Raw genomic sequence first — 72,089 nt, 5'->3', positions numbered from 1 at the left:
TTGATGAAATGTTGGAATTTGATTTAAAGAAGAATGATTCGTACACCTAATAAGCTCATTAAACATTGAACATGTATTCAGTAAATCAAAATTTTGACACATGCATGTGGAGCAGGGTCTGCTTACCCTTCCGGAGCACCTGATATATCACCCCCGTTGTTGACGAGGTTCGTGTTGATCGGTCTTTAGTTTTCTATGTTTTGTTTTGTAGACTGTTGTTTGCCTTTTGGTCGTTTTTCGTTTTTTTACATGGCATTGTGAGTTCGTTTCCGAATATTGAGTTTGCATGACTATCCATTTGGTATCTTCCGCCTCTCTTTGACAAAAACAGTAAGATTGATAAAAAGGATGTTTAGATTATAATATATAAGTCATGCATGTATACCAGAGACACATGATACAAATGTCTCTGATGTTACTGATCATTGTAGGCATTGTGGCTCTTAAATTATTGGGTGATACCACAGTATTTTATAACTAATTTTGCGTACAACCGGAATTGTTGTTCATATTGAAAATTTTATGTCACTGATATATATTTTTTTCGGATTATGACGATAACAGTTGTATTCAGTAGGTTTGGAGTGGCAGCCGTAATCTTGGATTTTGGAAAGGAATCATTTATGAAAACCATTTATTTACCAGTTTCTGTGATATAACATGTGTTGTTGTTTTTTCTGGCCGTGACATCGCACTTCAAATAAGTAATGGAAATGGGTATTTCTGTCATATTATGTCAATAAAACGCAGCAAGAGCTTTATTATTCTTAATCGAAAATGCCTAACTATGTCCTAAAAAATGCTGGTCATACAGAATGTGTCAGTTCTATTAGTCTTGCGGACTGAATGCAACCAATCAAATACACTTTGATAACTTAAAAGAAAATCTAAACAATTGTAACGCCTATACTCTGTTGTGTTGAACGTTATTATTTCCTACAAAATGATTCAATATTCCGATATTAATATTAGTTTTGAATTTTCACAATGTTATCAAAGCCCTGATCATACATCGTTTATCGATACATAACTATTTTAATATTTAAGATATGACTACAACAATAGGTGTTTTATGGTTTTTATTTAATATATAATTCCACCAATTATTGTTACTTACTGATGAAGTACATTTATACTGGTAGGCATTAGTAGCACACCGGTTTTCTTTAAATGAGTTACTGAAAAAGCATTGTCCACCGGTGTACAATTTCTTGTTCCTCCATCTCTAAGACAACTATAGTTCACCTTACGCCTATTTTAACCCAACATTTTTATTTCAGTGGGAAAAGCAAATAACGACACATAATTTGAAAAATCAAACCACTTAATTTTTTTTTTAATTTGGGATTGTACAGAAAAAAAAAGACAAAAGAAACTTGCTGTCTATATAATCGACTGATCTAAAAGTTGCTCAAACTTTCGTTAGTTGCGAGATTTCTCTTTAATTTTAACACCACACTGATAACTTTCGGTAAGATATTTTGACTTATTTACCTACACGTAAATAAGGTTTCAACTGTCTCAGGCAAAGTTGACCTTAGACGGATTTGGCTATTATTTTAAGGTCCTGTTTTGTAATATAGCTCTTCAACTTTTTCAGTTCTTATACATCCTTGGCTTTCAAATAGTCGACATTGAGCGTTGAATGCAATTCATAAAGTGTTGTTTTCAGTTCCGCAGCTAGCAGAAGGCATCCACAAAAAGACCGATTAAAAAAAGCGGCCTTGGAGATATTATTGAGATTTTCAAAACTCAAAAGTCAAAGAGAAACTGACAATACTATAAGGATTTACTTGATAATCTTGCTAATAATTCCAAGTGATAAACTTCATGAAATAAAAAAAAAGTTTTTTTTCCCAATCATCCAATTATGCAAGAGAGGCGATGATACCAAAGGGACATGTGCATTCAAACTCATTACTCGAAAATAAACTGATAACGCCATGGATAAAAAAGAAAAAGACAAACAGATGTATAAACAACAGTGCACAAAACACAACATAGAAGACTAAAGACTGAGCAACACGAACCCCACCAAAAACCATGAAATTGTTCTTAAACTGTTCTGTCTATTTAGTGTAGGCCTGTTCGGGTTTTTATGTTACAATGTGTTACTGTAGACCTTCGAAGTTCTTGATATCAAACATGTACGTGATCAAGACTTTTCCAAAAATGTGTGTAGTTATATCTAGTATTGGGTAGAAGGAATTGATAAACTGTGACGAATAAACAAAGGAGAGAGAGAGAGAGAGAGAGAGAGAGTGGAAGACGTAGGGCCTCTTTAAATTCTTGTATTGTCTTGTCTGTTTATCGGTATATGCAGAAAAAGTAGAACGAAAGTTTCTTTGAAGAAGATTCAGTGCCGACGAACGGGTTAAAAACAGAGTTGATATTAAACAAAACTGGAATAAAAAGTAAAATACGGAAAGTCCTTTATCAAATGGCAAAATCAAAAGCTCAAACACATCAAACGAATGTAAAACAACTGTCATATTCCTGACTTGTTACAGGCATTTCCTTATGTAGAAAATGGTGGATTGAGCCTGGTTTTCATTGCTAGCTAAAGCTCTCACTTGTATGACAGTCATATAGAATTCCATTATATTGACAATAATGTGTGAGCAAAACAAACAGGCATAATAGATAAAAATGTAAAAAAAAAATGGGATACAGCAGTCAACATTGTGTTATAATCTTAATCACCATGAAACAAATAACTATTTCAACAAAGAAAAACAAAATGGCATATATATACACATTATAAGAAATTCCCCCACAATAATCTCAAAGACATTGCTGTAGTTGGCAACACATTTTGGATGATCACTATAAGTAAGATATATTGAACACTATATAGCAAGTCTTGCTGAGAGCAACTTAATTACATAGGTATATATACTTAGTGGATACTTCACATCACAATACCGCAGGATAGATTTTAAACATTCCAATTACAGTCTCATTCCGAAGGACTAAGGGTGAAACTATTGACCTAAATATAACTAATTCTTTTTGCCTTTGAGGAAAACTGTGCCAGGGGTAATAATTATTGTTTTATACACAGGCAGATAGATCTAGTTAAGGTATGTCTAACTTTTAAAAAAAATCTTATTTAAGTTAATTAAGAAATACTTAACTTTCAAACTAATTAATTCGACACAACTACTGGACTCTGCTTCAAAGTGTAGTGATAGAAAACTGTCAAATCATATCATACATGTGTGGAGAGTAGAATTTTCTCATGAATTCATCCATTTTGCTTAAAAATGACATGCTATTGCTTTAAATTTCGTACTATTGATATAAAAGAGGTTGGACCAATTTCCCCTAAATTTATTTACAACATTATGACGTAATTCTGAACATGGAACAAAACTTTAAAAGCCCTAAGATGGCTTGATAGGTTTTTATTTCAATGTAAAAATGGAGGAACATTTTAACAAAACCGTAAATTGTAATGCTTTTTCTTTGACTTACAATATTTTTTGTTGTTCAGGGATGTCCTTCATTACAAATTTTACAATGGTAATTATTAAAACTATTTTCAACATCAATGTATCGCGCTGTGTAACATATTTTGATTCTACGGATTTATATATATATATATATGAATGGTAAAATATTAATGTATATTATGTCTAGATTCGTCAAAAGTTTCCAAACTTATGCAGGTTTAACGTCTTACGGGTTATGACCTCACGATTTAAGAGATTCATGAAAATTGTCCCACGTCTTTATATTTGGTCACGGGATTCATTTAAGCTCATCTGACCCTATATATGGCCATATGAGCTATTGCAATCACTTGGCGTCCTTCGTCATCGTCGGTCGTCGTCGTAAATTTAAAAAAAAACATCTTGTCCCCTGAATCTGGCAGACCAATTTCAACCTAACTTTGGCTGAATGATCCTTAGGGTAAATAGTTTTTAAGTTTTGTTTTTATTCCTGTCTATCATCAAAATTGGCTACCATGATTAATATAGAACATAAGGGTAAAATACCGGCATTTATTATCTTACATCTTGAAATTAACAATTTATAGATAAATCAACCTACTTCCTATTTTCACCAAAATAATCAGATGACTGAAATAATCCTCAATAATAGGTCTACCAAACTGCCAAATATTCGAAACCATTGGATGATTCCTTATCTATGAGTTATTGCCCTTAAACGACGATTTTTTTTTTGAAATAATTATCGTGTTTCGCCTATTATCTAGAGGACTATAAAAGATAGATAGAACCTATAGAAAGCAAAAATGATCAACAATACAATATTTACAAAATTTCTAATCTGACCAAAATCATTGGATGACATCTAAGGAGTTATTCGATCCCCTTAATTGCTGATTTTCGACAATTTTTGTGTTTTTGCTGATTATCTCGTAAATTATTAAGAAAAATAGATAGGCAAAACCTGTAAAAAATAACACCAATACAAGATCTACACAAATGTCACTGAATAAGAACTACAAGGCCGTACTTTGACCATAATTGTTTACTTTTTATACATTGTGACTTGAATGGAGAGTTGTCTCATTGGCACTCATACCACATCTTCTTATTTATATATACAAATAAGCAAACATAACTGATTACAACAAAGGTAAAAATAAATATCAAAATGACATATATTTTAACAGCTGAGCACCTTGTTTCGTTAGAAGTCAATAAGCTTCGAATTGCATCTTATAATAGTGAATACACGATACGTCGTGACGAAGAATTAATTGAAGAATTTGTGCTATTAAAACGTCCAGTGGCAAATATTACCTGTACCAGAACATATATTTCTTATTTTGATATGTAAATGTGTTTTGAACATGAACCATGGTTGTATACTAGAACCAATCTGCTTAAAATGCAGATCCTGTGTCCGCCCTACGCATAGACATTTAAGCACTTTGACCTTGCTTTTAGAAACTACGAGCATTCTTAAATATAGTATATTTTTTTATTAGCTTTGTGTTTTTGTCACCTTTTATATCGTTAGTTTAGAGTTAAGTGGTTTCCTTTTTAGACCATCACGCAGTAGGTACCATTGGAAATACATATTGTTTAAGTAATACTAACTAGTTCCGTAAACAACCTTCAAAACTGATACAAATTAAATTTTTCATTGTGTCAACTTAAACATTGTATTTTAATGAATTCTTTAGGTTTATAAGCCTATTTGTTTCCTTCTTTTGCTTGATGAATGTACTTAATAACCATACTATTAAAGCACGATAGTCAGAATATGACACGTCAAATTATTTGAAAAATATCGCAAATATGGTTATGAATAAATTTCTTAAAAATTGTGTTAAGGTTTTTCATATCATCGTATTTCTGGCGTAAATTAGCTTGGTGATCGGAAATTACGACAGAGCGGCAGGAAAATTGTGTTATAAATTGAAGCATAGCAGGTGCTTTTTAATGACTGAATGTGATAAGAATATCAGGAAAATTCTAAAAAATTTCAAGTTTTGTTAATCATGTAAGGCAATTTGATACATGATTCCTTACACAATTATTTGAAGCTCCAAAAGGAAGCGGTCTCTACAAAATGCACAAATTATACAAACAGTTATCATGTAAATTATATTAGAAGTAATTTAGTGATTTTCCATTAAAGTGAGAAAAAAATTTAAAATTGTAATGATACAAATGTATATGTATATACATCTAAATTTAGTTTCAAAATAATTGGATCGTGTGTGGTCTTTTAAATTTTATTTAAAGTCTTCTTGTCTCTTAAACAGATTGTTTATACTGACTAAAATAATGGATGTTAGGTTATTTTGATGAATGGTATATGCGAAGATGATATGGTGGACTGACAAAAGACCCATCATCCAGATCATCGAACATGGATTGAAAGTTCAGTTTCTGTGTTAGTTCGTACATTATAGAATTGAGTTTGATCCTTGGATGCTCTGTGGCATGATGCTTCCCGCATACAAGATGAGAAGGTAATGTTGTGCATGCATTTATTTGTACTTGATTTTGTTGTTGCTTTTACAACATTTGACCAACGAATGCAGAATATCAAGACAGGAATTGGTGGAGGACTTAATTTGTTATCCCAAAATGTCAAATCTGGAATAGGCTTAATTGGTTAAACACTATTTTGGTGAAATCAGCTTTTTTGCCCATTTCATTTCAATTCAATATATTTCATTTATATGTTTATTTGTATGACAGGTTGGTATCGCAAAAATAAAATAAACAACATAAAACTAAAGGTACAGTGAGCAAATATCACTAGATAGGACACCATCGCTCCAACATAAAGGAATAAACCTGTAAAGGTACAGCGAGCAAATATCACTAGATAGGACATCATCGCTCCAACATAAAGGAATAAACCTGTAAAGGTACAGCGAGTAAATATCACTAGATAGGACACCATCGCTCCAACATAAAGGAATAAACCTGTAAAGGTACAGCGAGCAAATATCACTAGATAGGACAGCATCGCTCCAACATAAAGGAATAAACCTGTAAAGGTACAGCGAGTAAATATCACTAGATAGGACACCATCGCTCCAACATAAAGGAATAAACCTGTAAAGGTACAGCGAGCAAATATCACTAGATAGGACATCATCGCTCCAACATAAAGGAATAAACCTGTAAAGGTACAGCGAGCAAATATCACTAGATAGGACATCATCGCTCCAACATAAAGGAATAAACATGTAAAGGTACAGCGAGTAAATATCACTAGATAGGACACCATCGCTCCAACATAAAGGAATAAACCTGTAAAGGTACAGCGAGCAAATATCACTAGATAGGACATCATCGCTCCAACATAAAGGAATTAACCTGTAAAGGTACAGAGAGTAAATATCACTAGATAGGACACCATCGCTCCAACATAAAGGAATAAACCTGTAAAGGTACAGAGAGTAAATATCACTAGATAGTACACTATCGCTCCAACATAAAGGAATACACCTGTAAAGGTACAGCGAGCAAATATCACTAGATAGGACATCATCGCTCCAACATAAAGGAATAAACCTGTAAAGGTACAGCGAGTAAATATCACTAGATAGGACATCATCGCTCCAACATAAAGGAATAAACCTGTAAAGGTACAGCGAGTAAATATCACTAGATAGGACACCATCGCTCCAACATAAAGGAATAAACCTGTAAAGGTACAGCGAGTAAATATCACTAGATAGTACACCATCGCTCCAACATAAAGGAATAAACCTGTAAAGGTACAGCGAGTAAATATCACTAGATAGGACACCATCGCTCCAACATAAAGGAATAAACCTGTAAAGGTACAGCGAGTAAATATCACTAGATAGGACACCATCGCTCCAACATAAAGGAATAAACCTGTAAAGGTACAGCGAGCAAATATCACTAGATAGGACATCATCGCTCCAACATAAAGGAATAAACCTGTAAAGGTACAGCGAGTAAATATCACTAGATAGGACATCATCGCTCCAACATAAAGGAATAAACCTGTAAAGGTACAGCGAGTAAATATCACTAGATAGGACACCATCGCTCCAACATAAAGGAATAAACCTGTAAAGGTACAGCGAGTAAATATCACTAGATAGGACACCATCGCTCCAACATAAAGGAATAAAACAGTCAATGCTTAAGGAAATCATTTTTTAAAAAGTTTCATTAAATTCCGATTTAGGGTTTAAGAGGAGAATGCATGGATTCGGCCATTAAACATTTTTGTACCTCTTGTATTGCTTATTACCTTAAAAAAAAAACTCATACTAAATCAGAAAAGAAATAAAAGGTGCAAAAAGAAATCATGTGAATAAAACTCTGTGAAAGTTTCAGAAAATTATTTCCAGCAGTTTAAAAGCAGAGATTTGTGGAGACAAAAGAGGGACGAAGGACGAACGAGCGAACGGACGGACGGACGAACAAGCGAAAGGACGAAAGGACAGATGGACAGATTCCCCTGTCACTATTTATTCCTCCTTTTCAGAAAGCAGGGTTATAGTAAAATGACAATGAAATAACATGTTGATTTAGTGTTTCATAAGAACTATATTATGTGATTTTAAAAGAGAGAAGCCGATACCAAGTTGAAAGAAACAGCCATAAGTCGAAGGAAAAAACAGACAACACCATAACGCAAAGAAAAAAAGGATGTTTTACACTAAATCCGTAGAATGTATACTGGTTGATATTTGATTCTAGGAAAATATAGTTGATTTATTAGTTGAAATTGGCTTTCAGTAACTGCCAGTACTCTTATATCTGTTCCCTGTGTTGTTGGTCTTTCTGTTAGTTCTTTCGTGTGGTTTGTGCCGATCTGATGTGTCAAGCCCTTTTCAACTGATTTTTATAGTTTCTTCTTATATTGTGTCTTTACACACGTCTTTTACACAGCTGTCCTCTAGGCAAATCGGGGGGGGGGGGGGGGGGGGGGGGGGGGGGTGGGGGGGGGGGTGGGGGGAGGGTTGATAGTTTTAATATCAGTTGGCGTAGACGGATTCGGAAGCTTTTTAACTATAAACGTTTGGTCTAAGACATCTATAGTGGTATGAGGTTTGATATGTTATTGAAATCAGAGACATATATATACATATGTCTCTGTTGAAATTATGCCAGTCTACAGTATTAAAATATTCAAGGGGAAGAGAGAGGGGATATTTGTCCAATGATAATGTTTTGTGGGTATTTTACACCTGTGAGTCAATAGATGAATGTATTAGTCAGTTACACATTACTAGTTTAGTGTTCCACTGGTATAATTAATTAATCACAACCATGGCACCACTTACATTAATTATTGCTTTGTACTGTTTGAAAAAAAGAATGTTACCCGTTGAAATCCCACATATAGGTTGCATTTAAAAACCGATTTGCAACAAAACAATGTAAAAGCCACAAGACAGTCACCAAGTAATACACAGTTTTACCATTGATAAAAGTACGTTTGACCTTAGATTTCCGGGCTTGTAAAACCGACACTGATTTTACAATTATATATTTAGAAGCTCCAACTCTTAAGAAGAAATCCAGTAACACAGGACTTCTAAAATCATGTAACAACTAAATATGTATGAATGATTTCAGCCTAACTGAAATTATGTTTGATAATTTCAATGGACATATCTGACCCTATACCAACTGCAACATCATGATTGCACATGAGGTCACTGTGAGTATGTATCCTTCACCAATGACAATGTTTTGTATAATAATTGTATAAAAATTAAAATAATGAACAAAACACATCCACAAAGAAACAGTCAATGACATAAACAACAGAAACATCTCCCCCCCCCACTCCCCCTAAAAAAAATAAAGAAAATCAAATAAAACAAAAGCACACAATATAGAGGAAGAAAGAGAATAAAGAGTAAAGAGAAACAAAACCCCCTCTCCCAAGGATGTATATAGACATCCTTGCACTTCCATAAAAAAGAAAAATGGGGAGGTGCTGTGGGCGCTTCTTTCAGTTAAATACAGACTTCTCATGGCCAAAAATTAGCGATCTCAAACCAAAACTTTTAACTTTAAGTGGATCATATTCAAGTAGAGTGATAAGTATTTAAAAGTTAGTAAGTTCCAAAGTTAACAAAATGATGTTTATATGATTTTACGAAAAAATCTCTGTGAGAGCTTTACTGGTCGAGATCATTGAGTAGGCCAGTTACCATTAGAAATTTTCAGTTTTTCTCAAATGATTTTTAGCAGGAACACTTTGAGGAAATATTCTATTAACATACAAAGGGTTGGGGCTATTCCATTAAAATGTATGTGGGAGGGTAGGAAGGGACTTTTAAAATATCCCTACAACCAAGAACCATTTTTTAGATAATTTTGCATAATGGTAATAGACACATACTGAAAAAAGACCCATGACCCACATTCAATAATTAAACTTCCCTTCCTACCCTCCCACATACATTTTAATGGAATAGCCCTTACCAAAAGTTAGGTTTAGCACAGTGGCATAGACTCAAACTTAAATTCCTCTTATAACAACAAAAACCAGGTAACTTAAGTATGCCGATTTTTTAGGAAAATTTTACTGGTTAGATGACTTTTGAATCTTGCCATTAAATGATAGAATTTACATTTAATTTGAAAATTTATGTTGTATTTTGCTTTTTGTTTGCAAGATGGAAAATCTTTATAATAAATATTAGAACTGTCTTCACAATTAAATGAAGTCATGCAGGCATCATGTAAATAAAATGTGAAAAGGCTTCCAATGCAAGGTACCAATGTATCATAATAATATGACTAAAAATTCTCTTGTATTGACTGCATTTTAGCATCTTTTATTGATAAAGTTTAAAATAGGGTTGCATTGAGGCATAATTCTTGTATATATTAAAGTCGAGGACCAGTAATGCATGTGTACATGCCAGTGATATTGCAACATAATGACACAAGAAAAAAATAAGATGTCTAGAGGTCAAGGTATGGTTTATAACAATAGATTATTGTCTATACAAGATGTCAAGTGAAAGATATTTCATATCACTGAAAAAAGACTTGATTTTGGCAGATATTTGATAGTTCATAGATTTAGAGCAATTTGAGCATGTACACACGTCTATTAATGAAGATCATGTTCACATTTAGACATCGTTTAAATTTTTATGTAACTTGGTAACTGTCTCATTGGTGTATGCCCCACTTCTTCTTATATTCAACCCCCTCCTGACTGTCAATCTCAATCTGTCTTCATTTAGTTAAAGATAATAGAAGATTATAGAGTATACAAATAATTGAAATTGATCATTTACTTACATGACTTAGCATAGGACTAGTAAACAATACATTTTAGTATAAAACAAAGGAATAATACATAGTCAATTTCTTGGCTGGGTTATGTGTTCTGTTGATATCAATCGTGTCAATCCTTACTTGAACATTAATTTTGTTCTGGTGGGGCCAAAAATAAAATGAGAATTGTCTGATGTTGCCTACCTACCAACCTTAAAAGCAGCCTACCCAACAAATTTATGACACAAATTGTTTTAAATTTTTTTAAAAGTTTTTTTCATGCTCTTTTATCATTTTCTTGTCTAAAACATGTAATATATGTTCATGTCCAAAAGAAAATAAAATCCCAATCTACCAACCCAACCCTACCAAGCATGGGTAGGCAACATCAAACAAAGAATTTGTAAATGGTGGCCTGGCTTAAAACTTGGGTGCATATTACAGACATATTCAGGACCATATTCTGTGTTTCTCACCATGTCAGTTATTAGGCTCCAATGATTTTGATTAAAATACCTTTGAAACTTATTGGTCAGAAGAATATATTTAAATTATGAGTGCATTATTTAGTGAGGTGTTTGCTTGTATTATCTGATGGTCACAATGCTTCACTAACCAGACGTTTATAATACACAAAACTTTAAAGGAAGAATATCTTTTCATATATTCATTAGTATTGTACAAAAACGTATGAACAGTTTACAATGAAGTCTAAAAATTAAAAGTAGAATACTTGTTTTACTCTGGGAAGGTAATAAACTATAACCTTGTGAACAGTTACCTAATGAACTGTTACCTTGTGAACATAAGTATGGTTAAAATCTGACTCATGTATATAGTAAAAGGAAGTGAACAATATATCATGAATGAAATACTTTTTAATTTTGGATTAAAGAAGAGAAGGTTCAAAAGGAAAAAAAATCATTGGTATATAAAGAAAAAACAAAGGGATATTTGAATAGAAAAGGTTGTTTAAATATCTGCTGCTTTAACATATATATCAAATGATGTTTCTGGTTCTGAAGTGTACACCAAAAATGATATGATTGGTTGATAATGTCTTAAGAAATGGATATATGGTTTACTTTTATAAATTGTAACTTGGATGGAGAGTTGTCTCATTGGCATTCGTACCACATCTTCCTATATCTATATATGACAAATGAAATGATGTTATTTCCATTATGGTTTATGAAATTATCCACTCCTTTAGGTTCTGAAACAGAAATGCAATTTAATTGGTTAATAATTGACTGGCTTTTTCTGTAAATATAACAAACATCTGGGTTGTAAAGGGGGGATGTCCATGGATAAACCGAAAATTCATGATTCACGCACATTTCATGATTAAAGAAAATTTTAAAAATTGCTTACACTTTACTTTTTTACCTCTTTGCACTAAACAGGGTGGATAATGAGGATCAAGCTGAAAAACTCGTGAAATGAAAATTGATAACACTTGGCTCAAACTTCTAGGTCATTTGGTCTCTAGAGGAAAGTTGTCTCATTGGCAATCATACCACATCTTCTTATTTTTATAAGGAAATTATAAAGACCAAATCTTATAAAATCTTTAATTCGATACTAAATTTGTTTTTGTTTTGTTGTGATTATGGCATTGTTACATGTTGCCTTGACATGATATATATCCAACATCTTCTTTTATTCATATTGGAAAAAATGAGTTATATTGCTATATAACTTCACGTTTGATTTTTGATAAAGATCTACAGGGAAATTTTTGATTGTAATAGTACTTGTTCAATAGTACTTGTTCAGTAAAGTAATCAGGTCAGTACAAACATTTATTTTTGGGGGTCATTTGTATAGCATACAAACAATCTAAACTATTTTAGATTTAGGCTAACAGTATTAAAACAAAAATGTAGAATTATTTTGTACCTAATAAAACAGATATAGAATTCACCTTTGATTTGGCTGTCAAATGGAGGGTATAGGCAAATAATGACATTTTTTGAAATGAAATTGTAATATCAGAAGCAAAATATGTGCATTAAAAAAACATTAATTATGAAACTTTAAAACTGAATAAAACATCTAGTCTTTAAAAAGTATTTAATTCATAAAGTTTTTAACAGTTTGAAAGATATACATAGAACTCAGTATTGTTCATTGCAAAACAATACGATAAAACTAACTTTATTTTCATTTCAAATGTGTTCTGTCACATACCAAACAACAATAAATTGAATTGTATGACAAAATAATTATCTGTCAATTTTATTTATACCTTTAAGATTGTAAATTTTTCTCCACAACTTTATTGTTGCCAAGATTCTATTAATTTTATCAGGTTTTATAAAAGTTTAATTTAAATGGAATGCTGTGCATTGGTTAAATATAGGAGTTTTAAAATTTAAAAATTTGTGATGTGGTCGGAGAGGTGAAACTGTTATCAGCTCTACATCAGACAAAATAAATAGAATTAAAAATGTGGAAGTGTCCAGGATGTCTGGAGTAACTGGTTTGTTATCTCATATAGGAACATGTTAATGTGTCTCCAGGTACTTTTTAGAGATAATTGTGTAATAATAATGATATGTTCATATAAAGGTCGTCAAACTGAACTTTTCCTTTCTTATGTGAACACTGGATTAAATTGGTGAAAATTACTTTTCAAATTCACAGAAAAAATGATAATTTGATTTTTGTGAATTTTTATGAATACCTGTCGGAAGATGAAATTTACTCTGTGCAACATGTGGATCTAACTATATTGTACTGTATTAAAAAGGGATGGAAAATATAGGATTTAATGAGAAATTTCTACATGTGTGGCAACTTTGAGTCACCTGAAGTGGTTGTAATAACGGAATTATTTATTAGGATTATTAAAAAATTACTCTAAAAAATGATTTGAAAATCTTGAAGATTTAGAAACAATTAAACTTAAGTAAAAAGTGTCAGGTGATAAGCTATGTTTTTTTTTGTATTATCTGTATTTTTTAAGAAAGAAAAAATGTACAGTTTAATCCCCTAAATGGTGGATTAATTTTTGATAACAAAATAAGTGAATTATGACATTAAAAGCTGTAATATTCCCTGAATTAAGTCATTATCTGTGAAAGGACATGGATTTACACCTCAGGGTGCTTGTTGGTCTAAGACTAGTGATTTTGTAAACAATTTGGATATCAGACATATATTTAAAGTAATTTACACTTTAAAATGGATATAATAATGGATTTTCACTAAATTTGACAGCAATGAAGTATCATTAATGGACCTTATTTACAGATCATATTACTATGTATTAGAGTTGAAATAATGTGTTGAAAGTACAGTTCAAATGTGAGGTTATGAATATTTTTTACTGGAGCATAAAGAAGGAACAAGAAATATATTAATTCATGATGCATGCTGTGGACAGACTAGAGAAAAAGTAAGACCCTTCAAACGTAATTGGGTACCTTTGGTCGGTATTCTTTAAGACACTTTACAATAGCATCTATTTATTAGTTTTTAGTAATATAAATACATTTCATACACCTAGCCCTTTAGATATGGAATGCAAAATGCTCCTTTTATTTTACTTATAAAAACTTATAAAAAAAAGACCAAAGAAAGAAATGGTTAATCTGTTAAAGACAAATCAGTAATGTAAAGATTACATGTTTGAGGGAATTTACTCATTGAATTGGGTTCTTATCTTATATTCCTCTTATTAATAATTATTTGTTTTCAATATCCAATGAATACGTTTAGTGCTTGTTCAAAAGTATTAATGATAAAATCTAGGTAAAGACCTTGAGTTGACAACAAATGCTTCAGAATTTTAAGCTTTAGAATTGATTTTTTATATGCAAAGGGATTTTATTGGATACTATAAAGTGTTGAATGAAAAGACTATATTGTGTCTTATTTTTTCCAAATTTGTATACTGCATACTGCAGACCCAAAGTATTTAATTTAGAAACTGACAGTATAATCAAATGCTCCTGTTTGGAATACACCTTTATTTGACATAACTGAAGTATATATTTAACTCTCTCTCGGTGGGGAAGGGTGGGAAACAGGTGTTTTTGTGGGGCAATATGAATCTACATTAGTAGGTGGGGAAGGGTGGGAAACAGGTGTTTTTGTGGGGCAATATGAATCTACATTAGTAGGTGGGGAAGGGTGGGAAACAGGTGTTTTTGTGGGGCAATATGAATCTACATTATTAGGTGGGGAAGGGTGGGAAACAGGTGTTTTTGTGGGGCAATATGAATCTACATTAGTAGGTGGGGAAGGGTAGGAAACAGGTGTTTTTGTGGGGCAATATGAATCTACATTAGTAGGTGGGGAAGGGTAGGAAACAGGTGTTTTTGTGGGGCAATATGAATCTACATAAGTAGGTGGGGGAAGGAAGGGAAACAGGTGTTTTTGTGGGGCAATATGAATCTTCATTAGCAAGTGGGGAAGGGTGGGAAACAGGTGTTTTTGTGGGGCAATGTGAATCTACATTAGTAGGTGGGGAAGGGTGGGAAACGTGTTTTTGTGGGGCAATATGAATCTACATTAGTAGGTGGGGAAGGGTAGGAAACAGGTGTTTTTGTGGGGCAATATGAATCTACATTAGTAGGTGGGGAAGGGTGGGAAACAGGTGTTTTTTGTGGGGCAATATGAATCTACATTAGTAGGTGGGGGAAGGAAGGGAAACAGGTGTTTTTGTGGGGCAATATGAATCTACATTAGCAGGTGGGAAAGGGTGGGAAACAGGTGTTTTTGTGGGGCAATATGAATCTACATTAGTAGGTGGGGAAGGTAGGGAAACAGGTGTTTTTGTGGGGCAATATGAATCTACATTAGTAGGTGGGGAAGGGTGGGAAACAGGTGTTTTTGTGGGGCAATATGAATCTACATTAGTAGGTTGGGAAGGGTGGGAAACAGGTGTTTTTGTGTGGCAATATGAATCTACATTAGTAGGTTTGGAAGGGTGGGAAACAGGTGTTTTTGTGGGGCAATATGAATCTACATTAGTAGGTGGGGAAGGGTGGGAAACAGGTGTTTTTTGTGGGGCAATATGAATCTACATTAGTAGGTGGGGGAAGGAAGGGAAACAGGTGTTTTTGTGGGGCAATATGAATCTACATTAGCAGGTGGGAAAGGGTGGGAAACAGGTGTTTTTGTGGGGCAATATGAATCTACATTAGTAGTTGGGGAAGGTAGGGAAACAGGTGTTTTTGTGGGGCAATATGAATCTACATTAGTAGGTGGGGAAGGGTGGGAAACAGGTGTTTTTTGTGGGGCAATATGAATCTACATTAGTAGGTGGGGGAAGGAAGGGAAACAGGTGTTTTTGTGGGGCAATATGAATCTACATTAGTAGGTTTGGAAGGGTGGGAAACAGGTGTTTTTGTGGGGCAATATGAATATGAATATGAAGACTGCAGTCTGTATCAAGAGGTGTTCCAACAGAAAGTTAGTTTCATTACAAGTTCCATTATTCCAAAACCTTTCTATTCTTTAATGGTAGTCATAGTATTTTAGGTGGTATTCAAAATTAATTTACCTTTTTCTACCTTGCAAAAAAGTGTATAGTGGTCTGGATTAACTTCACTGCAAAAAAGAAAATGTTATAAATGATTGTCAAAGTCTCCAATTATGATGAATATTCAAGAATTTTGACCCATGATGCAATTTCATCAAAAATGTATACATTTATACTGTGTTAATGCTACTAACAACATTTCATGCATGTGATTTGCAAATTAATAACAAAGATTCATGAAACATTTGCTTGAATGTTGTTGTTGATTTAGCCTAATGGCAAAATGAAACTCTGATAATTATTTCTATGTTCATATTTGAATCCTTATAAACAATTAAAGAATTATTTTGCAATTGTTCATGTAAATATACTGTAGTAGTGTATTAGAGTTATCCCCCTTTGATCAATAATGATCATATGACAAATCAAACAATCTTAAACAAACAAAAAGATATGGGTAGATGAGCATGAGACAGCATCCCTAGTCTTCAGGGTCAAGCATGAACGCATATTGTATTTAAGCTGTAGTGAGGTCCCTTGAAGGTAGAGGTCGTTGGACCAAGAAAAATCAGTAAAGGGACAAAAATTTAATGCAACAATGAAATCCTTGAACATCTGATTCCATCTTTGGATAGGATTAATGAAATATAATAGGGTTAACTGCTTTAAAAATGATCAGATATGTTTCAAGTTAAAAAAAGACACATACTAAAGTGAAATGAAACAATTTTGTGATGATTTTTGTTGAGCCTGCGACTTTTGTCGCAGAAAGCTCGGCATAGCGATAGTGACCTGATGGCGGCTATGGCGGCGTTAGCTAAATTCTTAAAAGCTTTGTATTTTAGAAGGTGGAAGACCTGGTTGCTTCATACTTTGTATATATTTGCCTTATGTTACGAAGTTTCTGTCTGTCACATGTCCATTGTCCATGACCTCATTTTCATGGTTCAGTGACTACTTGAAAAAAAAGTTAAGATTTTTTGTAGTGTTAATTTCTCTCTTATAATGAGTAATAGGATAACTATATTTGGTATGTGCGTTCCTTGCAAGGTCCTCATGCCCATCAGACAGTTTTCACTTGACCTCGACCTCATTTCATGGATCAGTGAACAAGGTTAAGTTTTGGTGGTCAAGTCCATATCTCAGATACTAGAAGCAATAGGTCTAGCATATTAGGTGTATGGAAGGACTGTAAGGTGTACATGTCCAACTGGCAGGTGTCATCTGACCTTGGCCTCATTTTCATGCTTCAGTGGTTATAGTTAAGTTTTTGTGTTTTGGTCTGTTTTTCTTAAACTGTATGCAATAGGTCTACTTTATTTGGTGTATGGAATGATTGTAAGGTGTACATGTCTAGCTGGCAGGTGTATTCTGACCTTGACCTCATTTTTATGGTTCAGTGGTCAATGTTAAATTTTTAAGTTTTTTTTTTTTTTCTAATACTATATACAATAGGTCAACTATATTTGGTGTATGGAAATATTTTATGATGTACATGTCAGTCTGGCCGGTTTTATTTGACCTTGACCCCATTTTCACGGTTCATAGCTCAGTGTTAAGTTTTTGTGTTTTGGTCTGTTTTTCTATTACTATAAGCAATGGGTCAACTATATTTGTTGTATGGAAGGATTGCAAGCTGTGCATGTCTGCCTGGCATGGTTCATCTGACCTTGACCTCATTTTCATGGTTCATTAGTCAATGTTTAGTTTTCTTGGTTAAGTCGGTATCTTAGAAACTATAAGCTATAGGTCAACTATATTAAGTGTATTGAATGATTGTAAGGTGTACATGTATTTCAGCATGTGCACTCTTGTCTTATAAAAGCATTAATATTTACTACCCCATTAGGCCAAAAGTAGAGGTTTTGACGAAATTTGTCAAAATGGACTATATTTCTACCAAATGTAGGCCTAGGAAACATAGAGCACAGATGTTGACAATCTAAATATTCAAATCAGATATATGTAAAATGTTATAACAAACATTACCCAGTATGTCAAAAGATCTTTCTTGTTGCACATGCACTCTGTCAACAAAAATCAATTTGACCTGTTTTTTGAATTTTCAAAAATCAAAATGCATTTTATTTGTGACACCATGAAAAGAATGCAAATATGTAAATTTTCAACAAAAATATATATTTCATACCTAGTCAATGTTTTAACTATGATTCATTGTAATATTGGTCAATTAATTCTTATTTGAAATTTTAGCTAGAAATAGGGGTTAATTTAGGAGTTTATTGAACCTACTCCTTTGGAAAATGAGACTTGGGCCTATGGATGCAAAAGTCTACCATGAAGACAGACATGCATTACCTTACACAAAACTCATAAATCTGTGGCCCTCTAATGAAATAGTTGAAAGTTCAAAACAATATCATTAAAAATAAAAAAAATCCAAATAGTTGTGCTATACAGTCTGGTATTACAATTCTCATTATACCAAAGTCAGGGGCAAACAATAAATTAAGAAACTCGACAAATCACAATATATTAGTGACTTATTCTCAAGGGTCATGAGATCATTATATAGATATGGGAAAAGTAAGTAGATCAGTAAAAATTGACAGACAGTTCAAGAACCCTATCTATATGTCAAAGATTATTGCTTTATCAATCACAAATAAAGATTTAATATTTCATTGAACTTGACTTCATCTTTGATATATATTAACTGGGATCTAATTTGAAAAAGGACAGATATGCTTTTTTTATTTTCATTTTTGAACTTCGATTTTAACAATTGCATTGACTGTAGAAATATTGAGTTGGATTATATAATGATGAATGACATCAGAGAACACATTGACAGTCACAGCAGCATTTGATATACATTAGGGCAAACATTTTGATTTCTGGGTGATATCTTTTGTACCATAATGGCATATGTCAAGGTGGGGGGGGGGGGGGGGGGGGGGAATTAGGCGGGGAATTAGGGTTGATTTCTGAATGTCATGAATTAATCTACCTGGTTTATGATGAACTTTTAAGATAATAAGTATTGGTTGAATACAATATTTACCAAATATGTGAATTAATGATGCTAGAGCACTAATTTTGATGGATTTCCTTGGTATTTAAAAGATGAACCATGAATTTAAATGTTAAATGAAATGCCAATTTCCTGTAGGCTTGTATGCAAAATTTGTGAATACTGCAAATTGAAGTATCCAATAAAAAGTTTCATGTTAATAGTATGGACGAAAATCAAGATGATCAGAAATTTGTAGTTTAATATCGCAAATTCATTTTGCTTTGGGCATGTTAGTCATGTATCTTAACATACAATACAGTTATTTAACTTGTAAGTGTCTATTTTAAATTTTCTAACAAGACTTTTAATCTTAAATAGAATGTTTTCTTTCAATATACGTGTTAAATATTTAATGTCCTTACAAGACATGTGCTAGGTAGCCTTGAGGCTGTCTTATTTCATCAAGCCAACATGTTTCTCTGTAGTCTGCCATATGTGTTATGTTTATAACTTCAGTTAAGTCCATATTTAATGATCAGATAAAGGGTTTGACTTTTTATGGTGGTCAGTTTTATGAGGTGTTAAAGGTAATATTGCTTTTTAATTTACTTTTATGTACAGAAATCTTTTTAAATGAATATCTTACAATGAATTATTTCATATCTTGGATGCATTTTTCTTTTTTCAATAATAATAAAAAAAAAATATATTTTATATATAGCTTTCAATATTGATAGCCGATTGTTGTTATGCCTGTTCTAGGTATACATATAGGTTGTTCCATTACGTTGAGTCTGATATGTTATTTCCCCATCTGGGACAGCTTAATTTTAAATTTAAGACATAAGGCATGCAGAGTGTTTTAAATATTTCAAATCTATCTCTAACTAAGGAGAGAAGAAATATCTTATTGCACAACATTCTGTGGTGACGTCTGTTTCTGTTATGATTTTTAGATGATATATGAAGGCAAGCAGCAAACATAATCTTTCTTTTCCAATGATCTGCAAAAAGAAGTGTATTTTATAAGTGATATCATCCGGCATGGTAGCCTTTTTTGTGACTAACAATAGCAAATTAAGAGGAAAGTAAGGAAAATTCGATGCCATACTTAAATTTTTTATCTTATGAAGAATGGAGTTAAAACAAACAACACATTGTTATAAAAAAATAATCAACATGTCGGTCAAGTATAAATATTGAATCTTGCACTGGTTCTCTTTTAGATCAGAAATTGTAGTCTAACTACTTTTTAAAGGTCTAACCAAATATCTGCTACACTTCTATATTATTAAATGAGTAAACATTTTGAGGAGTCTGCTTTTTGCTTTTAAAAGTTTTGAGCATTTTCAACTAAAGGAAATTATGTGATGGTTTAAATATCTGACATGTGTATTATAAAATGGATTCATTCAATTTGTGATTTGAAAGAAACCTCCATAATTAGCTCACTTGACCCAGAAGTTTAATGACCAATTGTCACCACACAGAATTTTTCTTTGTCCATATGAACTTTATAAAACATTCCTTTTCTTAACCATTGGACCAATTCGAAACAATCTTTGCAACATTCACAACCAGTGAACTTTATCTGTTTGTAATTTGGATGTTAATTTGCCAATGGGCTGTTTGAAAGAATGCTGCTCTCTGCATGTTCCAGAACCCTTAATATAATTTTCCGGGAAGGCAAACTTTCTGTCCCTGTGTCCTTGCCTATCTTACCCTCTTTTACCTTTGGACATTATTTTTTGCCCTTCCTTCCAGTTGACCCCTTTTGAAAAACCTACCTATTTGATAAATTTTACCTCCTGATTGAGCATGAAATATTTGCCACTGAATATGAAGTAAACAATCAATTTATTAAATGGACTTTGCACCATAAAGAGTCTATTAGGCTTAGTCATGATTTATGATTATCTTTGTAGGAGGTGCTGATTTCTTATCAGAACTACTGTAAATTCACAAAAATTCTGTACATTTATTATTGATTGATTGTTGAACATTTAATGGACAAAAATGTGAGATTAATTATTGAGATTTGAGGAAATTGTGCATACTGTGTTTACTCTCTTTAAATAAAGAATTTATTGTTATTATAATGCTATCATAATTTGAAATGCCAGTTTTTATTGTCGAGCCTGCGACTTTTGTCGCAGAAAGCTCGACATAGGGATAGCGATCCGGCGGCGGCGGCGGCGGCGGCGTTAGCTCACTTCTTAAAAGCTTTATATTTTAGAAGATGGAAGACCTGGATGCTTCATACTTTGTATATGGATGCCTCATGTTATGAAGTTTCCGTCAGTCACATGTCCAATGTCCTTGACCTCATTTTCATGGTTCAGTGACTACTTGAAAAAAAAGTTCAGATTTTTTGTAATGTTAAATTCTCTCTTATTATAAGTAATAGGATAACTATATTTGGTATGTGCGTACCTTGCAAGGTCCTCATGCCCGTCAGACAGTTTTCACTTGACCTCGACCTCATTTCATGGATCAGTGAACAAGGTTAAGTTTTCGTGGTCAAGTCCATATCTCAGATACTATAAGCGATAGGTCTAGTATATTCGGTGTATGGAAGGACTGTAAGGTGTACATGTCCAACTGGCAGGTGTCATCTGACCTTGACCTCATTTTCATGGTTCAGTGGTTATAGTTAAGTTTTTGTGTTTTGGTCTGTTTTTCTTATACTGTATGCAATAGGTCTACTATATTTGGTGTATGGAATGATTGTAAGGTGTACATGTCTAGCTGGCAGGTGTCATCTGACCTTGACCTCATTTTCATGGTTCAGTGGTCAAAGTTAAGTTTTTGAGTTTTGGTCTTTTTTTCTAATACTGCATGCAATAGGTCAGCTATATTTGGTGTATGGAATGATTGTAAGGTGTACATGTCTAGCTGGCAGGTGTCATCTGACCTTGACCTCATTTTCATGGTTCAGTGGTCAAAGTTAAGTTTTTGAGTTTTGGTCTTTTTTTCTAATACTATATGCAATAGTTCAACTATATTTGGTGTATGGAAATATTTTATGATCTATATGTCAGTCACGCAGGTTTTATTTGACCTTGACCTCATTTTCAAGGTTCATTGCTCAGTGTTAAGTTTTTGTGTTTTCGTCTGTTTTTCTTAAACTATTAGCAATAGGTCAACTATATTTGTTGTATGGAAGAATTGTTAGCTATACATGCCTGCCTAGCATGGTTCATCTGACCTTGACCTCATTTTCATGGTTCATTGGTCAATGTTTAGTTTACTTGGTTAATGTTAAGTTTATGTGACAGTTGTAATAAAGCTTTATATTTAGGACTATCAACATAATATCAATGATTAGTAAAGAAGGCGAGACATTTCAGCGTGTGCACTCTTGTTTTTGCAATATTAAAAACATCCAAAAAATTTCTGAATTAACATTACTTCAGTCTGCACTTGTTCTGTCAACTCAGTGGGTAAAGCTTTTTATGACAGCTTTGTAGGTGTAATATCAATGTTATCAGAATATTTCTATATATTAGATTTGAATATTGACATAGTCTGATAATAGGTTAGAAATTGTGCTATTTAAATGGTCATTAAACCCTATAATACTAACAATTTACACATAAATATGCATATACAGTATGACAATTATTACAATAAGTGAATTATTTATTAATACTAGAATGGATTATAATTGCCTTAATATATAGTCAAATTTTTAAAGTAGTACATAATGTCATTGTTAAGGTATTCTTGTACAATGAACCAGAGACATGTCTCTGAATGAACAAAGGTAAGAATAAATTTAACAGACTGTGGATTCAGTTATTTTTGTGGGTACCATTTTTCGTGGATTGAGGAAAAATTGTATTTTCATTGTTATTTGATTTCATGGTTTGGAAGAGTTAGTATTTAATTCTATTTATAATTTATACTGCATTAAACATTTAATTTTGTGGTTTCCCTGTAACCACGAAATGAACGAAAATTGGTACCCCCATTTATCAATGAATCCACTGTACTGCAGAATCTATCTTGTCGCATCAATAACTGACCTTTCTATTACCAAAGACTCTCAAAACAAATTTATTTAAGCTAGTGACTGTGTCAAGTGGTACTCCAAAGGAGATGGGCTCTAGAAAGAAAGGTCTCTCATATGACAAGTACAATGTATCAGCAGACTAAATTATTGGGACATTGATCCAAATTCTGAGTCATTCATCCAGAACTTCTTAGAGGATGTGCTTTCTAGGGGTTCTATCTGGAAAAGGGGGGGGGGGGGGGTAAATGCCAACCATTTTTTAAAAGAAAAGGAGGTTCAACTCCCTTCTTCATACCCCCAAGCCAAACACATAAACACACATTCTGGATCTGCCAAATGATAAGATAAGAATTTTATTAATCTAATCAAGAACCCATAAAGGGCATCATTTACAACAATATTAAGCACAATATGATTGGAAAAAAGAAAAACTATATCCTAATATAATACTATCATATATTGGACAGGATCAGAGCCTAACACATCATGTGTCTTACATAACATTAACAATAATTGCATAATAATTTTATATATTTTGTATCCACCTGGATCTTATTTCTAAACACTTAATTATATAATTGCCTAGGCACATAAGAGTTGGTAAATGCTCATTTGTGAACAGCCAGAAATATTTTTTATCCTTGGGTAATTCTTTAAAATTATTACAAAAACTGTTTACTTTATCCCATAATAATTTTCTCTGTTCGTTATATAAAGGACAACTTACTGTGAAATGGGTCTCATCTTCAATAGAATTTGATCCATGTGATAGGCAGTGATGACATAGACGCTGACTTCTCTCTATGTATTTTTTACTATACCTATCTTTCTCAATTTTAAGATCATGTGCACTTATTCTCAATTTACATATAGCTCTTCTTATATTAAAATTCTTTAATTGATAAATAAGCCTCCTTTACGAAGTCAGTCTTGAGGTTGAAATAATTTTCTAATTTACTATTACCTTGTGATAAGGTATCAGATCTTTTGACCCCCCAAAATGTTTTAAAACTGTTACAAAGTTTACATTTTACAAATTTAATTAATCTATTGAGCTTTGTATTCAAATTTTGTATATCAAGTGATTGAAGGACATATCTCATAGATGAATACCAACAATTAATGTTTCCTGCATCTAAAATTTTATTACAAACATAAGCATCATAAAGTAACCCATGACTCCATCCTTTGAAAAAGGTCATCAGTTATAGAATTATAAAGTAACCCATGACTCCATCCTTTGAAAAAGGTCATCAGTTATAGAATTAAATCATAGACAATGGACACATGTAGAAATAATAGATTACATTATATAAAACATATAGATCAAGAATTTGGTTCCAATACCAGCAAGCAATCACTTTGTAAACATGATCTAGATCAAGTCTCATAATGGATACTTAACCTTGCAAAATTTATGTTTAATTGCACTTTATAATCCCTAGTATAAGATTAGGTGTAATCTAGGGTCAAGTTGTAATATTAGGTGTCAAATAGGTCAATTTGGATTGTTCACATGCAAGATAACAGCATGGAATTATCAAGGTATGTTGGCAAGCTTTGAATTCTTATGGAAAATTGTCATAGCTTTGAATTCTTATGGAAAAATTATCATCCATGTTATTATTTTGTCATATTTTTCACAAGCAGTAATTTTTATGATTATAACAATAGGTTTATATATTTTAGAGATATAACCTTTGGTTTACTTGGTAAATCTATGCTTGAAGCTTGGTGGAGGAAGCCAGTCTGATTAAAATCTAGATACTGTGTCCACGCTTTGCTTAGTCTTTGTTACAGCAAAGCATGTACACAGTACCTGTATTTTAGTCAGATTGGAAGGAAGCCAGAATAACAGCTGGAGATAATACAGACTTTCCCCAGGTATAACTATACCATTTATCACTTTGTGAGCTAACATGAGAAAAATCTAAGTGATTCAATATATTCATAAAAAGTTAACATGTTATGGTCCTAAATATGCATGTAATATTTGCCACTGGGTATCAAGCAACAATTAACCAATCAATAAATGAATCTTTAAGATAAACTAAGATTTCAATCCTGTAATTTGTTGGCATTGTCCATCGAAAGTCCAGTAGGAATAATGACTACTGTCCATCGAAAGTCCAGTAGGAATAATGATTATTGTCCATCGAAAGTCCAGTAGAAATAATGATTATTGTCCATAACTTGTAGGTTAGTGATTACTAAGTGCACTGTTTTATCATCAGCAGTATGCTAACAGACAGGTGCAAACATGTAATTTTAAGTTAATCATAAGCATGCACTGATTTATAAGTTGTTGATGTTTCTGCAACATACCATAGGTTAGAATTTAATCAGCATAAAACACATCATTTAGTAAATAATTATCCTCTTCGCTTGTGGTAATGTTTTCTTTCAGCAGAGTTTTAATCATTGTGCCGGATATCCTGACATCAATTAGTTCATTTTTCTTAAATGATAATGATCTGTTTGAAGTTACAGCATCTAAATATGTCGATGAGGGGGGTTTTATTGAAAATCAAGGTTATAGAAATTGAAATTTACAGACTATAAGAAAAGAAAACTTCTGTGTACCTCATTCTTATATTACATTACCTATAGTGTTGTAACAGCAATTACATTAATGTTGTTTGTTTTGATGTTGGTAAATCTAAAAATCAAGAAATCAAGAAAGGGATTCAGAAGGGGAAATGAAATTATTTTGAAGAATCAAGATTATGGAAGGGAGGAATTTACTCAATTTTCACAGTTGCTTGAAACTATACCTCCCCCCTTTCCCAACTTTTCCGACAAATTTTTATTTACTTTCTCTGTGTTCTAGGTTCTTCAATAAAAATACTTAATACTTTCAGATTATTTTCCTTTGTGTAACACGTTTTTTATTTACCCAACATTTATTTGTAATACTGAAACTTGAAAGAAATGATAGTGGATCGGAGGGTGGGGTAACTGTCCAAAGCCCCCCTGCATCCACCTATTAGTTGATTTATAACACATGCTGTATTAAGTGCAGACTTTCTTATAATGTTTCACTGTAACAAATGGCTTGTTGTTAAAACAGCATCGTTTTTTGTGTTTTATCTTGTACAGCAGTTTTGAAGTCTCAAATTTTTTCATTTAAAGATAAGTTCATCTCATGAAAGATTAATTACAGAAAGAACTCTCATCCCATATTTTAGTGTCCTATATCATCAAAGTTGAATTCACCACAAACTGAATATAAGATTACTTAATAAAAAATTTATTGCTATTGTCAAATTTTTATCTTTTTAACATAATCTCTGAAGTCTTTTGTTAACTCCCATTTATATGTATAATATGATCAATTACATGGGTAGGTTAGGTTCATTTTTTAAATGTTTAATTAATCATTTTGCTAAGAATATCTTAAGCAGGCATTGATTTAAGGGTTACAGGATTTGGATCTACCAAAGGGTTAAGGATTTGGAACTACTACAAAAATAATTTAAATAGTGTACAAAATTGACATTTCAAGCTTGATTTCCTGCAGAGATTTGTTCAGCATTCTGGTTTATCTTTTTAATCCTACAGATTGAAAGGGTGTGGTGAATATAGTGGTGCACATGTCCATCTGTCTGTTAATGTAGAGGATAAATAGACAACTGCTGCACTTAATGGATTGAAATTTTGCTTGACAATGTATATCATATTTTGATTTTCATGGTTTCCTTTATACTGTTGAAGAATTGTGACCCCCAATTTTTGCTATTTTTGGTGGGTTGGATGAAGACCAAACCCAGCTTATAGTATAATGGTGATGTTGGTCAGGCAGGTGGGTGGTTTTGTAACTAATTTGTGTAATTAACTCCATCTACAGTTTTCAACCTATATCCCTCAAATTCACTGAGAGGTTGCACATATATGTTGAAGTTGTGCTCCTAACTATTATAGAGATTTGGAAAAACAGCGTAAGTAAAAAAAGCAATGGAAGAAACAAAAATTTTCAAAACTTCTAAGGTTTGCACAGAAAGGTGGAAAGACCTAAAAAAACAAAATTTGTTACCTTTTGAAATGAGGTGAGATATTTACTCCATTAATTTCTTCCAATTTATGACTGTCAAAACAGTTTTTCACAAGATGATTTAATATAGAAAACTCATGTGCAGCAGTTAATTACAAATTTGAATTTGCAGTAATTAATCGTTTCAGTTTTACAGTATGGTATTCACAGTAATTGAATAAAATCAGCCTGTTAATTGGAAGATTTAAAAAATATATATGTTTTTTTTTAATAAAATCAGACCAAAAATCAAACTGAAAAAGATTTGCAGTTTTCTTGCTGAAGGTCCTGGTTCTCTTTCCACACTCTTGCTTCCTCCATCAATAAAAACTGACAGCCATGATATAGCTAATAGTGCTGAAAGTGGTGTTAAACACCAATCAATCAATCAATCAAACTCTAAACAAATGAAATGGCACATGGGAAATAACTCTTGCACATGAATGTAATTATGAATTGAGCATTATTTTGTTTATTTATTGTGACATATTATTTCAAACCTTTTTCATAGTACTGGTATGTGCATTTTATTTGGATATGCATTATAGTCTAAGTTAAATAGAGCATTTAATAAATTTTGGTTGATGTATAAATTTCTTTATAATTTCCATTGTTTGAATTGAGTACATAGAATTTACTGTAATCCTTTTGAGCAACACTTCCTTTAAAAACTAAATTAAACAACTATGGCCTTTCTGTAACCTTAATGGTGTTTGAACACTATTTTTATAATTGATTGTATCTATAAAAAGATGATAGCTTAAAGAAACCATAAAAAATACTCCTTTTGACTTATTAAGAACTTTCTCATGAGTTTGAATTACTATGTAAATGGTAATAAAACCTTAAGAATCATTTGCAAACACTTATTGCTTGAGTATTTACTACAATTAAAAAAAGGTGGTCATGTAAATTCGTGTCTATGTTGATTTTTGCCTTATTATTCATTTCTGTACACTTGAAATATCATACTGTCAGTTTTTTGCTTAATTCATCTGGTACATATGTGAGATTTTCATTCGAAACCTACATATTTTTGTGGTTCAGTTCACAAAGGATGTTATTTTGCAATTACGGTAATTTATATTGTATCTGAAGATCTAATGAAGGAATGAAGGATCACATTCCATCTGACTTTTTTACACTAAATGCATTTGAAGAATTTTATACTTTTGGAACCTCTAGTAGATCTTCTGTCACTGTGGCATAAACAATGCAGAGGAAAAATGTTGAAAATTAAAACTTTGTGAATTCGTGTAAATCTGTGATGAAAAATTTGCAATTCAATAGGATTTGGTTTTGAAGAAATATTACTGGAAATTATATAATCTGATGCACATTAAAAGCAAATGTGAATTTAAGAGGACATACAGTATCTCATGTTGTAAGATGGTACCTTTTTATGCTGCAGATGTTCAATCTATTTTATTTCCTGCAGAGAGATTTGCACATGTTGTTATGCGACTGTTATTGTTTTCTTAAAAGTATTACTGTCATATTCCAGGAAGGAAAAAATCTGACACAGTGATACAATAACACTATGATGAGCAATGTCAACATTTTTTTCATCTTGTGTCGAGGATTGTGTAAGAATTGAGCATCTTTATTCATTAGTAGATTGAAGAAAACAGATGCATTTTAGAGGCATACTGCATTTTTTACACTTTATGGGAAGTTCCATTAATTCTAGCACCTAGAGTATTTCTTACTATCTTTTCGTAAGCTATAGTTGAAATGCATTTATTGGCTGGTAAAAATGTTTTTTTCAAAATTAACCAAAATGAAAAATGATTGATAGACAATGTTGGTTGCGTAGATAAGAAAATATAAATTAAACATAATTAACTACTGTTAAATTGATGGGAAAATATGAATTTTATCTCATAAGTTCATAAATTTGAAGGTTTTTTAAGAAATGATTAAAGATATTTTGTTGATCTGTGTAAATAATATCTTGTAGACTGAGTCTTTATCTTAAAACATTTAATTGACCATCATAAATTTTACATGGATAATTTAAGTAAAAGAAATCTGATGCTTTAAATGCTTCAGTTTAAAGATGTATATCTATGCATTCATTATGGCAAAAAAAATGAATTTTGAGTTTTATTGATTTAATATATACCAGAAAGGTTTTGTTTATGGTTTTTGAGGTGTACCTTTCTAATACTATATAACGATACACATAATTACTACAGTGGAGAATGTCTCTTATTAAAGCAAGACCTTTGAAAAGGAAGTCAACAGAAACATTTGTTTACAGGAAGCTTAATAGATTCCTGTAAGAAATCAAATCTTTGTTAATGGAAGATCTCTGTATGTTCTAAGACTGCCACCCAAAGAATAAACAAAGTGTAGCTTTCACCAGTAACATGTATCATATGGATATATGCATATATTATAAAAAGAGTTGAGTGAGGATACTGTATAGAATTGTTAATTATCATCTGGAGAAAAATGAACATGTTATTTCATTATGTGTAAGACAGCTGATTTGAGAAAATTAGAAGAAAAGAAGCTTCAAATGATGAAATAATTACTTCAAGACATAACAAGGAAATATAAACTTAGTAGACAAGGGAATGGAAATTGACAGATGAGCTCTCAAATGTAAAATTGTAATTGGCAGAATTAAAGACTCACTTTTAATATTTTAATGGATTTTTGGTACTTTTGATATATGAAAAAACTTACCAAAGTTGAGAAAACTCAATAACGGAACATTTGAATACTGTGGTGGACAATGGATAACTTTATCTTTGACTGGGGTGGTGGATATGGGTAAGTTTTACGATTTTACTACAAAAGAGCCAATTTTTTGTTGTTTTATTTCTACATAGTTTTTTTGCATTTTTTAACTTTTATTTAAAGTTTTGCTATATTTTTTCGTGATATTTCTGTTTTTATTGTCCATAATATTTTGCAACTAAGACAAAATTAAGCCAAAAAAGTAAATTTTCGTTAAAATCTTTATATCTGTTTCTATATATCAGGTGCCATAAATTCTTATATATTCTTTGTTTGGATCAAACTCATTTATCAGAGATGCCTTTAAATTTCATGACCTGATGTGAACTGGTCAGATTAGCAAATGGTTAAGCTCCAAGCAGACATGAAATATATATTTAAAAAAGATGTTAGCTTGTTTGTGCGTTTTTTCAGTTGTCCATTTGGTTTTGGATATAGTTCTTTTTAATGGATAATACAAAGTCTTGATTGACATTAGGGTCCAAGTCCCTCTCATTACTGGAATGGGAACCAACCTTTAAAAGCAGTGTTTGTGTAAAATTTTTAATATTGTTCAGACAGACAAAGTATATTTTTTTTTCTGGGTTTTTCTATGAAAATTTGTAAGCATTTAGAACTCTTCACAAATTATTTATGGAGAATTTAAACATTCATAGATACAATCATAAAAATGTTTGATAAATTTATATTTATATAGAGTGCATTTAAAAAGTTCAATAAATGAATTGTTTCTCTTAAAATAGCAGTTTCTTTTAAACCTGTCCACATAATTATACCCCACGAGTTGCAGAAGGTATAATGTTTTTGACCCGTCCGTCCATCCGTCCGTCTGTCCGTCAGTCTCTGTCCGTCTGTCCGTCTGTCTGTCCGTCAGTCCGTCAGTCCTGTTTCTTGTCATCGCAACTCCTCTCAAACCACACAACAGAATTTCACGAAACCTTTTTAGATAATAAGGACATACTATGTAGTTGTGCATATCGACAGGAAATTACGATTCAATTATTTTTCTAGGAGTTACACCCCTTTGAACTTATTTACTTTAATGTACTACTGCAACAGTTTGTCATCGCAACTCCTCTCAAACCACACAACAGAATTTCATGAAACCTTTTCAGATAATAAGGACATACTACGTAGATGTGCATATCGACAGGAAATTACGATTCAATTTTTTTCCAGGAGTTACGCCCCTTTGAACTTATTTGCCCAATATACTACTGCAACCTTTTGTCATCACAACTCCTCTCAAACCACACAACAGAATTTCCTGAAACCTTTTCAGATAATAAGGACATACTACGTAGATGTGCATATCGACAGGAAATTACGATTCAATTATTTTTCCAGGAGTTATGCCCCTTTGAACTTATTTGCCCAATATACTACTGCAACCTTTTGTCATCGCAACTCCTCTCAAACCACACAACAGAATTTCATGAAACTGTGTAGATAATAAGGACATTCTATGTAGATGTGCATATTGACAGGAAATTATGATTCATTTTTTTTTTCTTACACTTATTTTATTTCTCCAATGACAATGTGGGGACGTGGGGTATGTGAGTGCCATCACTAAGGTTCTTTCATTTTGTATGAAATAGGATTTTATTGCTGGGAACATTTCTGGTGTAATGATGTAAGATTTATATGGGTCACCACTCAACAGTTTTGTTTTAAACTTTGAAATCATTTAAGTTTGGTAGATTTTTTGTTATGTGAAAAAGCATGAAAAACTATTATGTTGCCGTGTTACATCATCATAATGTTACACCTTATCATGTTTATTAGACTTTTTTCACTCTTCATATGGAGACTAACAGATTTCTGCTAAAAAAACAAAGCTGGTGGCTCCGTAGAAATTTTACTTCATTAAAACAAATTATTAGTAGCAATCAAATATATCAAATGAAATATGATCTGTAGATGTCAATTGCATCATATTGTTGGATGAGAGCATCTTAGGTTTTTGTGTTGACGGGTTACTGTCTCACTGACTTATATCCTTTTATGCACTTGAATCTTCTGCAGTTTTGAATTAAATGTATAAATATGAAAGGAATTTTTACTTAAAGTACCCAAGAGTATTAAAAAACATAGAGTATATAATAAATTTTCATATTGATTTTTGCATGTGATTTATTTTAGCCTAGGCAATAGAAAAATACATACAACCTAGTCCTGGCTAAAATTTTCTTTATCTTATGACATTGACTTATGCTAATTGCAAAATAATGTTTTACCTAAAGACAGTGTTTAGCAAACAATCATTACCTCCAAGTGACCTTGACCTTTAAAGTCAAGGTGAAAATGATTAATTTTTTTGACTTATTGCCTCCAGAATATAACTTTTTTATCATTTTAGAAAATCAAATGATATTTTTTACATGGGGTGTAGCACTTCAAGACAACTGTCATTACATTTACGTCAAGATTGCCTTTGACCTTAACCTTTGATTTTTAGGATCAAATGATAGATTTTCTTACGTCCATCCTTAACCATAAATATTCTTGCTTTCCATGGCAAGACCTTTTAAATGCACCAAAGGGTTTGCCCCTGGGGGTCATGTCCTCAGTCCTTTTAGAAAAACTCATTAAATATATTAAAAATGTTTCAGATTCCCACCCCTAAATTATTTATAGGTATAGTTATATACAGGTCTATGATTAAGGTTCTTGATACCTTTTCATGAAGTAACATGCATGTAACTTCTTAAGAAATATATACAACTTAAACATGTGTTCTCTTAGGGGTACTTGTGGAAACAAAAAAAAATCTTTATTTTAGGAAAATTTGCTATTAAAAGCAGAAACAATTAGAACTGCATGCTTTCAACATTACCACTTAAAATTTATCATTTAGACTGAAGGCCCTCAAATGCACTCACAATATATACCAAACTTAAAACAAAAGTTTGTTATAAGATCTTGAATTATTTATAGGTTTTTAACTTAATGAGGATTGGATTACCTCCCTTCTTTAACAGTTCCTGTGAATTCCATCAAACTTGGTTAGTCAGTCATCCCTAATAGCCTTTCATCAAAAAACAAATGTTTTACCAGAGACCATAGAAACTAACACCTATCTGGTTTTATAACCACATAATTGCAGGTTATGTTAAAGACATTACCTCATCTGGATCTTAGGGATGTTTTTCACTGAGGGTTGAAATGAGAAAGAGAAATCAGTAAATTGAAACTGTATGTGTAAATTGAGAACTCCATCTTGTAGATATTTTATTATATAATTCAATATGCTTGAAAATGGTAGAAAAAAGGTTTTTTTGGCCAAATTGGTTAGTTACTGTAGTAAATTATCATTATGGAAAGGGACCCAGCTGAACAATCCAAATGCATGCACCAATAGTCTAATGTTGAACAAAAACTCGAAAGTATTTACTGATAAGTGAAGTTAAGTGAAAGTAAGTTGGTTTTACTGTAAACCAACTTTAACTTTCACTTAACTTCAGTTATTGGTACTTACTTTCTTTGCATTTAATTGCATCAATGTGACTTTGTGTTGATTTTTATTAGCGATTATCAAACTCTGTTTGTTTAATTTATGTAAGACAATTTCCATGTTCGACTAATATCTTGCAATTTGTATCATGGCATAATTTTTCTTTTTAACAAAAGTTGCCAAGTCTAAAGCCTCATACATGTCATAATTAGTTGGCTAACTTATATTAAAGTTGAAATCTGTAGTCAAGCCTATCACAATGTCCCCTTTTGCTGGAAATGTATGTTTAAAAACAAACAAAAAAATTGTGTAGTACATTGGCTACTTGAACCATGGCATTTCCACTTATCTCTGAAAAAAATGTATGGAGTGTGATACATTTAATAATGAGCTTTTTAAGCACTTTTCTGGATATACCGTCATTTGAAAGTGGTGTTAAACACCAAAAATCAATCAAGCAATCACTTTCCGAAATATGAGATCATAGAAAAAGTGAAGATTTTTACTTGTTCCTGTTTTATAGTGGAAGCTTTATAAGTTAATAGGCATGCAGGTTACAACTGTCCTTTATCCTGTACCTGTTCTCATCTCCAGTCTAAGTATAATGTTGTAATTCCTTGAGATTTCTCATCAACTCAATTATGCTGTAAGGGTAATAATTACTGGTTATAGATTACCTGCAGATCCTCTCTGTGATTTACCAGATGTATAATTAATTTGCATTACACTTGACTGCAGAACTGGTTAGACATGAAATGATAAAACAATAAACACATTCTAAGTAATTTAAACACAAAAAATGGGTTGAAAGAATTTTGCTTTAGTATGACCATTCATGGTGGGAAACTGAAGGAAATTGTTGGTAATTAAATCATTGATTTGGTTGGATAAGGGACTGTGGGGAATGAAGGTATTTTGATTTAACTCTTTTAAAAGCTATTGACTGTTTGATTATATTGAATGTTATCATTTCCTATGGATATTATGCCTGTTGTTTCCCCATTTTCAAACATTTTCATTTAAAAATTGAGAAGAAATACTAAAGGGCCAAAAATAGAGAAAATCTGACAGGGCAGAAATGTTCAAACCTACTGGCCGTTTATGTCAAACCTGTCAGACTCCTTCTTGTAGGAGTTATTCCCCTTACATGAAAAATTTTACCAATTTTTTCATTTTTTCATTATTTGGAAAATTATTTGAAATGCTGAATCTAACCGTGTATTAAGAATTTGGATTTTAGATCCCATATTTAAGTTTGTCTACTTTGAGGTCAAAAGTGTCCAAAATTAAACTTTGTTTGATTTCATCTAAAATTGAATGGTTGTGTTCTTTGATAAGCTGAATCTAACAATGTATTTAGATTTTTTAGTTTTGGGCCCCGTTTTCAATTGGTCCACATTGAGGTCCAAAGCGTCCAAAATTAAACTTTTTGTTTCATTTCAACAAAAATTGAATTCTTAAGGTTCTTTGATATGCTGAATTTAAACATGTAATTAGATTTTCTTTTTTGACCCAGTTTTCAAGTTGGTCCACATTAAGGTCCAAAGGGTCCAAAATTAAACTTGTTTGATTTCATCAAAAATTGAATTTTTGGGGTTCTTTGATATGCTGAATCTAACCATGTATTTTGATTTTGGGTATTGGACCATAATAGGTAAATGTCCAATTTCAAAATTTTAAGTTCTTGGACCACATTCGTTCTGTGTCAGAAACCTATGCTGTGTCAAATATTTATTCACAATCCAAATTCAGAGCTGTATCAAGCTTGAATGTTGTGTCAATACTTGCCCCAATTGTTCAGGGTTCCACCTCTGTGGTTGTATCAAGCTGCACCTTGCGAAGCATTTAAGTCTGAATTACATTTGTTGAATGTGTTTTTAGTCAGATTTTTTAACCATACCAGATGAGACAGAATGGTTGTGGTAAGCCACTCCATAATAATGAATGATATGTATACTGCTTAAGTGGTTAATTTATTGTAGATAATTGTGTTTATTAGTTTTACCACAAAGGTCAAAGCAAGGTTAATGTTAACATGCAATATATATTGTCTCTTTTTAAATTGTAGTATTACATCATTGCTTTAAAACATCAAAATGCACTTAAAATATATCTTACTAATTGATCAAAGCATACTATTTTGTTACTACACATATACCTGTGTATCAATATACATCATACATCATTTGATTCAAACAATGACACACTTTGCAAGGTGTGTAATTTTTTTACGATCAATTATGATACTTGAAACTTACGTCTATACAAGGGTGTAAAATTGAGGACTGGTTACAGTGAAGTTATATGATGGATTTACTAGTGTCAAATTTATCAAGTTGATTGATCTAAACTTAAAACCTATACCACTCATTTGCATATTTCATATTTGATTTGGACTTGGTTAGAATTAGAGTGTTTAATTTTTGAAGTGTTTTTATATACCTGGATTATCTTAACTTCTGGTAAGTCAAGGAAATAATTGTTGTACTAATTCAAAATGACATACAGATCAGTCATAATAAAAAAAATCTGTCTCTTAGATCTGGTACCTAATATGGCATTTAGATAAATTATATATAAGGTCCAAGCTTAATTAAATTTTTTAAGATAAATTCAACCTGTGTAATAGTATTTTACTCAATGAATTACACCTTAATAAGATGTATAATCATACTTATTTAGGCGATTACATGACTAAATATTTATGAAAATTTCATATTATCTCGTATCTGGAATAAGCCCAACCTCTTATCCCCAAAATAAAAAAAAGTGGACATATACTTTAACCAAAAAAAAACTAAGTTTTGTGCACCACAAAACCGTGTCATAAACTTCTGTATAAATATATAAACTAAGTTAACAATTAACTATACATGTATAATTTAATTTTTAATTTATATACCTAAGGTTCAGTATGGGCAATTATGAATTTTAATTTAAGTTATTAAAGACAATGTACTGTTATGATTTAAAATTATAATTATAATATCTTTGCTTGATATATGGCAACACAGGGAAACAGGTACAAATGAAATTGAAATGCTGTGTTTTTTTTATGTTTGGTGTACAGTACAATACATGTATAGAATTAGGTTGTTTTGATGATTACAATTATTAATAAAGTTGACACACAGGTAAACAGGTCGTCCTAATATGATTTATAAATCATTTGTACACATGGCAGGATTCAAATGAAATAATAACTCTGAATGTATTTGTTGAATTATTGTATGATGTCCTTGAATTTCAACTGTGCAGAGAGGTAGAAAATTGTCCTTTGGTAAAGATTTGACTTTGTGAATATTTGGTACAATGTTATCTAATATAGACTATCTGCTGACATAATTTGTGTATTGATCAAACAAAGGAGAAATAAATAATCTTTAAGAAGTATAAGTAGACCCCAGAGGGTTGGAAGTCTTGACACTCATCAGGTAAGTTTTAGATTGTCTTAAAAAGTCTACTTGAAAAATAGGAATTTTATAATTTTTGCATAAATTAGGGGTGATAATAGAGGAAATGAAGTCCTTCCAATCACCTTGGGAAAATTAAAGAGAATTTATTTTTCTTTAAAAAATTATATTTGTTAAGATATTCCATATTTTAACTGCGTAAGTTACGAAATTGTTTATAGAGATGTACTTTCTTTAAAAAATGTATTCCCTAACTTTTGAAAATATAAAATGTAAAGGGTCTGTTGACCAATTTATTGCAAAAACATTTCTTATGAGAATAGATTAAAAGGTAATACATTTTTACCACTTTTTTCCTATAATTCTTTTAAAGGGGCATTAGCTGTCAAATTCATGTTCACTGATTTGACTCAAATTCTCATATTTGATTTATTACATACTAAAACATATATCCAAATGATAAAAAGTCTAAAATAAACAATTTTCAATACATAGGCTTGATAATGTGTATCAGCATTTTGTATCAGCATTTCGTGTGTATTTTAGTCTAGACGGCATCTAATTAACTATCGAGGTGACCTCCGAAGACTGCCGACAGTCATATAACCCATTATAAACATAAATATATAATTAGATATAGCGAACTCGTGCAATTGGATTTTTCTAGGTCTGTCTGATTTCATATAATAGGTTAAAAATATATGTTAATCATCGTTTTTACCTGAATCAGAATGAGTTTTTGTGGATCGAATCAGTCAATCAAATGGTTTACCCTTGTTTCACTTTCAATGTTGACATTCTTTTCCTTTTAATAACGGAACACGCACAATTCATGCTTAACCCATCTCTAGCTAAGGGGTTAAATTGAAGGTCACATTAGGTCGAATTAGTCAATTGCAAGGGAATAACTCATCAGTGATGTTTCTTAGCTTATCTTGACAAAATTGAGCCAAACTGGCTGCTAAAAGCGAATTATTATATCACTAATTCACTTTCATGAATGATTGATAAAAAATAAATCATATATTAATTTTTTTATATATCTTGAAGCTAATGACCCTTTAACTGTAACAAGAATGGACTGAGTTATTGACAATTAAAAACTAGCCCCATACTGTGGCTTCATTATTCATTGTGTACTATTTTATGTTAATATAAAATGGAACAGGGTTTTTAGCTTTCCATGAAATAAAAATGCCATGAGGCTTGTATGCAGAATTTTTTAAAACTATGAATTCAAGTTTTCACAAAAATAAAAATTTTCCTCAATTCACAAAAATAAGAATTTTTCTCAATTCACAAAAATATAAATGAAATGTATATCATATTCCCCATTTCCATTCTCAATTTTATATGTTTTCAGAGGTATTACTGTTTTTTATGTTACATATAGTCTGTAGATTGCTATTTTTTGTGTGTTACATAGCCTGTATATGAAGAGGGGATGCTTACACTTTTCCTGAAAGGACTTAAAATTTAGGAAATTTATGAAGGAAAAGGCCTTGATTACTGTAAAATAAACTTATTATAGCCTGCTGTGTTTCTTAAATAATTTTTCAAACACTATAGAAATGCACTAAATAAATATAAAATATGTAGGTGTTAAATTGGTGGCTACTCCCTAACATTAAACAATTTAATTTCATCATATATGGGATTTTATTATAAGTCTTTTTTAAATAGGAGACAGAGTGAAGTGTGTATTTCCTTTTGTGTATTAAACCTGAAATGAAATTATTTTAATATGAAATCATAAAATTAATATAACATTAATGTTTATATGAAATTTAATGCAGAAGATAATACTTTTTGACATTTGTTTACATGGGAACTACTTCAAAGAAACCAGACAGCCTATTTGGCATTTTATAATGATTTAAAGTTGTTTCAAGGGAGATAATTCATAATTACAACCTATTCAAGCTGATAAATTACCACTAAATTTGTTTACATTAGGACCATTTATCATGCCTAGCTATGTAAATAAATAGTGAGTCTGTTATGCAATGTATGTAGGTAAAAGTAAGAAAACCAATTACAAGTGATATTTATTTTTGATTTAGCCAAGCTGGGAACTGCTTCAGTTTTTGTCTTGTTTACCACCCATTCAAAGTTTATAATAACAAATGCAATAAAAAAAAAGATACCAAATATCTCAATCTGTCCAATGAAAACAAATTAACCATACCAAAGATAAATAGGTAGATTTATTTCCATTAAATGTCAATAATATTATACCATGTAAAATACACAAATGAACAATGACAAACGAAAATTTTTAAATGTACCAGTAATTATTTCGGGGGAGTGGGGGAGTACAATATACATATAGGTATAACCATGGAAGTATTATATTGACGTCAGTATAATACTTCCATGGTATAACTGAGTAAAATGATAATGGATAAAAAAAACTCAATGAAAGATAATACATTGGTTGAATTTTCAATACAATAATGTTTCGATCAGTTATTTAATGAAAATGATAAAGAAGATAAGCAGGTCTAAAACTTATAATAAGGACTGGGGGTGGGGGCTCTGAGGGGTCCAGAAGAAAATAAGGGGAGTACAAGAAAAAACCACAGAAAAATGAACAAAAAAATATAAAAATTTCTGTCATCAAGTTGGGGGGAGAGGGGTGAGCAGCCACTTGGATCTGCCTATGTTCTAAGGCGAAAAAAAGCAGAGTGTTTTGCATTAATCTGTTGCCAGTATGACTATTTGCTTATTATTGAAAGACCACTTTGTTTGTTTATGGACAGTGTGTTCTGGAATCCAAGAGCTTAAGGGTTCAGGTACTGGGTAAATTGTTAGTTGCTGCTTCTTGAGTGCTCAGATTTTTACAAAATTGAAATTTAGGTTAATTGTTTTCTAGGACTAATACATGAATATCTATTGGTCCCAATTGGACTAGAGCATGATGTAATAGACATTATCTAGTCCAAACTGTATACCTGAAATGCAATTATATTATCTGTTTTTAAATCCCCCATTATGACAACAGACATCAGTAATAATTTATTAACTGGAACATTAACTCAACTGTCATAATCAGGTGTCCATTTACCGCAGGTATTGTAAGTTACTAAACCAGAAAATTTTGACACTTTTTGTAACTTAGATAAGTAGTACTATACACAGTTAGGTGTGTCTGTCTGGTCCTTTAAAGACAAGGTAGGCTAACATATACAATTTTAATGCCAATTTTACTAGTATATAATTATGGCTTTGCCAATGAAGGATAAAACATATATTTATTGTTCAATTAATTTATGATTTTTTTCTACATACATCAATTCTAACTCCTTTTTTTATTTCAGTCCTGTTTTTCTATGTGTTTCAATGCTTATTTGTTTTTTCTATGTGCATCAATGCTAATCCCAATTTTACCATGTTTATCAATGGTTATTTTTTCCTAAGTGCAAGTGGCATTAGTTGAACACTGGTCATTTTATAGTAACAATTATTGTGAAATTCTTTTAGTTGAGGTCTTTTTATTCATGCAAATCTCTTATTCCTTGTAAATTTGAGTTGTGTATGGTCTACCTCCGTTATTTCTGCTCTTCAATATACTTCATCATGATCTTACCAAAAAATATTTTTTTGATATATATATATATATATATATATATATTTCTTACTATTGTATGTCTTCCTGGGCCAAAATAAGACATTTGTAGACTTTTTCCCCTTCTGTTGAAAACCAAAGTATGTTACTTGTCTGAAAAAGTCTAAATCATACCATGACGGCTTAAGGTTACAATCAACCATTAGATTTTATGGGCGCAGCCATTTTATGAGCATAACATGGTATTCAGAATTAAGAGTATAGCTAATCCTGATTGGTTGATATGTTCGCCCGTTATATTTTGTTATTAGAGACTTCGTGCATTCTGCATTATACCATAGGCCAAATAAATTATTTTCCTTAGCCCTAGCGGAACTGAGATGTCCTTTAAACGCTAGGATGAGACATGTATTTTTAAGTGCAAAATTGATGGGCATGGGAGATAAGTACAAATTACGCTAAGAAAAGCAACGCAAACCTATATTTTTTGGACCAAAAAATACTGTCCTAATAACTTTTCTTTAATTCTAGCAAGGTTGCGTTAAAAAAAACAACTTTCTAAAGTCTGTATCTTGAAAAAGGCTACCATTGTCGCCTATGGGGAAATTAATTGTTTATTTCAATCTTAAGGTTTATTGTGTATAACCCATTAAAAAAGATTGAATTTCTAAGTTAACCCTGCTTTTTGTACAAAGAAAGATAACTGAAGAAAAAAAAAATATGGAAGGTGCAGTTCTCTTGAATAATCTTTCAAAAGTTGATGTCGGAGATAATATAGCAAAAAATAGAACCAGCAAGATGTATACAGATGTACACCTGTAAGGTATCTACAAAAAATGAAACCTTTCAATAAGTTGAGGATATACACAGTAACAAGCAGTTCTGTAAATATTTGATTTCATATATCTCTTGGTTACAGTGATGAAACATGATTGTAGGCTGTGTGTATTTTTTTCAAAGAACAATAATTTTCATGAGAAAAGTGAGAAAAAAAATTTGTTTCCATTGAAAATTAGAAAAAAAGAATATGACGTTGAGTTTAAAAAAAATGTTGTCCCTGTATGTTATTGAATTTTTTTAAATTTTTTTTTAAATTTTTTTTTTCATAGTTGAAAAAATATAGAGAAAAAAGCATTACCTCCCTAAAAAAAATGGTCTGTGCCTAATATATGCTGTTTTTAAATTTGACAGGTTAGACATAACAGCATCATATATCACTAGAGTACTTATGAAACACAAATACCTGTATTGAATTGTAGTTTTTATACGCCCGTTTACGGGACGTATTATGGTATACTGTTGTCCGTCTGTCCGTCCGTCCGTCGTCAACATGTTGGACATTAACTCAAAAACGCTTTAACCAATTTGCATAAAACTTTGGTGGATTGTTTATATCTATTGACGTGAGCTCCCTTTCGTTTTTTATAAATTTTAGATTTTACGTTTCCGAGTTATGGGGTTTTATTCATTAAAAAAAGGGGGATTTTCCAGTTTTCGGACAATAACTCAAGAATGCTTTCACCAACTTGCAAGAAATTGTGGTGAATTGTTTCTTTCTATTGACATGAGCTCCCTTTCGATTTTTATATATTTTAGATTTTACGTTTCCGAGTTACAGGGTTTTTTTCATAAAAGAGGGGGGATTTTCCAGTTTTCGGACAAAAAATCAAAAATGCTTTCAGTAGTTCCTATGAAATTTTGGTGAATTATTTATATTTATTGATGTAAGCTCCGTTTAGAATTTTATAAATTTTACATCTTACATTTCTGAGTTATGGGGTTTTATTCATTAAAAAAGGGGGATTTTCCAGTTTTCGGACAAATTAACTCAAAAATGCTGTCAGCAATTCTCATGAAACTTTGGTGAATTGTTTATATCTATTGATGTAAGCTCCCTTTACATTTTCATAAATTTCTAATATGACATTGAGAATTAATTGAACTTTATTGATGAAATCTTTAATTGAATATAAATTCAATTCATATAACCAATTTCAAGTTCTTTGACTACATTTATTCAGAAACTTATAATATGTCAAATATTTAATTACAATCCAAATTCAGACCTGTATCAAGCTTGAATATTGTGTCCACTTTTGCCCCAACTGTTCAGGGTTGGACCTCTGTGGGCGTATCCAGCTGAACTCAGCGAAGCAGTTTATTGATTGTATTTTAGTAATTTTTTCGTCTCACTTCATTAGCAGGAGATCTAGATGAAAGTGATGGAGAAAAAAAATTTACCAAATATAGAAGGGGCATCTATTATGCAAGTGCCTTAGGTTTTAAATGATCAAAAGTTCTACTAGTGTACCGATAAACCTATATGTTTTTTTTTTAATATAGTGGAAATTAATAGCATTCGTAGGTCTGTACAAAAAAATATGTGGGAAAGTTTTAAGATGTTTTAAGACGTATAGATTTTCATTACAAAGTTTGTTTTCCAGTTTCTATAAAGATCTCATAGAGCTCCTCAAAAACTGAATAGATAGATATTCAATATCTTAAAATTCATATTACTTCTTCTTATGTAACAGAATCCTCAGGTGTTGGACAATGTAATAGATAATGATATTCATCAACGAACATCAATAATACATCTGCTTCATTAGATGCAGGTGTGAGACTCTTAAGCATGTTAAGTATTGAAAAAAAAATAACATTATGTAAAGTCAATGTGTTTACAAAATAAACAGATCTTTTCAGTGTATATAGTACATTACAAAGTGTTTAGATAACTGTCAATAGGAACTTTAAACCATACAAACTTTTTACACTATAGTAAAGCTAACTTTGAACATATATTTTTATAAAGAATCTATCGAAGATACTTTTTAAGTCCTTTTAAATTTTATTCTAATGTCTATATGTTTGATCTTCTGAAAAAAATGTATCCACTTGGTTCAGATTTTTATGACAAAATTTGATATAGTTCATGTGAACATTTTAAAATCTGTCTCATTATGTAGTGGAGTAACCTAAATTATCTTTTAATGATGTAGGATTTACAAAATAAAAGTTTATTAGACTTTTTTATGAAACATTTTTCATAATAATGTTTACTTACTTGAAGTATATGGTTTTTAAATCTTATATAATTAAATTTTGATCAAATTCTGATCAATTTTATCTTCCGAATAACGAAACCTTGGAATTAAAGAGATATCGTAAGGGATAAAAAAAGAGTTCCCATTGAAAGGATGTTGACCGGTTGATAAGGAAAGCAAACAGTGACCAAAGTTTTGTGTTCCGTAGTTTAATTTTGACGAAATGAACAATAAAAAGGCGGTCACTTTAAAAAAAAATATATAATAATACTGATGGAGTGCTGAGTCAATGTGTATGTTATAAAAGTCTATGATTTTTAATGGATTTTTATTTTAACTGAAGTTCAATCGAACAAGGTTGAAACAAATATAGAATAATATTACATGGGATTGATTTGGATTAAAGGCAGTTTATTTTATAGTTGTAATCTGAGTGTGATAAACTTTGTACATGTATACTGCATGTTTGAATTGCTAAATGGTAGAAAATTGCTTTTGAAAGGACTTAATGCACTATAAACTGTTTGTGGATAGTTTAGGGAGGTTCAACTTATTCAACAGTAAAATTTATTTGAAGTAACTGCTACTGATCCCAGCTAGTTTGGATAAAGAAGTGTACTTTTTTAGTGTATAAATATTTCTGATTTATTTAAACCATTGACTAATGTTTGCTGACTATGGTTTGATCAAGTGATGATATTTTGGATTAAAGTTATCTAAAGATCAACCATTGTATTTATGAAGTCTTTCAAGTTTATATTTAGGGTTCTATATCTTAAGTGATGTGGATGATAAGACACTATAAAGGTTGAATAGAAACATGGTGTGCTGGTGTTCAATTTGAACAAATGCTTATTTTACGGATAAAAAGTTATGAATTAGTATTTAAAATCTTTGATTTGATGTTATGACAGAATTTGAATAAAGTAGATGTTGTAAACAGAAACAGCTTTGCAAGTTATGAAAATTGTGACAATGAATTTAATGGAAAATGGCTTGAATGTTTCAATTGGAAGTGTCGGTAATTTGGTGCTTTATTGGATATACTTGACTATTGGATACAACAGGTTTTCTGAAGCTTTTGGAAGATTGATGTTTGTTGTTTTCCCAAATGGATGTTATGACTAATCCACTCAAATGACAAATGAAGATTATATAATGCTTGTTCATATTGGTGAATTTTGATGTTTTGTCAAAGTCCAACTAAAAGGGCAATGATCATATTGTAAAATTTCCAGTTACATTATTATATGCCACAAGTGATGATATTTAATGAAGTGAAATATATCTTAAACCTTTGCAGTGACAAGCATACCTTATTTGAACATATTACAATTTATTTACTTTTTTTTTCGAAAACTAAATGTTTTTTTTATCAGAATTTTTTGCATAAAAAACACCCATATGATCATTAAAGAAGATGCTTTTAGATGATATTGATAAGAAACTGATGCCCAAGATTTGTTTCAACGGAAATAGATATTATAGATTATGATTATGAAATATAGTTTTTTTTCTGGATGAAATCTAACAAGGGTTTGATTAGAGGTAAAGAGCTCAATTGACTGGGATTGTTCTCTCTCTACAAGCCAGTGACATAATATTACAATTAGAAGATAAAAATTGTCCGTTTCAAGTATTGGATAGTGTTATGATTAGAAAACATCTTTTTGACTGAGGAAGATATTTCGTAATTGATGATTTTTTTATGAAGGATTAATGGAAAACTATAGTTAAATTGGCATGTGGTTTGATAATTTGAACAAATATTTGTTGAATCCGTTTTGACATGGAAAAACCAAAACTAGATGCATGTTAGTGAGTTGTATTACGTAAATATCTGAAAAGTGCAGCATCTAAAAAAAAATATTGTAAAACTTTTGGTATAGAGTGTTAGCTTATTTGGAAAATAAATAAATTATAACTGAAATGGAATTAACAACAAGACAATTACAGACGGGAAGGAAAAGATTGGATGAACTAACACATAACCTATGCAGGTAATAGGAACTGTTTCATACAATGTCTTCTAAGGTCAAATTAAAATAAATGGGCTACATCACAGATTTTGGTAAAATCTTGGCTCATTGAACTATATCTGGAAATTGAAAAGATACTGCATTTATCTCTTTTATTATCTGACATATCTTTCTGATTAAATTCTTTCAAAATAGGTGAATTTTGTAAAGAAGCACATAAAATTGGTGAAAAATGTTCTTAAATTTGTCTTAAAATCATCAAACTTCCAATTTCAAATCCATAGATTTTACTTTAAAAACAATAAAAAAAAAGATAATAGGGTCACAGACTTGGTTTTTACATTATACAATCATTCAAAGTGGTGTTCTAGGTGAAAGAATACCAAAACTGTTGAAATAAGTGTAGTATCATCGTGTTGTAGACCACTTAAAACATTGATTTTTACGTTTTTCACTTCCAACTAGATAACAGATTGGTTAATAGTCTAAAAACGAAGTCGATGACCATGTGATTATATTATATCATTAAAACAGTTAATTCTGTGGATTTTAAATTAAAAAGATTAAAAACAGCAATTTCATTAGCTGCAAAGTTGAAGTTTTGGAAAAAAAGTTTGAAAAAAGAAAAGTTTTATATTTGAAAGCTCAGTTAAACATGTAATAATTCAAATTCATTAAGCACAAATAACGCCCAATAGAGGGTCAATGAAATACTAGTATATATACAGATCACAACAAGTACTATATATAACATAAACAGTAAATACATGTACTCTCTACATAGACAACAATAATATTTGGTACAAATGAAACAATAATATTTGGTACAAACAAGACTTTAATGCCTCCTATCCCCAGTACTAGTGACTGTTTTAAAAGGGAACAAAGTAATTTTACTTGTTTCTTGTTATTATGTATAGAGTTTAGTATTGCCGTTATTTTGTCTTATAAGATTATATCCCTGTTTAAATTATTTATTTGTAAATTTATTTTTATAAATCTCAGAATTTTGTTTAATCTAAAATTAAAAAAGAAACTTAGAGTCATCCTCTATTGGATTAGAAATATATTTATTTAATGTTTTCTGTCTGTGTAATTTCTAGTTTCCTGTCAAAGGTCAACCGCTATAAATGACTAGTAGATGTCCTAACTGAGTACACAATTTTTTGTGAAAGATCTCTTACTTAAATACTTAACTACCGCTTTTGCAAACTGTGTTTCAAAGAAATTTGAATTAATTTGAACATTTGATGTTTAAAAAGATTAGAGTTGCCTCCCCTATCTAACAGAGATCTCTGAAAAAAGATATATAGAAATCATTCATAAAAGTGTTACTTAATGCTACATAAAATATTGATGAAGCTACTTAAATAACTTCCTATCAAAATAATAAGACAACTCCCCTGGTGTGTCTTATCCCAAAAAATAGCTGAAATGTTGTTTATCGACTGTTTATCAAAGTATACAAACATTACTTGTCTTTTTCTGTGAACTGTGTGAAGTTCTACTGGATGAATGATTAACTGCTGATAATAGGGTAACAGACTGATTTCCTTGCTTAATTAAAATGTAACTTTTGATTTCTCACCTGTTGAGGAAGTGATTTGATGTTCATGTGTTTTTCTTTTTAAATAATTGAGGTAATAAGCAGGTAACACAAGATTTTTGAAAAGGTGGAATTAGGATTAAATTTCTTGATTTGTTTATCCGGAAAATACATCAAACATCAAAAGATGTAAAACTGACTTTATACAAAGATGTCTACTAATCTTGAGCCATTGAATTTGAATTTGAATTCTTTCATATATCCTTTTTTATAATGAGTTGCCTATCTTTTCAATGGATCCAAAACAGGTCCAGGATCCAAAGACAAGGTGATGCTTAAATATATTTTGATAGATTTCAGTATTTAGATTTTTTTGAATTTTTATTGATGATGATTTTTTTTTTGTCTTTTCAAATATTCCTTTTATATAGGCAATTTTAATAAGCAGACCTTTTTCAAAAAGTGCACTTCAAATATTCTTATTTTCACATTTAAATAAAACCAATCAACTATCAAGACTCTTAACACAATATATTCTGGTGTTTTACAATGGCTACATTATCATGAGAAAGGAGAGATCTATTAAGGGTAGGGTCTGAATTATTTAGTTTATCAGGACAGAAAAATATTGATTTTGTCAATGAAATGTAACTTTATTACAACCAGCTTGACTATGTAATGATAGACTTACACTTGGATTCTTGTCTGTTGGCTTGCTCAGTGTCACTGAATATAAACTTCAGTGATTCTGACAAAATACTGTAAATTCAGAAGTTATTGCATGCATTTATTATTACAATTTTAAAAAAATGGACAACAATGTGAGATTAATTATTGCGATTTCAGAAAAATCTGCATACAGATGTATGTATCAGATATCAGAATGCAAAGTCTAATTATTTTGATACTAACCCAGTATTATTATTTGCATTAATAAAAACCTCGCAATAATTTCTGAATTTACAGTACATGTGATTTAGCAAGATATTTAATACAGCTTGGGACTAAAAAGAAACAGTAAAAAAAAATTGATCTTTTTTAGATATATTTGAGGATACATATATAAAAGTCTGTATAAGTTTTGAATGTTATAAGTAAAGAAATTTGTATTTTCTAATTTCAGGATAGTATTGGAAAGGCAGCAGGTGATGGCCCACAAACATATAGCCATACCAACATGGCTGGAGGCCTTGGGACTGTCAGAATATAATGGGCTGTTCCATACTTATAATGGAGTAGAGGTAAGCTTACAAACATATAGCTATACCAATTAACATGACTGGAGGCAGCCTTGGGACTGTCAGAATAGAATGGGGGTGTTCCATGATTATAATGGAGTAGAGGTAAGCTTACAAACATTTAGCTATACCAACATGACTGGAGGCAGCCTTGGGACTGTCAGAATAGAATGGGGGTGTTCCATGATTATAATGGAGTAGAGGTAAGCTTACAAACATATAGCTATACCAACATGACTGGAGGCGGCCTTGGGACTGTCAGAATAGAATGGGGGTGTTCCATGATTATAATGGAGAAGGGGTAAGCTTACCTATATACCCACATGACTCAATGCTTTAAAACTGTTAGAATATGATATCTGCTCCATGATTTGAAATGCTGAAAGTAAGTGATTTTTAGGGAAATGATATTTTGGTACTTTCAAATATTGGTCTTCATAAATATAACAATTTAATAAAATGTTCATGATTCAGTTAGCATACCATACACTTGCACACAACACACATATATTCTTATCCATCTCATTTGTCTTTCCATTTGCCAATCTATCTCTCTTTTTTTGGTTTAATATTTATTTATATAAATCACATTTTTGGCATTTTTGGCTGGCTGGACAAGGTTCAAAACAACCTTATAGTATTGTGATGTGGGGCAGACAGGTGGAGAAAAATGGGTACCCAGTTTGTGTAATCAGCTCCTACTACAATTTTCAACCCAGATTCCTTAACATTCACAAAAAATTTGCACACATGTTGAAGTTGTTCAACATCCATAATTAATTTGATACCCATTTTTCCGGACTTTAGTAAACACCCTTCTCCATTGTTTAAAAAACAGTCTACACAATCTGGCCTGTTGAGAGTATTTGATAAATTGTTGCATCAGAAAGAAAAAAATCTGTATAATGATACTAATATTTATAAAAGATGAGGTGTTGTTTAAAGCCAATTTATGCATATAAGTGTTTTTGTAAAAGTATAAAGGAGAATACCATTGGTTGAATCAGAGAAGGGGTCAAGAAATTTTAACCCCCATTTCAATTTCAAAACATTTGAACACCAAACATTTCAACAAAATAAACTTGAATCTCTTTTTTCAAGTGGAACCTTATATCACTGCTACTTTTGAATTTTCTGGCTTCCTGCCTGAACAAGATGTATTTTAGTTGAAATCAATTTGTTGTAATCAAAAACAAAACAAATATGTTTAAACTAAACTATAAACAAATAAATTTTGAGAAATATGTCATATGGTATTGACTTAAATATCAATTTCAGGATTTGATCTACCTTGGTGAATCAGATATTAAAGATCTTGGATTGAAGAATGGAGCCCACAGAGCTAAAATTGTGTCTAGCCTTAGACTTCTTAAAGACAGATATGAGAGAGGTATTGTATATGAAAGACCTGTTGAACTTTTGTATTAATCAAATAGGAAAATATTTCTGAAATTTGACTTATTTTTTTAGCTCACCTGTATGGTAAAAAGTGATCCTCCTGAGTAGTTGTTTGTGTTAACAACTTCATGTTCTTTGTTTTTTTTTAGAATTGGGTGCTAACGGCAGATCTTTTTATAAGACCGTAAAAAAATTATATTGGTATCACGTCATCGTCTTCGTCGTCGTTGTCTGCGTCGTCCGAAGACATATGGTTTCCGGACAATAACTTTAGTATGTGTAAATAGAAATCTATGAAATTTAAACACAAGGTTTATAACCACAAAAGGAAGGTTGGGATTGATTTTGGGGGTTATGGTACTAACAGTTTAGGAATTAGGGGCCAAAAAGGGGCCCAAATAAGCATTTTTCTGTTTCCAGACAATAACTTGTGGAAAGATGTATGGATCTCTCTGAAATTAGACCACATGTTTCCATACCACAAAGGGATGGTTAGGATTGGCTTTGGGGGGTTATGGCTCAAACCGTTTAGGAATAAGGGGCAAAAAAAGGGGAAAAACAAGGGTTTCCTGGTTAATGGACAATTACTTAAAAGTACAATGTTATGTTTGGATTACCTCCTTTACACTGCTTTTATAAATTATGTATAAAGAAATGTTGTATTGTCTTGAGGTGATTAGCTGTCAATTTATTTTTAGAAGTTACTATTAAAAATGCTGATTAAGGAATATTAATTTTAGCCATGATTATGTATGTCATTTTCTATTTTAAGAGTTTAATGATGTATTTAAATGGGCAATTATGGTTGCAAACTCCAATGGAAATTTGAAATGAGATTATGACCATATCTTGAGGGAAAGATTTTTTTTTTATCATTTCAGATTTCAGAAATTAAAAAGAAAATTTCTTCAAATATTTTTTTTTTTTTTTTGCAAAAAAAGGGGGGTGGGGGTGGGGGGGGGGGGTCAATTTGCAACAGCATAGTGTATTGCACAAACAAAAGCAAAAAATTGAATATAAATTCAAATCCTATAACCAATTCTAAATTCTTTGACTACAGTTATTCTGTGTCAGAAACCTATTATGTGTCAAATATTTAATTACAATCCAAATTCAGACCAGTATCAAGCACGAATATTGTGTCCATTTTTGCCCCAACTGTTCAGGGTTGGACCTCTGCGGTTGTATCCAGCTGCGCTCGACGAAGCAATTTATTATTGTTTCTGTTAATTTTACTCACTACTTTTATACACTCCAAACAATTTAGAATTTGACATATTGTGTAGATACCAATGTATTGTTGAAGACTGTATGTTGCCCTTTAGATGTTTCTAAGATTTGAAATATATATGACTGTTTATTATTATTGGCAGAGCTGATGGAGACCAAATCAAGTATCAGTGATTATTTTCTTATTCCAGGTCATAAAGCAACTCCAGTTATACAGAGAAGTAACAGTGCTTCAGCTCAGTAAGTTTTACTCCACTGCTTCTGAGTGTTAAATTTGATTCATTTGCATAAATTACCCATCTTTGGTATTTTCTGCTGACAACAAGATATTGGATATTGATTGTCCAGTTTTTAGCACAAAATTACATGTTAACTGGAAAGTGAGTACCGGTAGGTATAAAGAGGGAGAATATACCAGGGGGCAATCAAGAACCATAAGTCAATTAGAAAAAGAAAAAATGGACAAAAGGACAAAATGATAAAAAGATGAACAAGTCTGACAAACATGTCTGAAAAAAACTATAGAAAATATTGAAGATTGAGCAATACCAGCTCCGCCAAAAACCAGGGATGAACTAAGGTGTTTGTCAAAACAAAAACATTCATACTATTATACAATCTTGTTAAGTTAAGTTTACACCTAATTGTTCAATTTATTCTATTATTTTGGGCATGGCATTTATAATGATTATTTTTTCATAAAAATGTCTATAGGGATAATCTTTGTAATATGATCTAAAGCATAGGAGGTTCTACTTTTCTGGTGTCACCTAGCATGGATAAATTATTCACACAAAAAAATGACTTGTAGCCTCTGAAATATTCTTACCTGAACATATAAACAATGTTGTCCCAAGGTGTCCTGATTAATTAGATGGAAGAATGTAATTACAATTGTACACATTTATCAGTATGATGTATTGTTTTAAAACCTGCTGATGATCTGCAGTTTAAACTTCAAATTAAGAAAATGACATGCATCCTATATAATCATTATTGATAAGCAAAAAATTCCAAAAATTCAGGATGATTTTTTTTTTCAAATCAGTTTGAATGAGTTTGTCTGAAATAGACATTTTATAAAATAACTGAATTTTTTTCTCCATTCTTATTATAAAAGTTATACAGTTATTAGTTTGTCCCTATAGCTTTAAAACTGATTTACACAGGCTATCAATCTATGTGTTAGATACACTACTTTTTCATATTGAATGTGAAGGTGCTGTAATCACATTTCTTGTTGTTTTATTGTTAAATTACATTTAAGGTGGTACCTAACACTACAGGGAGATAACTCTGTAAAAATCAACTTAACGTTTTAATCACGTTGTATTGTTAAGGAAATATTAAGCTTCTCAATGATCAAAATTAGAGTTTGTCAAACTGCTATATAACCAGTGAAATTTTTCTGATAAAGTGTGTGGTTCAAATTATTTGAAATTTTTATATTTTTGTCAAAGGGTCAAAGTAAACATTATGTCAAAATTTTAGGAATATTAAACGAGCCAAATTAATTTTAGTCAAGGTGTTGGGTACCACCTTAAGAGCGATCTAATCATAAAAACGCAGTGTCAAGTTGTGGTTAAATTACCCCTAAAGCGCCATCAGATTGTAAAACGCAACTTGAGGTTAAATTACTCCTTAAATGGTACAGTAATTGAATAGTGGTAAAATGATGAAGTCAGTAGGATACTTTTGTGGTCATCTTTAATCCTCGGTGACAGATGTGATTGATGGTTGTAGGTCACATGACACTTCCCTTCAGCATTTACTCACTAAGGTACATAATTATTACTTTAAGTACCTCACAAGAACAGGTTATATACATGTTGATCTCTACTTTACTTAGAAAAAATAGGAAGTTTCGGATGTCAGTACACATGTTTTCCTATTGTTTTCTTAACATAAAAAAATGGGATAAATAGAAATGTGAAGAAAATTTAGTTGTAATCTCTGTCCTGCCTTTTTATTTTTCACTCTATTCTTTCCTGCCTTTTTTTATTAGTTTATCCTGACTTTTTTTTACATAAATTGTCATCCTGCCTTTTTTTTTTACTCAAAACTCCTGTCCTGCCTTTTTTTTCAAATTTCATCCTAGCCCCCCCCCCCCCCCCCCCCCCCCCCCCTAAAAATCAAATGGTAGCTCCCTAAGTGTGGAAGGATTTTGGTTTATGAGTGATGGTGATGATCTGTGTTTTAAACATAAATTTAAGAAAATATCATGTGCTCTATATTATTTACTTTTTAAAGAGGAGACATTATGTCCCATTCTGAATATGCTGTATTGAAAACTGTTCAATATGACAATATGATTACAGACTAAATATGTAACTATATCCAAGGATTTGTATAGTAAGAAAATCCTTCTTACTATACAAATCCTTGCTATATCTTCGTTTGCCAAAAACAAAAAGAAAAAAAATCTACAAATAGAAATTACCTGTTTACTTATTACATGCAAGATACCAAATCACATTGATGTATTTAAAAAATGTTAAATGGGAAATTAGGATAACTTTGAACTGAATGATCGATTAACTTTAATAGGTAAACATTTTTATTTAAATCATGTAATATTCACATTTATATATCTTGCAGCACAAAATATACAAAATTATATGCATAACTATTAAAGATACAGGTGCCACATTAAATTAAATTAAAGCTTATAAAATGATACAGCACTTGACACCTTTGAATAATGTACCTTTCTTTTCTGAACAATACACAAAAACAGCTAAAAACCTAAAATGAAACAGAATTTATCATAAAAGATACTATTTGCTGTGATAAAAAATATATTATTACTAATTTGTTGACAGCTGTACCATATATTAACAATCAATACAAGATTAACCTTTTGACCCTAGAATACCGTCCCATGATAGCATGATTCCATTTTATAACTAAATATAGGAGAAACCTCAAGTGGTAGCCACTTAAAGTTTTATCATCCTCTCTGAGTTAGGGGTTGACAAAGTATTTGTTCACTTAGGAAGTAATCTTAGACTTGAAAGCCCAATTGACATTACAACTTACTTGATAAACAGATAGGTTGGACAATACATATTCTCATGTGATATAAGGATAACTTTGGTTCATTTGAGGTAAGGATAAAACCTAATGGGATTAATGCAATACTTGGTTTGATTTTACAAAAATGAACTAGATTCATTGCAATAAATATTAAAATGAAATAATCTTTAAAAATGCTATGTGACACATATGTTTTTTTATGTTTTTGATGTCAATTAGTTTCTTATTTCATATAAAGTACTGTCTTGTTTGGATATTTGGAATTCACAAGAGTTTGTTGGCTTGCTTTTAAGTAAGGAGCGCAGACCCTACAGAATTGTACTATCACAGTATCAGATAAATATTTTAAACATTTCCCTTCTGTATCACTCAACATAGCTCACATAAAGGAAACCTTTATCCTTTCAATTCCTTTGCTTCAGTTAAAGCAGACCTAAATATCCATAACCAAGAGTATATTCTGAATATAAAAAACTTTGTTGTGCAACAAATGACATAATTTATAGGGAGTTTTCAGTAGTTATATATCTGTGATTATTATTGAGTTATTTTGTTTGAGCTTTATAGTTTGGAATTTGCTGATATGTCTCTACATCTTTGTAAGTTATGCACAGATGTATTGTCATTGACATGATGATGATGAAGAAAACATTCTGTTCAAGTCATTTTAAACTTTCAGGAATGTTTGATTTTAGCTCTGTTTTGAGCCTCATTGTGTCTTTGAGATGAAGAACAGCAATAAAAGGGGATTTGTCAAAGTATATATTGGTATTTTGTCTTGAGCTGACATGTACACAATATCTCTTCCATTTCATAATTCAACTCTTAATTCCACAACAGAGCATAAAATTAAAAGCAAATCTCTTGCCTCAGTTGAAAAGAAAAATGTGTTGAACAAAAGCTGTCTGAAGCAAATAACACTAAGAACTACTGACAAAGTAAGATAAAAAGATGAAATCTTGAAAACTTCTAGATAAATTGAAATTGATAGAATAAAATAAGGTGTGATTGATTATATCTAGTGGTTTCTTATAAAATTTGAAAATCAGATTATTATATGGGACATCTGCCAGAAATTTGATGTTTTGAAGTCAGTGTCAGTTAAATATGATAAGAATTTACAATCTCCATGTTTATTTACGATTTTATGACCAGTTTGTGTCCTCGAGCATAACTCATATGTTATGATATCAAAATCAATGAAATGTGTCACACACTTTCACCTCCATACATATATACCCATTATAGGATACATATGATATTTAGTGTATTTGGTGAACAGAAAGTTATTGTAAAAGTAATGTATTATATTTTTTTTTATCATTAACAACTATTTTTGGTTTATTTTTTATTCATATAGATTATTGATTTGTAATTGTCAAATGTTGATATCAATCTGCAGCTTGTAACTGCTTAGTCAGTTCTAGGTCAAATTACTTTTTTTCCTGTACAGGAGAATAAATCAATTTCAAAATTTACCACTTATAAAATTGCATATATTTTGTAATTTGACAACTCATGGGGACATTTAAAAAAAATAATTTGGGACTTTAAAGAATCTAATAGATTTTGATGTTTAAAAATAAAGTCTCAAACTAGATTAGTGTTAAATTCTAAACGAAGCAAATATATACTTTTTACCAAATCCTAATCAAATTATTATAAGTCAAAGATAAATGCTTAATTAAAGATATTATAATATAAAGCAATTGTAAAAAAAAATATGATATACTGGTATTTAGAATACGAACAATGCAGTCTTATATTTGAGACTATTTGTTAACATTGTTACTTTTTTAATGCTACATGTATTAAAATTGTACATACTTTTAAATGTATTGCTTCCACTGAAAATGAGACTGACAACTTTATATTATATTATTTATTAATGAATTTATATAGTATTATGGGATATTAGACTCATCATTGGAATAATAGATTTTAAAGGGTTACTTAATGTTATCCCTGTTTTTTTGGTGAGGTTTGAATTGCTTATCCTTAAGTTTTCTGTGACTATTGTAGTCTGTCTTTTTCTGTGACTATTGTTTGTCTGTCTTTTTCTGTGGCCATGGTGTTGTTTATCTTTCTTTAACTTTATCTGGTTTTTTTTTTAGCCCCAATGGGATCTTCTCCCCCTTTTTTTACAAATCAAAAGAAACATGTAAGTAAGTTTATATCTACCAAAATAAATGGTTTTGAATGTTAGATTGATCATTGTAAATCCTTAGTTACATATGTAGATGACACACATACTGTCCACATTAGGAAGGTGTTAAAGGTCAGGTTTTAAAGGGAAGGATAATAGAAGACATTAGAATTAAGTGTAATTAACCATTTGCAATATGTTTTTTAGATCTTAAAATTTAAGATTTTGGTCGTTAATAAGAAGATTTTCTCTCTTTAACGGTGGTTAAACTTTTCGTGCTTTAAAGTTCAAGTTGATGTTGTGTCATAAATTTCTTTGTGTCACGGTCTAAGTCTATTTCCGCTTCATTGTATGTGCATTAATTTTATACCAAATATTTGGATATTTTTCATTTTAGGCCGTCAGTGTCATTGTATGTGCATTAATTTCAAATGTAATGTTATGATATTTTTCATTTTAGGTTGTCAGCGTCGCCCCCTACACCAACAGTATATTCACCTGACTATCAGGTAGTTAACGTGGCACCTAGAAGATTGGAGCATGATTTAATAGCAGAATTACAAAGTGAACCGTCAGAATTGAAACATTGGCCTTGGTATCATGGTAGTATATCTAGACAAAGAGCTGAACAATTAACCATTAGAAGCGGTGATTTTCTTGTGCGTGACAGTAGTTCTCATCCTGGGGATTTTGTATTAACTTGTAGTACTAAAGGAGTACCATTACATTTTATGATAAATTCAGAAGTGAAGGAACAAGAAACTCACATCCCTTTAATATCTTACCGATTTGAAGACGAACTTTTTGGATCTATTCAGGATTTAATACAATTCTATATGGCGCATAGGAAAAAAATAACAAAATCGTCAGGTGCTGTGATAAGTAACCCAATAGCTAGAACAATGCCATTGAGTTATTATGATACAAAATATGGATTCATGAGTAGTCTGAATACAACAGGGCATTACACACCATGTGGTGGTACTACTCCAAAACCTAGTCCGTTCAATACTCCATCTGTTACACCCAACACAAGTCCTCGTTCACAAAGAAGACATCCAACAAGATCAGGAAGTCAACCGTTATTGCCTGTGGACAGTGAAACATTTGTCCACCGTGTTCCACATATTGATAGATCTGACAGCTTACCTGTCATACCAGGCAGAACAACGCCACCAAGAAATAATCAGACTATACCACAAGTTGTAATCCCTCATTATCACCAGCGAGCTGGCAGTGAACCAGTTCTGGGACCTTCTCCTGGTTACAGTGTCATTCAGAATAATGGACAGCATGACAAATTTCTGACTCCACAACCTAACAAACTGTCAAATTCTAATTCAGATAGTGATTTGAATAAACCACCACCACCAAAACCAAGTAGGATTCCCTCCATAAAATATAAACAAAAACCATTGGTTGTAAAAAGGACTGAGGTTCAGGTCGAGGATGATAGAGACTACACTGACTATATGCAGGTTAAACAAGCGCCATCTTGGTTAAAAAATCCTGCATTTGAGAGAAATAATAATCATACTCAAGACACAAATGACAATTTCATAAAAAATTCTTCAGAAGATTATGATAATAATTTTGAAAATGAAAAACAATATCCTGAGGAAAATGGATTGACTGATCATTATAAATGTGTTGATTCTAAATCTAGGAAATGTTCAGATACTAGATTTAACTTTCTGGACCAAAGAGATTATTCTGAAATTCCTGATATCCCAGTGACTCTTAATGAATCTGATGACAAAATAGCATTACAAAATGATAATCGTAATAGTTACGCTGATTATGATGCACCTAAAACGCTGGACAGACAAATTTCTATTCCAGAAATAGAGATACAGTCAAACTTTCATCCAAAATTATTTTCTTCTTCATTGTTGTCAGATGAAAACAAGCCATTAGAACCTGCAGTTTTAATTGATGTGAAAAATGTTCTGTTAAGTGGGGATCCTAAAACACTGGCTAATCATATTACAAAACTTGACCTTGACCTTTGTAAGGTCATTGAGGAACATGACCTAGGCGTTGGTGTTAAATCAGGATTAGAATTACTGACACTTCCACAAGGCAGTCAACTGAGACAAGATATAATAGAAAGGTATGATTATTAATTATTTGCTATAAAAAAAAGAGTAAATGTTTTTAAAATATCTTAAGTTACTTCCCTTTGCCTCGGTGGCTGAGTGGTCTAAGTAGTTCAACTACTGTATCACTAGCCTGTCAACACTGATGTTGTGAGTTCGAGTCCCACACCTGGCAGGTGCATTCAAATCCATTATTAATGGACTAGGATTGTCAGTTTTCTGCTGCAGGTCTTGGTTCTCTCTGGGCACTCTGGCCTCCTGCACCAATAAAAACTGGCGCTACGAAATAATCAACTGTGCTCAAAGTGGCATTAAACACTTACCAATCAATTAATCCCTTTGTCATGTTTGTATGTTTTACAACATACCTTACTGTCTATTTAAAGTAATTTACCAAACTTTAAAACTTTAAATTGGTAGGTACATTATATATAAACTTTATTTATCTGTTAGCCTATACTATACAGATATCGCTATTTTGTGTATTTTTCCTTTGATCTATTTTTGTAATAATTTTTTTCATATCATGCTACTGGCTTAAAATTATCGTTAGAAACTAAGGGCACATGTGTCAATGTAAACATTAACAACGTCATATAGCTGAGAAACACTCTTTTGTTTTAAAAACCATCGATAACATAATTACGGCATCCTTTAGAAGTGGACAATTTTGGATGTCCATCAACCAAAATTGTTTTATTGAAACAAATAAGCAATGACCAGAATTTAAGAAAATTAGGTATTTTACCAGTTTTGTGACAATTATCAGACATCTGCAATATGAGAACTTTAATAAAGCAACAACCTATCAAATGAAAATTTTCAAATTTCCATTCATGTCTGTCATGTCTGCATTACAGTTGAAAATTAAAAATAAGAAGTTTTTATCTCATAACGTCACAAAACTATTCTTCATGTTTTCAACCCTTCTTCATATTTACCTGAAAAAAAAAACCTCAAGGATTTTGGTAATTTCTTGCTTAGTTTTTTAACCTATAAATACAGAGTGCAAACAAGTACCAACTAAATGTAAATTAAACACAATGAACAACACATTTCATGTAAATATTTTTGTGGTACTTGGATGCTTTAATATTTCCCACTTACAAATATGTGTGAAAATATGTAAATATTGTCATTTTTTTTGTAGAAATTGGAATATTGCCAACTTCCAACTGTAAAATCTCTGTTAATGTTTATAATAATTCAAAAGATATTACATTTTAAAGTTTGCACATACTTAAAGATTATTTTTGAGCTAATAACCTGGATTTGTAACACTTAATTTTTGTAGGCTTAAATGGGCCTCCTCCTTTAGGGTTGCCATGAGGGTAATAATATTATTGTCATCCTGGGTAAGAGAATTTGTGAGAATGTCAAAAGAAACCACTCAATAATCAACATCATGTGATTGTCATTTTGCCAATCAGAAAAATTCCTTTATAATAAATAGGGTTTAATAAATACTTTTACAAAGGTCTATCATATTACAATTATTGAATAAAATGTATTTGGCAGTATGTTACATCAACGATTATTCATCAGAATGTATATTATACAAATATTAAGATTTGTTGTGAAAGTATAAATCCACTTGAAAAATGATAGATAGCATAGAAATGATGTTTTATAACCAAGTTTTTATGGCAATTTTATTTAGAAGTTAAGAAATCGTCTTTAAATTTTTTTTCTTTTGGGCTGGACCTTTTTTGTTTGATAAAGTTTATATTTGTCATGTTTGTTTTCATCACATTTCTAGGATTGAAAACTTTTGACCTTTTTCCGCAAAATGTTTAAAAGATAAGATATTCTACCAGTTTTGTGTTATCCACATCTCCTACAGTTTTCCACCCACAAGCTTGAAAAACTTAACAGAAAGTTTGCACATAAATAGATATTCAGTCATTATATTTAATTTTGCCTTATAATTGCATTTAATTTTAAGGATTTTTTTTTTATACCAGGTGTTACTGTACAAAGATTTTCACCATGGTAATGATTTTGACATGTCCTAAGATTGTGGAGAGAGCATCCATGTTGAGTCAGTGGATCCAGACAGCAGTACATCTCAGATCCACACTTGGTAATATGTTGGGGTTTGCCAATGTTATGGAAGGACTGATGAGTCCTCAGGTAAACACATTTTCAAGACATATTTTATCATTTGAGTATGGAATTTTCATCTTCTTTGTGATTTCTAAATAAAATATAGGTATTGGTATATGCTCCTTCGTACATTATTTGTAACTTATAATAATGTCCATTATTCTATAGCTTTTTCTTAGACTATCTTTAAACATTTGTGCCTAGTTAACCCTATATTTTGAATCATATCTATCTTTCACTGTTTTTCTTATTTACTCTTCAATATTGTTAATTTACTAGTACATGTACTTACAAAAAACCAGTGACATTATGTTTTTACATATATATAATACTCTACTTTAGCTTGCTCAAGGTTTTGATAGAAAATAATGTTTTAATGCAGCTTAATGCCCTTATAATGTTAAACTTTTGCATATTGTTTTTTAGATACAAAGATTGAAAGACACATGGTTAGTTTTACGTCAGAATCACACCAACAGTGCTTTTGTGTTCGACACTAAACTCAAAACTGCATTTAAGACTCTCAATGATGGGAGTGGGTTACTTCCCTTACAAAATGTCTGTATTCCTGACATTGCACCACTTGTTGTTTTACTAGAGAGAAGTATTGACACTACATCCATGCAACTTCCATGGGAATCATCTGATCCGAACTCAGGACTGGACATTCTATTGACGCATTTAGATACTGCAAGGCTGGTAACAGCACAGTGTGGAACTTACAGAATTAATGGACAATCGGTCATTAAGAACTTTACTGAAGATGTGAAAACTTGTGATATATTTAGAACAGAATTTCATATGAGAATATGTTGGGGTGCAAAAGGAGTAGTCGTAGGTAGAGAAGATCGACAATCAAAATTTGAGCAGTTGTTAACAGTGTTATCAAATCGTACTGAAAGTTCAGATGATGATGGTACAGCTGTTTAAACTTTCTAATGCTGAACATATTAAAATCTGAAAGAGTTATTTCCCTTGACAGTGCTATCAAATCGTACTGAAAGTTCAGAAGGTGATTGTTGAGTTGTTTCAATATACTCCTGATTAACATATTAAAATATGAAGGAGTTATTTCCCTTTTATTTAAAAAAAATAGTGGATATCACATTTTGTAGTTAATATAACTGATAACAGAAATTTTTTTATCAGTGTATTTTTTAGTCAGTTTAGTGTAAAATTCTGAATTTATGTGTTGGAATTGTTACATCTGTAGAAGAATTGAATCAAAGAAGTCAATTCCAATTGACCTCAAGGTGATAATGTGTTTTGATAATGAATTCCAAAGATATTTTCAAGCTTTTCTTCCCATCATCTTTACTTTTTTTTTTTAGGGTTGAGAACTTTTCAAACAGATGTGAAATGTCTTTAACTTATGAAAATTAATATGTCATTTTTTATAAACAGTGAAATTTAATTGTTTTTTTAGTCTTGACAAGATAGTTCAAACAATAAAATATTATTTTAAGTAGATCTCTATCCTCTGAATCACTCTTGTGTTACCAGGTAACCGACAATCTCCAGGTCTCCTCCCAAAGCAAAAAATATCGTTCAAGAACAAAAATGGTAAATTTTATTTTCTATTGTTTTCAAACAAATTTTTCATATTTAATATCTTGCTCCTTAGATATTTGTCCTCATAGAAAATGAAAAAAAAAACCTTTGCAGGTGTGCTCGTTGTAATATGAATGTCCAGATGGTGTCTACAGAAAAGAGAATAATGGGCTAAATCTCTTAAAAATGGACTCAAAGAGTATAGAATAGAGACATTTATGGCAAAAAAATAAAGGACAGAGAATAATGACCTGAAAAATTACAGAATACAAAAATGAAGGACCCCATCCAGACCCTCTAATATTGCTTTTGATTTCCATGCTCAGACTGAATCCCAAATAAAAAAAAGAAAATTTATAGGCATCTGATGTTTGTGACCCTTTCCGTATATTGTAGTGTTCTGGAATAATGTATGAATACTGGTATGAGTATGGGTCAGATAGCTCTTGAAGGACTCTTTATGTTTCATTTGTGAGCATTCTGCCAAGTTTTTATATCCATAAAGAAGAATATTTTGGTTTATTGTTTTTTTATGTTTGCAATGACATAAGATTAACATGTGCTTCTGATATGAAACATGCCAAAATGAACATGAATGTAACAGTGGGGAAGATGATGATAATATGTGATATTTAACACAATTTGATTAAAATCAGATCTTTCACTTCGCTCCGCTCCGATAGATTGTTCATCGCTCATTTAAGATTCGAAGACATCCCATAAGGGATCATATTCAGTGACCTTTTATCATCCAATAAAATCTTTCTTTGCCAAAGTTTCAGTATTTTTTACTATCGATTTTCAACATGTTGTTGGGTAAACTGTTCTGAAATTCAAAGTTGAAACTCAATTAAACAAAACAGTAAAGTGTCATTGGTTTCTTTATTTTTATATTTTAAATTTATAAGTTTGTAAATAATTATTATAATGCATAAGTTTTTATCCAAATGGGCTTATCTATGTTTGTGGAATAAATTCAAATCAAAGTGCCAGCAGTGTGTCACTCAAAATGATAGGCTGATTGAAAATTTGCTAAAGGATATCTTAATATGACCCCTTATGGGATGTTTTCAGATCTTACATGAACAGCTTGGATATCTATCAGAGCAAAGCGAAAGAATAAAACACAACTTATAATAAGGAAATTGTGTAAATGTGTGTGTATAATTGTATTTTTGTATATTTGTGTGTTGCTTGAATCGATAGTGATTGTTGTTCGACCAGGAAACTGGGGGGGGGGGGGGGGGGGGGGGGTTGTGATTTAAACCAAACCACTACAGGATAGGGGCAGACATCTATACTGGTATATCTGGTATATTGTTTAAAAACCAGTATTGTTCGCTCGACGGAAGAAAAATGTTGTATAATTTTTAAAATAGAAATATTTTTAAATCATTTAATTCGCCTGTGTGAAAAATTAGACGAATGCATAGAAAAATGTCACATGATACAATTTTTTCAACCTCCACATTGAAACGACAACTATCCTGGAACTCTCCTTTAAGACAAGAGTACTATAAAACATTCCTTGGATGGACCAAATTTGATGAAATCTACAAAAAGTCTCCTGTGAAACTCACATCTGCTTTCATTTACATCTGTTTTTACTTTTGCTTTTTGTTAATTTTTATTTTGTTAACTAACTAATGTTTCGCTGAAATGTGAGTTTAAAATATTTTTAAAACTTGCATTACCAGGGATACAGAACAAGAAATGCCAGTACAATTGTATAGGTATAAAATAAGAAGATGTGGTATGATTGCCAATGAGACAACTTTCCACAAGAGACTACAGTAAAAGAAATAGAACATTGATGTAATTGAATATGTAGACAGGTTTATAAATAATTAGAAAAGGAATCTAATTTATAATGTATATCAGAGTACTTGTTTGTCCTGGCTTTTATATTATATTATATTTATGTTTATGAACCAATGGTAAATTTTATTTGCATTAGATATTTATGAATTTCCTTGTTTTTACTATGCAATTAGATTTTCCATGAATGAAATTTTTCATATTGAATGATGTGCCACACAGTTTTTGAAAATTAAACATGCTGAAATATTGACACACATGTTCATATAAGCTGGTACAACCTTGTATTAATTTTATTATTGTGTCCTGAGATGGTTTTCTTTTTATTTTCAGACAGTTTAATTTATACTGTAAACAGTCAACCAACTTAATTTCCTGGATATATTTATTGATATTTAGACCTTCCTTATCTAAATCTCCATTTTAGCAACTTTGCTAATGTATTCTTACAAGAGAAGATCCTATTGGGGAATATTTGTGACGATTTATGTTTTTTTTCTATTCTCTAAAGTTGTGAAAATAAATCGCTCATGAAAATTATTTGGTTTACAGTAAGGAAAGGAGTATAATAAATACCCTATATAACTGACCATATTAAAAGTATATAACTAGAAAAGTAATACATACAGTCAGGTATATAGAACTTTTATTTTATGATTCATTTTATTTATAAATATATCTGTCAAGGAAAATGTTTTAATGCATGTAAATATAATTTATACTGTTCAAATTGTTTAGAATATTTACCAGAATTGTTAGATCATATTGTGAAAGGGAAATAACTCCTGTCAATTTCATCCAGAGTATGTTTCAAACACAATAAGATAAAGAATTTTTAATCAACTATTATAAGCTAGAATTTTCTATAATAATAAACCCCCAAAAAATCTAAAGGCTATTGTAATTTTTGTGTCTATACTGAGCTCACAAGATATTAATTTGTGTGCACAGTATGAAGGGTTTTTAGTTTTTATGAAAGAACACAACCATCTATAAGACTGAATTGATTGTTTTACAAAGACTATACATTTTTATGTTGTTTTTATATTTGTAGATATAGATAGTAATTTTCATCAATATCAGCATCAAAACATTTACAGAAACGACATTGTTGTGTCTGTTATTGCTTATGAAAAATATTTATTATGAAGATATTAAAGAGTGTCAAAATAAATTTGATGTATCTGTTATTTATTTTTTTTTTTTCAAATTCATAGTTTATTTATATTTTTATATATTTACATGAAAAATTGTTTCGATTCAAAATTTCACATTTGGTTAAGTTTAGGGGTTAGAAAATTTACATGAATTTATGGTTTATGAATTTGGTGATGTCATCCTGTTAGATAAGAGTCAATTACTAATCCACTGTTGTGTGATGCCTAATCACTTGATATAACATAACAACATATTTTATAGGAGTAACACGAGGGTTGTCACATGTGGAGCAGGATCAGCTTACCCTTCTGGAGCACCTGAGATCACCCCAGTTTTTGGTGGATTAGTGTTGCATAGTCTTTAGTTTTTTATGTTGTGTTTTGTGTATTGTTGTTTGTCTTTTCGTTTTTCGTTGTCAAACTCTAAGACATATTGCCTTGCTGTTCTCTGTTTTTGCAATTGTGACAGCAGTAATAAGGAGGCCATGTTAAATTACACAGATTGATTAATTGATTGTATGTTTCTATAAAACTCAACTTTCAGTCCTCTTCAAGATATATTAAGGCTGCCTGATTTAATGGTGGTGGAAGCTGGAGTGCCTGCTGGAGAGAATAACAGAGGTTTAGCAATCTTAGTCAATTAAGATTAGAGTCAAATTGTACCTTGCCAGTAACAGGGTTTGAAATCACAACCTTATCAGTGTCTACCTGCTACTGATCACTGTAGAGGAAGTACTTAGACCACTGACCCTGAGCCCCCCCCCCCCCACCCCAAAAAAAATGGCACTGAAAGAATCTACATTTTGTAGGTACATATTACTGTAAATTCAGAAATTATTGCGATTTTGTCATTTTAGACTAAAATGCGATATAATTTTTGCGATATTGAGATCAATCCTGTTTAATTCATATAAAAAAATTCAAAATGCAGGTTAAAATTATTGCGATTAGAACCCTGTCGCATTTTTCGCAATAATAAAAGCATCGCAATAATTTCTGAATTTACAGTATCAAAAAACAGAGTCAATGTAAGTCTGCACATAGCCTAAATATCGTTCAGAGAAACCAGCTGTACACCTGTATCTCATGCAATATGTCAGAGTGTATGCACAACAGACAGCAAAATGTCAAGGACAAGCCTCACATTTTGAATTTTGAAAATCTGATTGTCTCGGTTGGATAAATATTTTATCTCGCTTAATTCTATAATAAAATCTATGTTCATCTAATTTTGAATGAAGAAGTTTTTTCTCAGTTTTCAGCTTACCTTGTCAGTAGTTACCATATAAGGATTTATAAGCATATTACAAAAACAGTGACTAAAAGATACTCAGTCTTGTAAATATTGATGCAAAAAACTGAAAGAACCTGCATTATGCAGGTACATATTATCAGAAAACAAAGTCAATGTTAGCCTGCACATAGCTCAAAAAATCATTGATGGAAACCAGCTGTACACTTGTATCTCATGCAATATGAATGAATGCAACAACAGACAGCAAAATGTCAAGGACAAGCCTCACATTTTGAATTTTGAAAATCTAATTGTCTCAGTTAGGTAAAATGTTTTATCTAACTTAATTCTACAATAGAAAAAAAAAATAAAGAACATTACTTACAAAGAAAGCTGAAAACTGAGAAAAAATTTCTTCATCCAAAATTAGATGAACATAGATTCTATTGTAGAATTAGTGTTCATCTAATTTTGGATGAAGAAATTTTTTCTCAGTTTTCAGCTTTCTTTGTAAGTAATGTTCTTTATTTAGGTTGTAAATCTTAACAAGAGGCTCTCAAGAGCCTGAATCGCTCACCTGTAATTTTTTGCTTAAATTTTTCATCAATGATTATTTTTGCTTTTCAATATATATTAATGAGTGGCTTAAAAATGCCATTTAAATGTTATTTGTATCTATCGTATTTCTTCAAAAGATAAAAAAATTCATTTTACCCCTATGTTCCATTTTAGCCATAGTGGCTATGTTTCTTGACATACAAGGAAATAAAATAAAAAAATTTACTAGATACTCTGAAACTCATTAAGCCCAAGTTTGGCTGAAATTGATTAAGCAGTTTCAAAGGAGAAGATTTTTTAAAAGTAAGCAAACTAGATGAACAATTGTGAAAAATTGTCTTTTAAAGGGCAATTGCTCCTTAAGGGGTCAATTGACAATTTTGGTCATATAAAACTAATTTGTAGATCTGACTTTGCTGAACATTTTTGCTGTTTACAGTTTATCCTTATCTATAATGATATTCAAGATAATAACCGAAAATGCAAAATTTCCTTAAAATCATCAATTCAGGGGCAATAACTTAAAAATCAGACACCCGATTTGGCTGAGAATTTCAGGACAGGTAGACCTTGACCTAATGAATACTGTAACTTCTTGTCTGATTTGCTCTAAATGCTTTAGTTTTTGAGATACAAGTCAAAAACTGCATTTTACCCTATGTTCTATTTCTAGCCATGGCGGCCATGTTTTTTGAGGAAACAGAAAATGAAACACAAACTTTATTGTTAATATACCCTAAGGATCATTCAGCTGAAGTTTGGTTGGAAATGGTTCAGTAGTTTCAGTGGAGAAGACTAGTGTTTGAAATAGTTTACACCGGACGGACGACGACGACGACGACGACGGAGGACGACGACGGACGCCAAGTGATTTCAAAAGCTCACCTTTCCTTTGGAAAGGTTAGCTTAAAACATGCTACAAAATGATGAATGAAGCTGAAATCATATTACAAAGTTTAATATCTTGAATATTCAATGCATGGGTAATCTAATAGGACTAGTTCTGCTAAGAAATTTACGGACTGAGGGGGAAATTAATCTCGTTCAGGACATAGAAGTTCAATAATGGAGGACATCCACTTGAAGCTAGCTTTGACAATCAGTTATTAATAGGCATTGCAGTGTGAACTTATCTCATAGAAAAAAGAATATAGGATATCCATTCATGACACAAAATCAGTATACGCACGGCAAAAAACACAAAAAGCTGTTCCTTTTATTGCTGTTCTTCATCTCAAAGTCACAATGAGGACTTCAACATGGAGCCAAAAAACTCTCACCTCACTGCAAGTTTAACACCGGTTTGAGCGGAATTCTTTGCAAACTGACAATCACGCCACAACTGAATTGAAGAACAAAGTCATGGAGAAATATCAATAAAATAAATCTGGCAAAGAAATCAATCATGTCAGTATAATTTAGCCCGACAATCACACTCAAGGGTGCATAAAAAAACCAACCAATACAAACATTACACTTAGGCAACCATGGGACACATCGAGATGTGTGTTAGATAACTTGGCAAAAAATAACGTATTCATAGGGAAAATAATTCGAGTAGACTATGTTGGTCAAAAAGAAGATACCGGAAGGTAGAACATATTTGAAACAAATAATGCTGTCATGCATTAGTTCTCCACTGTTTGGCATCATAAGCATTAAAACAAATTCTTTTGAAATCAGCATCAAAATAAGATTATTTTTTTGTCCAGATGATATGAAAGCAGTGATAAGGAATATATTAAAGGTGACATAAAAGTCTGTAGAAAGTATTTGAAATAACTGCCTTATCATATGAAGAAATATGTTAATACTATTTGATATGGAAAAGTTACTAAATACGTACAATAAAAATCAAAATCAACAGTTTACAACCAAGATTAAAAAAGAGTTGCTCTAACTATATCATACTTGTAATGCCGCTGATTTCGTTAAACATATTTAAAAAGTGCTCCAAAGGCCATAAAGCATTAATCTCCAATCCATCGACTTTTGTCCATTCCTGCCTGTCCAAGCGTTTGATATTTCTATTTTTCAACACTTTTCTCAGCAACTACAAATTAAGGCCTCTTGATATTATGCTCGGAGTTATATATAAATTGATGTATCTAGTCCACTTACGATTACTTGTATCTCTGTTTTGAAAGTATTGGACATATTGTAATTTTCAGGTAAAATGTCATATATCTGTTCATAGATTTTATACAGTAATATCACGAACAGTGTAGAAACACACATGATAACGTTCTCACTTAATAATTCAAAGGTTTTTTACTATGTTAAACGCATTTATATAAACTCACCATCGAACTTAAAATAAAGGATATAAGAGATACAGTTAAGTCTGCCTCAAATCTTGACTTACATTTATAATTTGACAATGAAGGTCGGTTGAGAACAAAACTTTACAACAAATGAGATCATTTCAGTTTCCAAATTGTGATCGTTCCGTTTCCATGTAGCAAAAATCCAGCGCCTGCATATGGAGTATATATCTCCCATTGAAACGATTTTCCAAATTGCATTTGCTATCACGAATTCCTAGATAGAGGTTGCTGCTTACAAGTAAGCTATTAAACCAAGGCTTCCAAGTGGTGAAGTTGAAGTCACCCTTCTTATTTTACGGATGTCGTCACGAGTTGGTTGATCGTTATGGAATACCTGTTTCACAGATGACGATGGATATGTTATAATTGTCATAACCACACTCCCTTCTTCTTTCCTCGAATGTGACATCATCGAATTAGACTTATCACCGAATGTGTTCTTAAATGAGCAACACGACGGGTGCCACATGTGAGGCAGGGTCTGCATACCCTTTCGGAGCACCTTAGATCACCCCGGTTTTTGGCGGGGTTCGTGTTGCTCTGTCTTTAGTTTTTTGTTGTTGTGTTTTGTATACTGTTGTTTGTGTTTTGGTCGTTTTTCATTTTATGCCATGGCGTTGTCAGTTTATCTTCGAATTATCAGCATGAATATCCCTTTGGTATTTTCTGCCTCTCTTGTTTTTACTGTTGTCAGGGGAGGCTTCAGGCGGGGGCGTGGCGGGCGTGTCCCCCCCCCCCTCACTAAAATTTGCAAAGCGCGTGCAATGGGGTAATCTCAGATTCCCTTCGTTAGTATTAAACATAGAAAAGGGCGTTTTTTTGGTGTTTTTGTGTCTCAAAAAAACATTGAAACTCTCATTCAATGCTACATGTATTTGTGATATATTCAAAGATTTTTTTGATTAGCATTATGTAACCTGACTGCGATCAGTATACCTATACATAGACACATGATTTTGTTATTAGTTGTTATTGGCTTATTATTAGGTCTTATTTGTTTTTGTTAGGTTTTTCATGTGCTTTGTATCGATCTGATGAGTTACTCTTTTCAACTGATTTTTATAATTTGTTATAATGTTGTATTGTTACAGCACTATCCCAGGTTTTGGCTCCAGCAACCCCGCTACATTCTGTATGTGCCTGTCCCAAGTCAGGAGTCTGTAATCAGGAACATAATATATAAATATACTGTTCCCAGCTGTAATTCAATGGTTGTCGTTTGTTACTGTATATCATATTTTTTTTTTTTATTGTTTTGTACATAAACCAGGCCGTTAGTTTTCTCGTTTGGATTGTTTTTCATTTGTCATTTTGTAGCCTTTTCTAGCTTACTATGGGGTTTGGATTTGCTGATTGTTGAAGGTCGAACGGTGACCTAAAGTTTTTAACGTCTATTTCATTTGGTCTCTGGTGGAGAGAGTCGTCTCATTTGCAATCATACCACATCTTCTTATTTTATATAATATGAATATAAAATTACCTGAATGTAAGCAACTACAGATCACAATACGGCCTTAAACAATGAGTAAAAACCATACACTATAGTTAGTTTTTATAAAAGAAAGCGTGAAAAAATGTTGACGAGAAAACCGACACCCTCAATTATGTCAAGACAAACAACGAAAAATAGTTATGACAGCCATCAACCAACACCAACCACTGAATTACAAATTACATTCTCTTGACTACAGACAAGCACATGAAGAATGTAGTGGGTTTAAATATGTTTTTGAGCGTCAAACCACCCTCCTACATACACAACAGCACAGCACAGGATCTGTAAAGGAAACTCGTTATATCTTTATATCCAGAGAACCAAATCATCACTAAGGAAGAAGTCGTTTGTGCTGAGAGTGGTCAAATATTGGAACAGCCTACCAGACACAATTGTAACAGCCCCAACTTTAAACACCTTTAAGAACAGATTAGACAAATACTGGGAAGACCAAGACATTACATATGAAGATTTCAATTCTGACATCACAATAGAAGAAAGTGACGTCAACTAATGGAGGAAGAATTATAGTCTAGTATAGAGGAGCGAGAAGGATCCTGTACTGGAAAAACATCGCTAGGTATCGCTAGGTATAGGTAAAAATAAGTTGGAAACGGCCGAACTTATAACGAAATCCCTAACTTCATAATTGAACAAGAAGATAACGTTCATGGGAATCTTAAACGTCTCTACAGAAAGGGGCATAGCAAACGACGTGGAAAGTATATGCAACAGTTAACAAAAAAATCGTCTCTTTTGTCGTAAATATTTGTATACACAGTTTCCCGTTTGAAACTGAAACATCCAAATCCAAACAAGGACAATTATTGCTGTCAACATTAGATTTATTTTAAGTAAGTTCCCTTGAGTAAATTTCCACCATGTAATTAGAGAAGTTTTGATCGATTATTTAAAGTAAAAATATCACCAAGGTAAAGGTAGTGCAGAAATGTAGGCAAGGAGAAAATTTACATCTTCAACCATTTCATCAGAGTTCAAGTCGGTAATCTATAAAAAATAAGAAGATGTGGTATGATTGCCAATGAGACAACTCTCCACCAGAGACCAAATGACACAGAAATTAACAACAATAGGTCACCGTACGGCCTTCAAAAACGAGTAAAACCCGTACAGCATAGTCAGACATAAAAGGCCCCGAAATGACAAATGAAAAACAATTGAAACGAGAAAACTATTTATGTACAAAATAATGAACGAAAAAAAAATATGATATCCAACAAAAAAACGACAACCACTGAATTACAGGCTCCTGACTAGGGACAGGCACATACAGAATGTGGCGGAGTTAAACTAGTTTGAAGGCGTGTAAATCCACCCCCTAACTTGGGACAGTGATGTAACAGTAAAACATAAGAACAGACTATAAAAATCAGTTGAAAAAGGCTTAACTCATCAGATCGATACAAAGCAGAAATACATCTAAAAAAACGTGGCAGAGTACTTGTACATCCCCACAACAAAAAAACATTAAGTACAGATCTGAGGGTACTCGCAGTTACTGACAGCTAGTCAAAGCCAATAACAACTAATAAAAAAAAATCATGCATCTAAGACTAAAATATCAATCAGTACACATCCAACATCCAATGGATTTAGTTTAAAGACGTCATTAACAGTCAGAGATAAACACGACTTTGTGCAATGCCAAGATACAGGTATCGACAGATTGTAGAGCTA

The 72,089-nt window shown here is 31.5% G+C and overlaps 1 protein-coding gene and 3 long non-coding RNA genes across 10 annotated transcripts; 2 read left to right on the top strand and 2 right to left on the bottom strand.

The window, feature by feature from the left end:
* The first annotated feature begins 17,461 nt into the window (after window positions 1–17,461).
* Window positions 17,462–22,422, top strand: LOC127729200 (uncharacterized). Its single transcript, XR_007994544.1, has 2 exons — window positions 17,462–17,530; window positions 21,899–22,422. It is a non-coding gene; the product is annotated as an uncharacterized LOC127729200 (long non-coding RNA).
* Window positions 21,829–22,566, bottom strand: LOC127729198 (uncharacterized). Its single transcript, XR_007994542.1, has 2 exons — window positions 22,119–22,566; window positions 21,829–21,971 (listed from the first exon to the last, which is right to left on the bottom strand). It is a non-coding gene; the product is annotated as an uncharacterized LOC127729198 (long non-coding RNA).
* A 5,740-nt stretch (window positions 22,567–28,306) lies between these two features.
* LOC127729197 (breast cancer anti-estrogen resistance protein 3 homolog) lies at window positions 28,307–64,794 on the top strand. 7 transcript variants are annotated; one of them, XM_052236885.1, is made up of 7 exons: window positions 28,307–30,024; window positions 48,122–48,239; window positions 49,515–49,626; window positions 51,056–51,104; window positions 56,507–58,159; window positions 60,110–60,278; window positions 60,678–64,794. In XM_052236885.1, the coding sequence occupies exons 1-7, from the start codon at window positions 29,987–29,989 to the stop codon at window positions 61,179–61,181; spliced, it is 2,643 nt and encodes an 880-aa protein (XP_052092845.1). In that variant the 5' UTR covers window positions 28,307–29,986; the 3' UTR covers window positions 61,182–64,794. The 7 variants fall into 7 exon arrangements, with proteins under 7 accessions (XP_052092845.1, XP_052092847.1, XP_052092846.1 ...); XM_052236887.1 differs by lacking the exon at window positions 28,307–30,024 and adding an exon at window positions 35,702–35,910; XM_052236886.1 differs by lacking the exon at window positions 28,307–30,024 and adding an exon at window positions 36,681–36,882.
* On the bottom strand, window positions 30,762–31,551 carry LOC127729199 (uncharacterized). Its single transcript, XR_007994543.1, has 2 exons — window positions 31,384–31,551; window positions 30,762–31,215 (listed from the first exon to the last, which is right to left on the bottom strand). It is a non-coding gene; the product is annotated as an uncharacterized LOC127729199 (long non-coding RNA).
* Window positions 64,795–72,089: the final 7,295 nt, after the last annotated feature.

Source organism: Mytilus californianus, unplaced genomic scaffold (genome assembly GCF_021869535.1).
Source record: "Mytilus californianus isolate M0D057914Y unplaced genomic scaffold, xbMytCali1.0.p SCAF_2, whole genome shotgun sequence".
NCBI classification, from domain to species: Eukaryota; Metazoa; Mollusca; class Bivalvia; order Mytilida; family Mytilidae; genus Mytilus; species Mytilus californianus.
Note: the sequence above shows the minus strand (reverse complement) of the source record. Positions and strands in the feature narration are given on the sequence as shown.

Bases quoted from the DNA above. Each gene is read 5' to 3' on its own strand.
- LOC127729197 (XM_052236884.1), top strand. From the start codon at position 45,403: ATGGAATTAACAACAAGACAATTACAGACGGGAAGGAAAAGATTGGAT. The intron at 48,240-49,514 runs GTAAGCTTACAA...TATCAATTTCAG, and splicing joins ATACTTATAATGGAGTAGAG to GATTTGATCTACCTTGGTGA. The intron at 51,105-56,506 runs GTAAGTTTTACT...TTTTCATTTTAG, and splicing joins AGTAACAGTGCTTCAGCTCA to GTTGTCAGCGTCGCCCCCTA.